Raw genomic sequence first — 72,089 nt, 5'->3', positions numbered from 1 at the left:
AAGTATCATAGATGGAAAATTGGAATGTGATATGTATGAAAAGGCAAGTTCATTGTAAAAGTTTTTAAAACAAGAAACTGACAAATACACCACTGTTGAGTTAAGGCGAGAAAATTTACATTCTCTACAACAAAATAAAATGAGATTATATATGATGAAAACATGATACCTCAAATTTAATAAAAAAGAAAATGGAGAAGTCTTAAACGCTTAGAGAAAGGGGAATCTTTCTTTAATAGAACACTTTTGTCTCAGGTAGGATGAGCATCATATATATGGAAGTAAAGAACCTGAAATGTTTTATAAGGCTAGTTGTCATGTCCATAGTACACAGAAACCATATATAGATTTTGAAAATATGTTCACTAAACCTACATCTAATAGTGGGCTAATATCTAAAATCTTTACAAATTGGAAGGAATTAAACTCTCAGGAACAAATTTATCCAAATAAAAACTTGGATAAAAAATGTAAAGAGAATTCTCAATAGAGGAATATGAAATGGCCAGGAAACATGTACATAAATTTACGACATCAAATGGCCAGGAAAATATATAAGAAATATATAACATCGAATGGCCAGGAAAATGTACAAAAATTTACATCATCAATATTCCTTAGAGAAATTAAAAGAGGAATCACCCTGAAATTCTACCTTACATCTGTCACAATGGCTTATATTAAATATAGTGGAGAAAATATTGAGATAAAGAAACAATCTTCTTTAAATTAAAAAAAAACTGGTACCAACTTTCCAGACCTCTATGTAATGTTACATCAAATAACTATAATTAGTGCTAAGTGAAGACACAACTATATTGGTTCGTCCTCAAACTAACCCAAAAGCTGGCTTACAATGCAACAATAACATATGCTCCACTCATGTGTTAGAAGTCTTATTTGTAATAGCCAGAGTTTGGAGGCAACCGAGTTGTCTATTAGCTGAAAATGAATTCTGAAATTGTGGTTCATGTAAAATATAGAATTCTATTCAGCTATAAAAAACAAGTTGCTGACATCATGCATTTTATAGGCAAATATGTCAAACAAGAAAATATACTGAGGGAACAAACCTAGACCCAAAAGATTGGCAGGGCATGTGTTAACTAATAAATGGATATAAAAAGTAGAGATTAGTAGTGACAACCCAAAGACCATAATTATTGTATCAAGAAGTATGGTACAAAGGAGGAGGCTTTAGTCCCACTTTAAAACAGGAACACAACAATCTCATGAGGAAGAGAAATGGGGAAACCTTTGTAGGATGGTGTACAGTTAGGCAAAATGGCAGGTGGTAAATTAGGGATATTAAAAATTAGAAGATCAGGGGTTCTGCAAAATGAATGGAAATGTGCCATTGAATAATTTAAGCTTCAATGAAGTTATAATGGCTGAGAGGCTCCCAGAAATACACAGAGCTGTGAGATGTAAGCAATTTCTTAGACCCAATAGGTGTGAATTTACTTTTTTCCTTATATGTAAATTTGGGTTATTTATGTGACATGTTTATGATTATTAGCATGCTTATTTTGAGAAGAATTTCATGATATTTTATGCAAAACCACATACAAAAAGGCTACATTTAAATATCATCCATGATGAGATGAAACCTGGAGATTACACCTCACGTATATTTTTAAATCATCCAGACACAGTAGATGGTTGGGATAATATTCCGGGCTTCAATCTTTTTGACCCAGATTTCCTCATCTCTTAAAGTATTGTAGGAGAAAAAAATAATCTGAGATTTAGGGAAATGCAAAATAATATCTGACCTAACTTGGGTTTTATCCCATGTGGAGGAATTGAACCCTAGCACTAGTATTATTACTATGTTGTGCTTGCAGTTTGGAGACTAAGAGGACTTTCTTCTAAATGGCTGTACCAGTAGAAAACAGAAACACATGTGCTTATTTATTACCAGACATCGGACTGAGGTCATAAAATACTATGTAAGAGTGAGAGAAAGAGTGTATCCTTCAAGTATCCTTGATCCCTAGGATTTCACAAAGTCTAAACCAGAAATATTCTTACAGTTGCCGATCTTACACCCCAAGGAAACTAGGGTGAAGTGTACTGCCTTGGTCTCCTTCAGTTGTAGGGTCAATCTAGTAGGAACTCTATGATATAGGGAGCGGGGATGCTAGATGGGTTTGCTTGGGATCAGCCTCTCGCAGGACAATGAAGAAGGGAGATGGTAAGAAATAATGGGAATGGAGGAAAATATTTTTGATACAAATATATATTTAATAAACATTCACACCATCATTTAATATTTTTGTATACTTCCTAGAAGGCTCAAAAAATTTAATAAAAATGTCAACTCTCAATACTTTAAGTTATTTCACATCATAGTAGACCCGAGAAACATTCATGATATGGATATTCATGGCTACATTTTTATTACAGCATAGTCTTCAACAAAAATAAGTAAATTTAATTATATATCATTCTCAACTTAAATGGAGAACATGGAATATGGCCAAATCCACTTTTGGGTGATCCAAGAAAAAATTAAGAGTTAGCAAATAATACATTATAAAAATCTGTTTTATTGAATTCAGAATTAATTATAATATCCATTATTGTGTTATAAACAAAAAAGAAAAATAATGTTAATATAGTGAATGTTATACAGAAGGAATATCAGAAAATACAGAGTCAGGGAAGAGGTAAAATTCTGAAGCTATATAAATTTTAATATTATTAAAATTATAAAAATGCTAATTATTAATTTGAAAAAAATCTTAAAGTGACTTTTATATTGCTAAGCACATAGATCTTTGTTAATTTTAAATGCACCACACAGAAGAACTAAGTGTAATTAAAGAAACCCAGCTGAACTTTTCTGATTCATGGAACATTCTTTAGGTTTTCTTGGTTACTTCCGGTTTTATAAAGATATATGTCCATGTAATTAGAAAAAGAATGACTGTTGAGTTGGTTGATGGGAAATAGTAAGGATCAAAGTTTAGCTGGACAGTTTAATCAAAAATAAAATGTATTTTTTCCAATAAAAACTATCCTCTTAACAATTTGAATGTAAAGGTGAATGAATACATACATGAAATCCCTAAAATTTAACATATCATTAGATTTTGCATTTGCAATACTAATTTTATGTTTATAATGTCTATTATTAGTTGTATACTCTGTCCAAATTTCAACCCTATTTAAGATACATTTTAGAATTTAATTACCTTGTTTTTAAACTGTGAGATTAAGAGACTTGCTTTATGAATTCCTTTTGTTTAAAGACCTCCAAGCAAATATTTTATAGACTTAGGGATATGAAACAATGTCTTGTGTCCCTTCTCACAAATTTTTTTTTATCTCAAAATCACATATGAAAAATTACATGTTGATTATTTTGTTTAGTGAGAGGGTGTGTATGATAGGGATAAATGGAAGAAAATGTAATGACTACAATGTAATTCAAACAAAACTAAAATAAAGAACAATGGTAGGAGAATTTATATCAGTCCTCAGGTGTATAAAGTCAATTATCAGCCATTATGAAATTCTCTTATTCTTATATACTTCTGCTGCAATATTCTATTTCAATTTTCCCTTTTGAATACATTGATAATTAATATTTTACCACTAGTTTAGAAATCAGAAAAAAAAATCAGTTTAAAACAAAAATGTGAGGCACTTTTTATATACAATATTTGCGAATTCAATCCATGCAACAAATAACATTTTTCGCGTCTTCTTGGTGGTAACATAAAACATTTTCTAGACAAGAAGATGATTAGATTCAATCTGATTTTGAGACAAGTCAATATCTTATGGAAATGAGAAAAGAGAAACAATATGGGTTTCTTTATCATATATAATTTTGAGATTATTGCTACTCTTATACTTATAATTAGATATAGTCTTTATTTACATTTTAAATATTATCCCATTTCCAGGTTATACATCTGATGACACCTGATCCCTTCGCTACCTCCCAAATGGTCACCAAAGGAACAAATCCTACTTACCTATCCCAACATTCCCCTATAAGTGGTATTGAGCCTTCACAGGACCAATGTTCTACTTTTCCCTTGTTGTCAAAGAAATCCATCCTCTACTATATATGCAGCTGCAACCAATGAACCATCTTTGTGTACTCAAAGTTAATTTGCTTAGTACCTGAAAGACCTGGGTTTACCTGATAGTTTCACTTCCTGTTCATCCTATGGGGCACAAGCTACTTAATCTCCTTGGGTTCTTTCTCTAGCTCCAGCATTGGGAACTTGTACTCAGTTCAATAGATGATAGAGAGAGCCCACCTCTGTATTTGTGGTGGCAATACATAGTTCTTTCATACTCATGTTAACAAATGCTTGTTGACATTCCCAATAGTGGCTAGTTTGGGGGACTTTATATGTGAAGGATCCCCAGAAGGGGCATGCTCTTTTTGTTCTGTCTTTATTAGTATGCCTTTTATGGCAAAAAATAATGGGCTTAAAAACATTACGGTGTAGAAATTTGGTCAAACACCTATTCTCAATTTCCTGTGAAAACATTTTTTAAGATGGTCTATCAACATTTTTGTATCTTTGACCTTATGAAATTTGTTTTCTAAATGAAATCTCAGGGTGTAACTATTATGTTCGACAGGAAAATAACATTGGTGTGCTCTCTTACCTTGTTGGCCATATTCATTCTTCTTTGAATCTCTCTGGCGTTTTTTTTTTTTTTTTTTTTTTTTTTTTTTCTCTTGGTTGGGGGTTGTCTCAGAAAGACATGTTAAAAAATGAAGATAATTTAGTGAGACCATATATGTTGAAGAGTACATTAATATGTGGATGTAATAAAACAAGTATGGAGAAATAACATTGAAAAATTAGCTTTTTGAAAATAAAGCATTTATTTCACGCAAATGTTTTTGATTAAATTCAATTGAATTAGTAATTTCTATTTCTCTTCATGTATTCCACCTCTCGATTTATTAAATGGCTTTAGTACAAACAGAGTATTTACTATAATCACTTCCCTTGCCTAGATGAAATATTTTTATTCAGAGTGTTTGCAGAGTATTATAGCAAGCAAAACTACACAAAGGGAGATTTATAAAATTCAAGGATCTGACCACCATACTTTCCATCTGCACTTAAGAAAATGTGAATTAGTGATAAAAACTTAGCTTAAAATTCAGATTTGAAGCAAAATCTAGGAATTATTAAATAATGTGAATTTAATAGTTTGGTGCAATGACTATGTTGTGTGAAATTAATCTTTATATTAAGCAATTTTCTTTGATGATTTTCAATTTCAAATTGATAAATATAAGCACAGGTTAAGAACAGATCAGTGAAAATGGCTTGAATGCATTTTCTTTCATTGCATAATAAAGGACATATAGATAAGCCAAATATGCTGAGCTAATATATTTTTATGTTTGTAAATAATGTCACCAATTTTAACATACTTTTCAACATAGACTACAGGTATCTTATTATGAATAGGAAGTAAAATATATTTTATGACTAATAGTTCCTGGAGGTACTTGAAACAAACAAACAGGATGAGAATTGTACACTCCTAATCATTAATGGTACTCAAAATGAGAATTTTTTAATTTTATTTTCATTGCTGAATCGATACAACTACAAAGTAATCCTTGCGCAGAATGGGAATTCAAATATTGAAAGCTGCTCAAAAAGCAGACAGAGCCTATTTAAATTTTTCTATTAAAAGTCTGATTCTGATTGATTTATTAGTAAATGTGAATATGTGAGAACATTAACTGTTTTTTCCCAGTAATTTAATAAAATCCTGGTTTGTATATTTATTTTATAATACAAATACTATATTTGTAGTATTTAAATTGCATTTACTTGGGAGTAAGGAAATGCAATTTTTCATTTTATGATATTTATTTTTTACTACCAAGAATAATTCATTTCAATTAAAAATTAAATGTTCTCCTAAGTCTGCAAAAATATTAATTCTTTTGGAATATTTCAGGTACAGCATAATTAAATTGTCCGAAAAGAACAAGGAGTGTACTCTTCAGTTTTTCTTAATTATATAAAAAGTTTGATAAAATATTTTAATACAGTTCTTTGACAAATTAATAAAAATAATATCATTGGTAATTTTAATAAATATAAGTGATTTGCACACCTGAAGAGGTGTCCAGTCCTATGCTGTTTTTTTTTTTTTTTTGTTTTTACACTTACAAACCGTTCAATTACAAAGCTGTGAAGAAGACAAAGACAATGAAGAAAAAGGATTGCTAAAATTTGTACTATTGAGCATTTTTATTTTAGATAATAAAATAAATATAAAATAATAATAAAAAATAATTTATATTTTTGATAAAGTGGAAATTTAAAACTTCTCAAGAAAATGAGTTATTATTGAAAGAGTTTTCCTGGGGGAAACAAATGAAGGAACAAATGTATAGGCTAAATAAAGAAAGATTCCTTGCTAATGACATTCTTTTATTGTTCTGTCGTGACCACCCTTGCAACACAGGAGGATCTTCTCTAAGCAGTTTACTCAGTATCCCTGTACAAGCTACTTCTGACCTCGGAGAGAATAAGCCAAGCCCTTAAATAATAAGAGCTAACCAATCAGGCTTAGCCACGTAGGCATTGCTGATAGGCTGTATCCATGGGGAAGGCGCAAGAGTCAACAGGCTCCACCCAAATTAGGAGTTGTTTACGATTGGGAGCCCGCCAGCAGGAAGGCAGAAAGTGGAAACATTCGCCATTTTAAAGGTGTGGTATCAAGCAGCTTCCTAGAGTTCTTCCTTTTTCTTTTTAAACACGTATTCAGGCGAGAGTAGAGGTTCGACCTCTGATTTATCATTTGCCCATTGGGTGGACTCATGGACCTTATTTTGATGCCCTTCTGAGCTATCAGCCCAGTGGATTTCATCAAACCTGTCTGGTACCTTTTGCTCAGAGACGAGTTTTTGCGTACCAAACCGTGTGCAGTCCAACATGTTCCTCTCAAGGGCTCTCCAAACATGGGCCCCTGAGTGCAGTGCTTAGTCTCACATCCTGAGTGTGGAAAGCATCTTATTAGGCTTTCATGGCTGCCAGCCAGGCTTGGGAGGACTGTCCAGCTTCAATGGCTGTTAATGCCTGTACCATCATTGCAGCCTGTCTTTGTTGGATAAAACTCACTCTGCAGATGCACCACAGGCAAACAATTGAAAGTACTATCAAAAGGATGGCAAGGGCATACTTTTCATTTACACTTCCCTCCTCTTTATCTAAAGGTGAATAAGGTATATCAAGAGACTTGTTAGAACTAAAAGGATAAGGAAACAGCTTAGTATCATGGCGTATCGGCCTGGGTCTCAGGAACACCAACAAGATCGCCCATATGGCTCCATCTAGACCACCATCAATATCTCACCGAGAATCAGTAACAGCAGGAGGACCTTCATTTTTATTGCAGCGTCTGGTCAGCCGCTCAGGCACCCACAGTGGATCTTGTTGAGTCTGAGGAAACACACACAGAATTTCTCGCCCACACCAACACTGGATCAGGGAAATGCCATAATCCAGTAAGCACATCATTCCATTTAACATCACCCTTCAAGGTATTATTATGGCATTGATGCCAATCAGCTACAGCCAAACCATCATTATCCAGATTCAAAAAATTTAAAGTGAATAATGCCAATGAGAGTCATTCTTTGGGTGTTCTACCATACCCAATTCCCTCTTTTTGTTTTGTTAAGCATTCCTTAAGGGTACGATGAGCATGTTCAACAATGTCTTGGCCCTGAGGATTATAGGATAGACCATGATTCAAGATTATATTCATTTGCTTGCAAAAGGATTGATAAGACTGAGCTGTATAGGCAGGGACATTGTCTGTCTTAAGCTGTTGAGGTTGCACCCAAGCCACCCATGCTTCAAGACAATGAGTAAAAACGTTACGTGTCTTCTCTCCACTCAAGGCTATAACATGAATGATGCCAGAACAAGTATCCACAAAAAATGAACATATTTTAAAGTTCCAAATTCAGAAATATGTGTAACATCCATCTGCCAAATATTAAATTAATCCAAAAACTTGGATTAATTCCTAAATTAGGGGGATAATTATAAACAGCACATTGTTGACATTCGAGCACAATTTGTCTGGCATCTGCTCGGGATAATCCAAACCTTCATTGCAATGTCTTTGTGGAATAAGGACACATGCTCCATTATGTTCATAGCAGTCAAGTTTATAATAGCCAGAAGACGGAAAGAACACAGATGTCCCCCAACAGAGGAATGGATACAGAAACTATGACAAATATATATATACAATGGAGCACCATTCAGCTATTTAAAAGAATGAATTCCTGAAATTTTCAAGCAATTGGATAGATATGCAAAATACTATCCTGAGTGTGGTAACCCAATCACAACAGAACACACTCACTGACAAATGGATATTAGCGCAGGAGCTTGGAATTCCCAAGAAACAATTCTCATCTAAAATTAACCTCAAATTTAAGAATAAGCAAAATATGTAAAGGACATGTATTCATTGCATTATAAAGGAATATACATACGTCAAAAATGCTGAGCCAAATTATTTTTACTTTTGTATATACTATGAGCAATTGCAATATACTTTTCCACATATACTACAGGTATCTTAAATTATAATGAACACAATGTCAAATATATTGCATCACTAATATTTTCAGGATGTACGAGAAACAGACAAGCTAGCAGGATGAGAACAGAACACTCCCAACGATTAATGGTCTCACTAAAAGAGAAATCCTTCCGTGTAATTTCATTTCTGAATTGATACAACTATAGTATAATCGTTGTCCAGAATGGGAATTCAAATGTGAAAATCTAGTCAAATAGCAGTCATATACTGTTTAGAATTCTCTTTTAAAAATCATTTGGCAGAATATTGAATATGCTGTGCCAGGCTTATATGGTAGAGGTATACACATCGGATAGTCTGTTTCTGATTGACTTATTAGTAAATGTGAAGGTGGGAGAATCTCAACTTTTTTTCCAGTAATTTCATAAAATTCTGATTTGTATTTACAAATAACATATTTATACTATATAATAATTTTCATTGGAAGTAAAGAAGTATATATTTTTAATTTTATCATATTTATTTTGTACTTCATAGCATATTGAAATTCCTCATAAATCTGCAAAACATATTCATTCTTTTGGAATATTTCATGTACAGCATTATTAAGTTTTAGAAAATGAGAAAGGAGTGTACTCTTCAATTTTTCTTAATTATGTATAAACTTTGATAAAATATATTATTCACAGCTCTTTGAAAAATTAATTCAAATAATATCAGTAGGTGTTTTGAATAAAATGTAATTTGCACAAATGATGATGTGTCCAGTCATATGGCTTATTTTGTTTCTAGTCTTATCTTTCAATATAACTCTGTGAAGAAGAAAATGACAATGAAGAAAAAGGATTAGTAAAATTGGTACTATTGAGCATGTTATTTTAAAAATCTGAAGTGGAAAATTGAGATTACTTTAGAAATTCAGTTGTTATGTAAAAAGTTCTGCTATGGGAAACAGATGAAGAAAAAAATGAGAAATAATTTACTTAGGCTACAAAACACTAGAAGAAAGGTTTTTGGTAATGACATTCTTTTATTTTTATTTTTGTTTTTTTTTTTTTATTCGATATATTTTTATTTACATTTCAAATGATTTCCTCTTTTCTAGCCCTCCACTCCCCGAAAGTACTGTAAGTCCCCTTCTCTCCCCCTGTCCTACCACCAACCCCTTCCTACTTCCCCCTTCTGGTTTTGCTGAATACTGCATCACTGAGTCTTTCCAGAACAAGGGGCAACTCCTCCTCTCTTCTTTTACCTCATTTGATGTGTAGATTATGTTTTGGGTATTCCACTTTTCTAGGTTAATATTCACTTATTAGTGAGTACATACCACGATTCACCTTTTGAGTCTGGGTTTCCTCACTTAGTATGATGTTCTCTAGCTCCGTCCATTTGCCAAAGAATTTCATGAATTCATTGTTTCTAATGGCTGAATAGTACTCCACTGTGTAGCTATACCACATTTTTTGCATCCACTCTTCTGTTGAGGGATACCTGGGTTATTTCTAGCATCTGGCAATTATAAATAGGGCTGCTATGAACATAGTAGAGCATGTATCCTTATTACATGGTGGGGAATCCTCTGGGTATATGCCCAGGAGTGGTATAGCAGGATCTTCTGGAAGTGAGGTTCCCAGTTTTCAGAGGAACCGCCAGACTGATTTCCAGATTGGTTCTACCAATTTACAACCCCACCAGAAGTGGAGGAGTGTTCCTCCTTCTCCATACCCTCTCCAACACCTGCTGTCTCCTGAATTTTTAATCTTAGTCATTCTGACTGGTGTAAGGTTAAATCTCAGGGTTGTTTTGATTTGCATTTCCCTAATGACTAATGAAATTGAGCATTTTATAAGATGCTTCTCCGCCATCCGAAGTTCTTCAGGTGAGAATTCTTTGTTTAACTCTGTACACCATTTTTTAATAGGGTTGTTTGGTTTTCTGGAGTCTAACTTCTTGATTTCTTTATATATATTGGATATTAACCCTCTATCTGATGTAGGATTGGTGAAGATCTTTTCCCAATTTGTTGGTTGCCGATTTGTCCTCTAGATGGCGTCCTTTGCCTTACAAAAACTTTGTAATTTTATGAGGTCCCATTCGTCAATTCTTGTTCTTAGAGCATACGCTATTGGTGTTCTGTTCAGAAATCTTCTACCTGTACCAATGTCCTCAAAGGTCTTCCCCAGTTTCTCTTCTATTAGCTTCAGAGTGTCTGGCTTTATGTGGAGGTCCTTGATCCATTTGGATTTGAACTTAGTACAAGGAGACAAGGATGGATCAATTCGCATTCTTCTGCATGCTGACCTCCAGTTGAACCAGCACCATTTGTTGAAAAGGCTATCTTTTTTCCATTGGATGTTTTCAGCCCCTTTGTCGAGGATCAAGTGGCCATAGGTGTGTGGGTTCATTTCTGGATCTTCAATCCTATTCCATTGATCCTCCTACCTGTCACTGTACCAATACCATGCAGTTTTTAACACTATTGCTCTCTAGTATTGCTTGAGGTCAGGGATACTGATTCCCCCAGACTTTCTTTTGTTGCTGAGAATAGTTTTAGCTATCCTGGGTTTTTTGTTATTCCAGATGAATTTGATAATTGCTCTTTCTAACTCTGTGAATAATTGAGTTGGGATTTTGATGGGTATTGCATTGAATCTCTATAATGGTTTTGGCAAAATGACCATTTTAACTATATTTTTTCTACCGATCCATGAGCATGGGAGGTTTTCCCATTTTTTGATGTCTTCTTCCATTTCCTTCTTCAGAGTGTTGAAGTTCTTGTCATATAGATCTTTCACATGTTTGGTAAGAGTCACTCCAAGATACTTTATACTGTTTGTGTCTATTGTGAAGTGCATCATTTCCCTAATTTCTTTTTCAGCCTGCTTATCCTTCGAGAATAGGAACGCCACTGATTTGCTTGAGTTGATTGTATAACCTGCCACTTTGCTGAAGTTGTTTATCAGCTGTAGGTGTTCTCTAGTGGAGTTTTTTTGGGTCACTTAGGTAGATTATCATGTCATCTAAAAATAATGATAGCTTGACTTCTTCCTTTCCAATTTGAAACCCTTTGACCTCCTTATGTTGTCAAATTGCCCGAGCTAGTACCTCAAGTACAATATTGAAAAGATAAGGAGAAAGGGGGCAGCCCTGTCTAATCTCTGATTTTAGTGGGATTGCTTCAAGTTTCTCTCCATTTAGTTTGATGCTGGCTACCGGTTTGCTATATATTGCTTTTTTTTTATGTTTAGGTATGGGCCTTGAATTCCTGTTTTTTCCAAGATTTTAAGCATGAAAGGATGCTGAGTTTTTCAAATGCTTTTTCAGCATCCAATGAAATGACCATGTGGTTTTTTTCTTGGAGTTTGTTTATGTAGTGGATTGCATTGATGGATTTCCGTATATTGAACCAACCCTGCATTCCCGGGATTAAGCCAACTTGGTCATGGTCGATGATCTTTTTGATGTGTTCTTGGATTCGGTTGGCAAGAAATTTATTGAGTATTTTTGAATCGATGATCATAAGGGAAATTGGTCTGAAGTTCTCTTTCTTTGTTGGATCTTTGTGTGGTTTTGGTATCAGCATAATTGTGGCTTTGGAGAAGCAATTTGGTAGTGTTCCTTCTGTTTCTATTTTGTGGAATAGTTTGAAGAGTACTGGTGTTAATTCTTCTTTGAAGGTCAGATAGAATTCTGCACTGAAACCATCTGGTCCTGTGCTTTTTGTGGTTGGAAGACTTTATGACTCCTTCTATTTCTTTAGGTGTTATGGGACTGTTTAGATGATCTATTTGGTCCTGATTTAATTTTGGTGTTTGGCATCTGTCAAGGAATTGTCCATTTCCTCCGGATTCTCCAGTTGTGTTGAGGACAGGCTCTTGTAGTAGGATCTGATGATTTTTTTGATTTCCTCAGTTTCCGTTGTTATATCTCCCTTTACATTTCTAAGTTTGTTAATTTGGATACTTTCTCTGTGCCCTTTGGTCAGTCTGGCTAAGGGTTTATCTATCTTGTTGATTTTCTCAAAGAACCAGCTTCTGGTTTTGTTGATTCTTTTTATGGTTCTCTTTGTTTCTATTTGATTGATTTTGTCCCTGAGTTTGATGATTTCCTGCCTTCTTCTCCTCCTGGGTGAAATAGCTTCTTTTTTTTCCAGGGCTTTCAGGTGTGTCATTAAGCTGTTAGTGTATGCTCTCTCCATTTTCTTTTTGGAGGCACTCAGGGCTATGAGTTTTCCTCTTAGCACTGCTTTCATTGTGTACCATAGATTTGGGTATGTTGTGTCTTCATTTTCATTGTGTTCTAAAAAGTCTTTAATTTCTTTCTTTATTTCTTCCTTGACCAAGGTATCATTGAGTAGAGTATTGTTCAGTTTCCACATGTATGTGGGTTTTCTGTTGTTTCTGTTGCTATTGAAGACCACTTTTACTCCATAGTGATCAGATAGGAGGCATGGGAGTAGTTCGATCATCTTATATTTGTTGAGGTCTGTCTTGTGACCAATTATATGTTCGATTTTGGAGAGGGTACCATGAGGTGCTGAGAAAAAGCTATATTCTTTTGCTTTAGGATAGAATGTTCTATATATACCTTTTAAATCTAATTGGTCCAAAGCTTCAATTAGTTTCATTGTGTCCCTGTTTAGTTTCTGTTTTCCTGATTGGTCCATTGAGGAAAGTGCAGTGTTGAAGTCACCCACAATTATTGTGTTAGGTGCAATGTGTGCTTTGAGCTTTAATAAAGTTTCTTTTACGAAAGCGGGTGCCCTTGCATTTGGAGCATAGATGTTCAGGATTGAGAGTTCTTCTTGTTGTATTTTTCCTTTGTCCTGCAAGAAGTGTCCCTCAGAGTCTCTTTTGTTGACCTTGTGTTAAAAGTCAGTTTTATCTGATATTAAAATGGCTACTCCAGCTTGTTTCCTGAGATCATTTGCTTGTAAAATTGTCTTCCAGGCTTTTACTCTAAGGTAGTATTTGTCTTTGACCCTGAGATGTGTTTCCTGTCAGCAGCAAAATGTAGGGTCCTGTTTACGTATCCAGTCAGTTAGTCTATGTCTTTTTATTGGCGCATTGAGTCCATTGATGTTAAGAGATATTAAGGAATAGTGATTGTTACTTCCTGTAATTTTTGACTTTATTTTTTTAAATTTGATTGGTCAACTTATTTTGGGTTTGTTGGAAGGTTACTATCTTGTTTTTTCCAGGGTGAAGTTTCCCTCCTTCTATTGGTGTTTTCCTCCTATTATCCTTTGTAGGGCTGGGTTTGGGGATAGATATTTGGTAAACTTGGTTTTGTCATGGAATATCTTAGTTTCTCCATCTACAGTGATTGAGAGTTTTGCTGGATATAGTAGTTTTGGCTGGCATGTGGGTTCTCTTAGAGTCTGCATGAGATCTTCCCAGGATCTTCTAGCCTTCATAGTCTCAGGTGAAAAGTCTGTTGTGATTCTGATAGATCTTTCTTTATATGTTACTTGGCCTTTTTCGCTTACTGCCTTTAATATTCTTTCTTTGTTTAGTACATTTGGTGTTTTGATTATTATGTGACAGGAAGTTTTTCTGTTCTGGTCCAGTCTGTTTGGAGTTCTGTAGGCTTTTTGTATATTCATGGGCATCTCTCTCTTTAGGTTAGGGAAGTTTTCTTCCTTAATTTTATTGAAGATATTTGCTGGCCCTTTAAGTTGTAAATCTTCACTCTCATCTATGCCTATAATCCTTAGGTTTGGTCTTTTCATTGTGTCCTGGATTTCCTGGATATTTTGGGATACAAGCTTTTTGCATTTTACATTTTCTTTAACTACTGAGTCCATGGTTTCTATGTTATCTTCAGCATCTGAGATTCTTTCTTCTATCTCTTGTATTCTGTTGTTGATATTTGTATCTATGTTCCCTGATTTCTTCCCAAGGCTTTCTATCTCCAAAATTGTCTCCCTTTGAGTTTTCTTAGTAGTTTCTACTTCTGATTTTTGATCGTGATGGTTTTGCTTAGCTCCCTCACCTGCTTATTTGTGCTTTCCTGTAATTCTTTAAGAGATTTTTGTGTTTCCTCTTTCATGACCTCAGCCTGTTGACCAAAGTTCTCCTGTATTTCTTTAAGTGTTTTTTTTTTTTTTTTTTTTTTTTTTGCGTTTCCTCATTATTGGCTTTTGTATGCTCCTGGATTTCTTTCAATGATTTTTATGTTTCCCTTGCAAGGGCTTCTAACTTTTGATCTATTTTCTCCTGAATTTCTTTAAGTATGTGCTTCATGTGTTCCTGTACCAGCATCATGACCAGTGATTTTAAATCCAAATCTTGTTTTATGGTGTGATGGGGTATACAGGACATGCTGATAAACTAGAATTGGGTTCAGATGTTGCCATATTGCCTTGATTTCTGTTAGTGACGTTCCTGCGTTTGTCTTTTGCCATCTAGTTCTCACTGGTGTTAGTTGGTCTTGTCAATGCTGGACTCACCAGTGCAAGTTGCCCCTTCCCAGGTGGCCTCTGGTGCACAGCTTACCACCTGCACTGCTTGGAGTCAGGGTGCTGTTGCTCAGGCTGTTCATATCCTAAAGCAGACACCTGAAGGCTCCTGCTGGGGCCCGCTGGATACACTGGAGCACATCGACTTCTCCCCGCTGGCCGCCTGGAAGTCCCCCTTGCCTCTTGCAGGACCTGGAGATGTGGTGTTGCTGCCCAGGCTGATCTGGATCCGGAAGCGGAGAGATCTGAGTGCTCCCATTAGAGGCCTCAGGACTGGAACCTAAGCTCCTTGCCACAGGAGCAAGCTGTGCTGTGAGCTCCCAGACTGCATCTGGGTACACACCAGGTCTCCCGCACTTCCTGGAGACTGACTGCTGTTGCTCAGGCTTTCAGATCCCAAAGCAGGCACCTGAAGTCTCCTGCTGGGGCCCACTGGAGTCACCGGAGCACACCTACTTCTCATATAAGTCAAAACCTGTTCCAGACCAGTGATATTTTGAAGCAGAATATATTTTCAATGGATACTCACTAAATCTTAGATAGGGTTCCTTATATTGCTAGCTTTGCAAAGAATCTTTGGAACATATCTTCACTGATCTTCAGTTTACAGAAAAAGACACAGCTGAAAACGTGTATTGGAGTGCCTCCAAATTTCTCCTGCTACTTTGTATGTTCCTGTTTCCTAGACGTCTGTGATAGGTAAGGTTACCACAGCTGATTATTTGCTAAGCTGACACTACTGACCTGGACTGATGGTATAAGTGTGAAGTGTTTGTCAGTGGCTCAGTGAAGCATCCTATAAAAATAAAAATAAAAATATATAATAAACTTTTATTCACAAATTCAACACTTCAGAGCATAATCATTCGAAAACATCAACCAAAAGAGGGACACCAAACCCTAAAAAAACTATAAATTACTCTTCCATTAACAAAACCAAAAGAAGATTATAATTACACAAACATAAAAGTTTTATCAAAAATAACAGGAAACAACAATCACTATTCATTCATATCTCACAGCTGAAATGCACTCTATTCTCCAATAATAGATATAGACTAACAGACTAAATATGTAAACAGGACAGAACATTTTTCGACATTTAACGATTGCATATCCGTGTCAAAGACAAATTCTAACACAGAGTTAAAGCTTGATAAACAATTATCCAAACAAGTAGTCGACAGAATCATGAGAGATTATGCATTCCAATTAACAGTAAAATAGACTGGCAAACAAAAGTCATAAAAAAAGGCATGTAAGGCCACTTTGTAAACATCAAAGAAACATTGCAGCATGAAGAACTTTCAATTCTGAAATTCGGTGCTGCAAATGCAAAGGAATATCACTAATGAAAGAAACTTTACTGGAGCTCAAACCATGCATTGCACCTCAGACAGTAATTATACGAGCCTTCAACAACTGACTCTCCTTAATGGACAGGTCATAGAAACATGCTGTACACAAGCACAGTGAAAATAACAGTAGTTTTTTTACCAAAGGCATTTAATAGAATCTATAGAACTTTTCATCCTAAAGCAAAAGATTATAACATCTTCTCAGCACACCATGATATCTTCTTAAAAATAGACAAAATACCTGGTCAAAAATCAGACCTCAACAGATATAAGTTGATTGAAATAATTCCATGCATCCTATCAGATCACTATGGAATAAGGGTGATCTTCAATAGCAATATAAAACAATGGAAAACAAACATACACCTGTAAGTTAAACAATGCTCTACTCAATGAGACATTGTTCAAGAAGGAAATAAGGAGAAAAATCAAAGACTTTTTGTGCATTAAATAAAAATAAAGGCTCAACATAGCAAAATTATGTGACACAAAGAAAGTAGCGCTAAGACCAATATTCATAGCTCTGAGTGCCTCCAAGAAGAAGCTGGAGAGAGCACATTCTACCAGCTTAACCATATACCAGAAAGATTTAAAACAGAAACTAATGCACACAAGAAGAGTAGAAGGAAGGAAATGATTCAACTCAAAGCTGAAGCCAACCAAATAAAAAAAGAAATAGCTAGACAAGGAACCAACAAAACCATGAGCAGATGAAATCAGCAAAATAGAAAACACTTGCATACATAAACCCGAGGACACAAAGTAAGTATCCAAATTAACACAACAAGAAATGAAAAGGGAGAAAGAACAAAAGAAAATGAGGAAATCTAAAAAAATAAATAAATAAATAAATAAATAAATAAATAAATAAATAAATAAAAATCATCAGATCCTATTACAAATGCATATATCAATAAAAGTGGAAAATCTGGATGAAATGAACAATTTTCTAGCCAGATACTAAATAGCAAATTTAAATCATGATCAGACAGACCCTCTGACCAGTCTCAAACCCTCTAAAGGAATAGATGTGCTCATTGAAAGCACCTGTACCAAATAAAAAGACAATACCAGATGGTTTCTTTGCAGAATTTTTTCAAAACTTCCACATAGACTTAATAGCAATACTAAGCAAACTATTTTACTGAATAGAAGGAGACGGACCCCTACCCAACTTGCTGTATGAAGCCAAAATTACATTGATAGCAAAACCAAATATTCAACCAAATATTCAACAAATAAAAAAGAATGTAAGACCAATATCCCTTAAGAATATCTATGCAAAAATGCTCAATAAAATATTAGCCACCTGAATCAAGCACATATCAAACATGTGGGATGTTCATTCATCCCAATCATGTAGACTTCATCTTTAATCATTCAAATGTAGAGCTGTTTCAATATATGGAAATCCGTCAATGTTATTTAATATATAAACAAACATAAGGAAAAAATCACATGGTCTTTTCATTAGATGAGGCAGAAACCTTAGAAAAATTCAGCATCCCTTTATATTAAAAGGTTTGCATATAAAATGACAATTTTGCCAAAAGCAATATACAGATTCAATGCAATACCCATCAAAATACCAACTCAATTCTTCACAGAGTTAGAAAGAGCAATTATCAAATTCATATGGAACAACAAAAAACCCAGGATAGCTAAAACTATTCTCAGCAGAAAAAGAAAATCTGGGGGAATCAGTATCCCTGCCCTCAAGCAATACTACAGAGCAATAGTGTTAAAAACTGCATGGTATTGGTACAGTGACAAGCAGAAGGATCAATGGAACAGGATTGAAGATCCAGAAATGAACCCACACACCTATGGCCACTTGATCCTCGACAAAGAGGCTGAAAACATCCAATGGAATGAAGATAGCCTTTTCAACAAATGGTGCTGGTTCAACTGGAGGACAGCATGCAGAAGAATGTGAACTGATCCATCCTTGTCTCCTTGTACTAAGCTCAAATCCAAATAGATCAAGGGCCTCCACATAAAGCCAGACACTCTGAAGCTAATACAAAAGAATCTGGGAAAGACCCTTGAGGACATCAGTACAGGAAGAAAGTTTCTGAACAGAACACCAATAGCATATGGTCTAAGACCAAGAATTGACAAATGGGACCTTATAAAATTACAAAGTTTCTGTAAGGCAAAGGACACCATCAAGAGGACAAATCGGCAACCAACAAAATGGCAAAAGATCTTCACCAATCCTACATCAGATAGAGAGCTAATATCCAATATATATAAAGAACTCAAGAAGTTAGACTCCAGAAAACCGAACAACCCTATTAAAAAATGGGGTACAGAGTTAAACAAAGAATTCTCACCTGAAGAACTTCGGATGGCGGAGAAGCATCTTACAAAATGCTCAACTTCATTAGTCATTAGGGAAATGCAAATCAAAACAACTCTGAGATTTAACCTTACACCAGTCAGAATGACTAAGATTAAAAATTCAGGAGACAGCAGGTGTTGGAGAGGGTGTGGAGAAAGAGGAACATTCCTCCACTGCTGGTGGGGATGCAAATTGGTAGAACCAATCTGGAAATCAGTCTGGTGGTTCCTCTGAAAACTGGGAACCTCACTTCCAGAAGATCCTGCTCTACCACTCCTGGGCATATACCCAGAGGATTCCCCACCATGTAGTCAGGATACATGCTCTACTATGTTCATAGCAGCCCTATTTATAATTACCAGATCCTGGAAAGAACCCAGGTATCCCTCAACAGAAGAGTGTATGCAAAAAATGTGGTATATCTACACAATGGAGTACTATTCAGCCATTAGAAACAATGAATTCATGAAATTCTTAGGCAAATGGATGGAGTTAGAGAACATCATACTAAGTGAGGTTACCCAGACTCAAAAGGTGAATCATGGTATGCACTCATTAATAAGTGGATATTAACGTAGAATACTGGAATACCCAAAACATAATCCACACATCAAATGAGGTACAAGAAGAAAGGAGGAGTAGCCCCTGGTTCTGGAAAGACTCAGTGAAGCAGTATTCGGCAAAACCAGAATGGGGAAGTGGGAAGGGGTGGGTGGGAGGACAGGGGAAGAGAAGGGGGCTTACGGGACTTTCGGGGAGTGTGGACTATAAAAGGGGAAATCATTTGAAATGTAAATAAATTATATCGAATAAAAAAAATTAAAAATTAAGGCTTGGATATAACAGAAATTCAAGGCCTATAAATAAATATTTAAATACAATATAGAGCAAACCAATAGACAACATCAAGCTACATGGAGAGAAACTTGAAGCAATTCATCTAAAATAAGTGACTAGACAATGCTACCCTCTTGCTTTCTCTATGTACTTACTCAATATGGTACTAGAAGTTCTAGTAAGAGCAAAAAGAAAACAAATGGATGTCACAGGGATAGGAATTCAAAAGAATGAAGTAAAATTGTCATTATTAATATATGATATGATAGTTTACTTAAGGGAACCATAAAACTCCAACAGAAAATACCTACAGCTGATAAACAAATTAAGCAAAATGTCTGGTTACTGAATTAACTCAAGCAAATCAGTATCCTTCCTATACGCAAAGGATTAACAGGCTGAAAAAGTAATTAGGGAAATGACACCTTGTGTAATAGCCACAAACAATATAAAGTATCTTGTTTTGGCTCTAACCAAGCATGTGAATGATCTGTATAGCATGTACTACAAGTCTCTGAATAAAGAAATCAAAGATGACCTTAGAATTTGGAAAAACCTCCCATTCTTGGTTTGGAGAGTATAAGGTCCATTTTTCCTAAAGCCATCTACAGATTTAGTGCAATCCCCATTAAAAATACTGTCAAAATTATTCAAAACTTAGTAAATCATTTCTTAAATTTTTCATGAATAACAATAATCCCAATAAAGCTAAAACTAATTTCATAAGTAAAAATAGTTCTAGGGGAGTCAGTACCCTGGACCTCAGGCTGTACTACAAAGCAATAGTGTTAGATACTGCATGGTAATAGTACAGTAACAGATAGGTAGATCAATATAATAGAATTGATGACCAAGCAACAAACCCACACTACTATGGTTGCTTGATCTTTGACAAAGAATGAAATCCATGCAGTGGGAAAAAGATAGCCTTTCCAACAAACTGCGCTGTTCAAGTGAAGGTCAGCATGGAGAAGAATGTGAATATGTCGATTCTTATCTCCTTTTAATAACCTTAATATGTTCATAGCAGTCCTATTTAATAATAGCCAGAAGCTGGAAAGAACCTAGGTATCCCTCAACCGAAAAATGGATGAAAATATAAATAATCATAGTAAATGAAATATACATCAAAGTAGTAGTCAACATCAAGCTACATGAGAGAAACTTGAAGCAATTCCTCTAAAACAAGTGACTAGACAATGCTGCCCTCACACTTTCTCTGTGTACTTACTCAATATCATACTATAAGTTATAGTGAGAGCAACAAGAATACAAAGAGAGGTCACAGGGATATGAATTCAAAAGAATGAAATAAAATTGTCATTATTAACAGATAATATGATAGTTTACATAAGGGAAATATAAAACTCCACCAGAAAACACCCACAGCTGATAAACAACTCCACCAAAGTGGCTGGTTATCAAATTAGTTCAATCAAATCAGTATCCTTCCAATACTCAAAGGATAAACAGGCTGAGAAAGTAATTATGTAAATGACACACTTTGTAATAGCCACAAACAATATAAAGTCCCTTGGTTTGACTCTAAGCAAACAAGTGAATTATCTGTATGACAGGTACTTCAAGTCTTTGAATATAGAAACCAAAGATGACCTTAGAATTTGGAAAAAATCTGCCATCGTCTTGGTTTGGAGAGAATAAGGTCCATTTTGACAAAAGCAATCTAAGGATTTAGTGCAATTCTCGTCAAAATCCCGTCTATATTTTTCAAAAGATGGTAAATCATTTCTTATATTCTCCTGGAATAACAAAAATCCCAATACAGGTAAAACTGATTTCATCAGTAAAAGTAGTTCTAGGGTAATCAGTACCCTGGACCTCATGCTGTACTACAGAGCAATAGTGATAAATACTGCATGGTAATAGCACAGTGACAGATAGGAAGATCAATAGACTAGAATTGATGCTCAAGCAATGAACCCACACAACTATGGTCACTTAATCTTTGAAAAAGAGTAAAATTCATGTAGTAAGAAAAGTATAGCCTTTCCCACAAACTCTGATGTTCAAGTGAAGGTCAGCATGCAGAAGCATGTGAATACAACGATTCTTATCTCCTTTTAATAAGTCCCAGTAGATCAGGGGCCTCCACATAAAACGAGACACTTTGATACTAATAGAAAAAAAAAAAAAAAAAAAAAAAAAAAAAAAAACTGGGGAAGAGACTTGTGCTCATAGGCTCATAGGCTCAGGGAAAATTTTCCTAAACAGAACACCAATAGTTTATTCACTTGGATCAAGAATTGACAACTGAAACCAAATAAAATTCAAAGTTACTATAAAGCAAAGGACTCTGTCAATGTGACAAAATGGCAACTAAATAATTGGGAAAAGATCTTTATCAACCATATAACTGACAGGGGGACATATCCAGTATATATGACTCAAGAGAATCAAATAAACCTATTTAAAAGTGGGGAGCTGACCATAGAATTACACAGGAGAAATATAGAAAGGCTGAGATACGGCTAAAATTTTTTGAACAATTATAATCATCAGGGAAATGCGAATCAAAATGACTCTGAGATTTCACCCCCTCAATTCAAAATGGTTAAGATTAAAACCGTAGGAGATCAGAGGTTCTGGATAAGATGTGGAGAAAGAGGAACACTTCTTCACTGCTAGTAGGTCGCAAACTGGTACAACCACACTGAAAAATCAGTCTGGAGTTTTGTCAAAAGCCTGGGTATGATGCTACTGGAGAACTCTGATATACCACTCTTGAGCATATACCCAGAAGATTCCACAGAATGTAATAACGACACATGCTCTGGTATGTTCTTAGTAGCCCAGTTTGTAATAGCTAGAAGCTGTAAAGCTCTCAGATGACACTAAACTGACAATTGGATACAGATAATGTGAAATATATAAACAATGGAGTATTACTCAGCCATTAAAAGAGGTGAATTCATTAAATTTTCCAACAAATGGATAGAGCTGGAATATATGATCCTGAGAATTAACCCAGAAGCTTGGAATTCTCAAGACACAATTCACAAATAAATTAATCTCAAATTGAAGGAAGGACAAAATATGGATACTCTGGCCCTTCTTAGAGTGGGAACAAAATACCCAGAGAAGGATAATCAGGGACAAATTTTGCAGCACTGGCTGAAGGAAAAAAAAATACATCCAGAGCCAACCCAACTTAGAGATCCATCCTGTATACAGTTACAAAACACAAATAAAATTAATGATGCCCACAAGGACTTGATGACTGGAGATGGATAGAGCTGTGACCTGGAATTCTTTGCTAGTGCATGACAAATATAGCACGGGATCATCTCAAACAGCCATTGAACTGAGCAGAGGGACCCTTGTTGGGTTTCTAGAGAAATGACCCAAAAAGATGAAGGGGTTTGCCTCACCATAGGAGGAACAATATGAGCCTCCCGATACTCCCAGACACACAATGTAAAAAAAAAAAAAAAAAAAAAAAAAATCAACCAATGAGTAGACATAGCTCCAGATAAAAAGGAAGCAGAGGATGGACTTGTTTCACATCAAAGGAAGGAGAGACAATTTGTCCTGGAAAGGTTTGATGCGGAGTGCAGGGGAATACCAGGACAGGGAAGCTGGAGGTAGTTGACTGCATAAGTGGGGCGGGGAGAGGGTTATACTACTTTCAAAGGTGGTTCAGAAAGAATAGGCGAAATCCTTTGAAATTTAAATAAATAATGTATCTAATAGAGGAAAAAAGAGAGAAAAATAAAAATGAACATAAACTTCTATTACAGGCTAAAATTTAATCATCATATTGTCAAACACCCTTTATTTATAGAAATTACAAATTTGAAAATATAAAATATTTTTGTGCTTATACACATATTCAGTACATTCCAATCAAACTAATATGCCATCATCCATAAACAACTCTTCTATTTTTTGCATTTTTTATCACTATTCGTTCCTTTTAATCTTTTTTTAAGTTTTCTGTAATTGAAGGTTTAATTAATTCATTATTATTGTTGTTTAAATAACTGTTTACATGTATATGTTTGTTAACACGTGTAAAGAAGTTACAGTGAAGTTTTGAATATTCTGAACACCACTGATCTAAATTCATTCACCCAGGGTATCTAAGTGTATGTTTATAGGTTGGGTAAGAATCTATATTGAGAAAGGATACCTAAGCATATGTAGGCATTCGTTTAATTTTTTTTTTTTTATTTTTGTAAAAACCATATTGGCCTAGAGGTCATGTTGATCTCCTCAGTGCTAAAATTGCACATTTACGTGGACATACTAATTTTGTCCTTTCTGTAACAACACTCATTGATAAAAATCAATTCCTTACATGAGAATCTTATGCATACTTTACTGAGGTTTTTCAATGAACTTATCAGCTTTGTAAAATCTAAATGCCGCATTATTGGAACTAAGTTTCTATCATAAAAATTTTCAGCGGCATGTAGTTCTGCAGTTCATTTCTCTTCTGGGGAGGTTAAAGGAGAGGGCCTTCATTATCTTCCTTATTCCCTATCTTTATGGTAGAGTAGTTGTGAGATGCTACAGATAAATCACTCAGGGAAAATTAAAGAGAGCTTAAATTATTACTTCAAGACCATGTTTCTTCTAGTGACAACCATGGTGCCTTGGAGTCTTCTGGTGAGCACACAGGATTTCCATGGTCTAGGTTAACTCAGGACATATTACAAGAGTGCAGAGTGGCATAGAATGGTATGATGAATACCTCGGCATGACATGGTATAAAGAAGGCTCACTTTTGCCCTGACCCTGCGTGATGGTCCTTACTGAGAGGCAAAGAACTTGCTTGTCAGACAATGTATTTATGTTTGGAATGGATGAACTGGCTTACTCATTGTGAACATGACATTAAACACATTTTGGAGAAAGAAATTCTCAGCAATGTAAGTTTATAGATTTAAATCCATGTAGTGGGTATTCCTGGTTGTCAACATGACTATATATGTAAAGAACTACAGTCTAGAATTGGAAGGCCCACCTATGATCCTTTGAAGGCTCAGAGATATAAGTATCTGACCTGGATCGTGGTATGGAGATCTTGAAGCATAGTGGATAACACAAGGAAATCTCCAAGTTCAAGATCATTTGTGATTAAAGGCATGGATGCACACACCGTTATTCTGGGCCACACCCTCTGCTGGAGAAATACAACCTTTAATCTGGGCCATACCCTCTGTTGGAGACCTACAGCCTTTAATCTGGGCTACATCCTCTGCTGTAGATATATAAGGACATTGGAAAAAGGAAGATTTACTCTCTCTCACTCTTATTTGCCTGATTGCCTTGTGGGACTGAGAAAATGCTAGATCATTGTACTTCCATCCACAGCTGCTGCTGACCATTGTTGGTGAGTTGGACTATAGACTGTAAGTCATTGACAAATTACCAAATTATATAGAGACTGCCCATATGTTCCGTGACTCTAGAGAACCCAAACTAACACAGAAATTGGTACCAGGGGTCGTTCTAGAGGAGCAGAAGTATAAGGATGAATGTTTAAAAATTTTGGAGTTAGTTGGTTTGTCCAATAGCACCTTCAACTACTGAAACTTCTCCAGATTATCTCCCTCCTGGGAGCCCGGAGAATATTGAAGACCTGTTGATGAAACTATATCTCAAGCTTAAAGAACCTAATGTCTTTGATTATCTTGATAAATTGGGTGATTCGGTGGTAAATAATACTTTCTCAAAGTTGGGGAAAAATCGAAAATTATTTTGCTGGCTGGTTGCTCTTAGCATCTCGGGGGAAAAAACAATGAAGGAAAGAAAGGAGTTGTATGATAAAATCGAAGAACTCCAGACTCAAGTAAACAATCTAAAAGTTGCCAAGTGTGCCCTAGAAGAGAATCTACTCTCAAGCAGCCATAGAGCTCAAGTAGCAGAAAATCAGACTGAAGCCCTCATTATAAGGTTGGCTGAATTACAGTGAAAATTTAAGTCTCAATCTCAGAGGGTGACAGCAGTTAAAGCAAGGGCATTAATTGGCAAAGAATGGGATCCTATAACTTAGGATGGTGATGTGTGGGAAGACCCTGTTTGAAATTGAGAATTTTGAATCTTCAGATTTTCAAGGATTTACTCCACCTGAAGAAATAGCACCCTCAGCACCACCCATTGAAATAATGCCTTCTCCACTTGAGGAAATTAATCCCTCTGAGCCTGATAAACCAGCAGTAACCTTTGCCAACAATACTGATGTTTCACAAGGTCCACCAATGTTTTCTTCTACACCTATAACCAGACTCAAGGCAAAGAAGGCCCCTAGAGGGGAGATCGAAGTGTAATAAATGAGGAAATACACTATACTAATAAGGAGCTTAAAGAGTTTGCTAATTCATTCAAGCAGAAGTCTAGAGAATATGCATGGGAATGGATTTTAAGGTAGTGTAATAATGGTGGAAGGAACATAAAACTAGAGCAGGCTGAGTTCATTGGCATGGGACCTCTAAGTAGAGATTCTAGGTTTAATATGTAAACTCGCACAGTTACAAAAGGTGTCAAAAATTTGTTTGATTGGTTGACTGAAGTATTTATCAAAAGATGGCCTTCTGAAAAGGAGTTGGAGATGCCTGATATCCCTTGGCTTAGTGTTGATGAAGGGATTCTAAGGCTTAGGGAAATTGCAATGCTATAGTGGATACGTTGTGTAAAACCTAATCCTCCACAATAGGAAGGTCCAAAAGATATGCCCTTCACCAGTCCTATAAGACGCAAATTGGTGAGAGGGGCACCAGTACATTTAAAGAGTTTTGTTCTTGCCCTTTTCCTTGTGCCAGACCTTAGAGATGGGGATGATGATGCTCAGTTAGATGAATTAAATGCAATGGCTTTAATTGGACCCCCGAATTAACAAGGGCCAGTTGGCAGCATTGAATTGCCAGAGACAAGGTGATCTTAGTTATTATAATGGACAACATAAACAAAACAGTGTTTATAATGACATAACCCTTAATGGGCAGAGAGGTAGAATTTATAATGGTATGGCTCATTTGGACCTTTGGTGCTGGATACTCAATCATAGTATTTCCAGGGATGAAATACATAGGAAACCTACTGCATATTTGTTTGATCTGTATAAGCAGAAAAAACCTCAAACAAATGATAGGAAGGCTGCAATGGATCATGGAAAAAAGCGGTTTTGGTCAGTGAATCAATTTCCAGACTTGAGCCAATTTACAGATCCAGAACCCCTTGAATGAAGGGGTGGCCGGATTTCACTTAGGAAGGATCTTGATATGACACCTAAATCTTTTGCTCTTAGTATTTCTCCAATTCTTCCCCAGAGGGACCTACGGCCTTTTACAAGAGTAACTGTACACTGGGGGAAAGGAAATAATCAGACATTCCAGTGGCTATTTGATACTGGTTCTGAACTGACACTGATTCCAGGAGATCCCAAGAAACATTGTGGTCCTCCAGTTAGAATAGGGGCTGATGGAGGACAGGTGATTGAAGGAGTTTTGACTGCTGTGTGACTCATAGTAGGTCCAGTGGGTCCCCGAACACATCCAGTGGTCATTTCGCCAGTTCCAGAATGTATAATTGGGATAAATACACTCGGAAATTGGCAGAATTCTCATATTGGTTCTCTGGCCTGTGGAGTGAGGATTATTATCGTTGGAAAGGCAAAATGGAAGCCTTTAGGGTTGTCTCTGCGAGAGAAAATAGTGAATCAAAAACAATATCGTATTCCTGTAGGTATTGCAGAAATTACTGCAACAATCTAGGACTTGAAAGATGCAGGGGTGTTGGTTCCCACCATATCTCCCTTTAACTCTCCCATCTTTCCAGTGCAGAAGACAGATGGATCAAGTAGGATAACAGCTGAGTATCAAAAATTATATCAGGTAGTAACTCCAATTGCAGCTGTTGTACCAGATGTAGTTTTGTTACTTGAGCAAATAAACACATCTCCTGGAACCTGGTATGCAGCTATTTACCTGGCAAATGCCTTCTTCTCAGTACCTGTACATAAGGTACACCAGAAGCAATTTGCTTTCAGTTGACAAGGCCAACAGTACACCTTTATAGTTTTGCTTCATGGATATATTAACTCTCAGCCCTGTGTCATAACTTAGTTAGAAGGGAACTTGATCATTTGTCTCTTCCACAAAATATCACATTGGTGCACTATATTGAGGATATTAGGCTGATTGGACCAAGTGAGCAGGAATTAGCAACTACTTTGGATTCATTGGTAACGCATATGTGTATCAGAGGATGGGAAATAAATCCAATCAAGATTCAAGGACCATCTACTTCAGTGAAATTCTTAGGAGTACAGTGGTGTGGGGCATGCAAAGATATTCCAACTAAAGTGAAAGATAAGTTATTGTACCTGGTCCCTCCCATGACCAAGAAAGAATCACAACATTTAGTGGGTGTATTTGGGTTCTGGAGACAGCACATTCCTCACTTAGGTGTGTTACTCAGTCCTATTTACCAAGAGACTCGGAAAGCTCCTAGCTTTGTGTGCACCCCAGAACATGAGAAGACTCTCCAACAGGTCCAGGCTGCTGTGCAAGCTGCACTGCCACATGGACCACATGATCCAGCATACCCAATGGTACTTGAGGGGTCATTGGCAGATAGAGATGCTGTTTGGAGCCTCCGGCAGGCCCCTGTAGGTGAATCACAGAAGAGACATTAGGATTTTGGAGCAAAGCTCTACCATTATCTGCAGACAACTACTCTCCCTTTGAAAAACAGCTCTTGGCCTGCTATTGGACCTTAGTGGAAATGAACGTTTGACAATAGGACACCAAGTTACTATGCGACCTGAACTGCCCATCATGAGCTGGGTGTTCTCGACCCTCCAAGTCATAAAGTAGGGCATGCACAACAGTAGTCCATTATCAAATGGAAGTGGTATATAAGTGATTGGGCAAGAACAGGTCCTGAAGGAACAAGCAAGATACATGAAGAAGTTGCTCAGATGCCTATGGTTTCTACCGATGTTACAATGCCATCTGCTGCCAAGCATGTGCCTATAGCGTCATGGGGTATTCCCTATGACCAGTTGACTGAAGGAGGAGATGACTAGGACCTGGTTTACTGATGGCTTGCACGTATGCAGGCAACATCCAGAAGTGAACAGCTGCAGCATTACAACCCCTTTCTGGGACAACCTGAAAGATACAGGTGAAGGAAAATCTTCACAGTGGGCAGAACTTCGGGCAGTACATATGGCATTACAGTTTGTTTGGAAGAAGAAATGGCCAAATGTATGATTGTTCAATGATTCATGGGCTGTAGCCAATGGATTGGCTGGATGTTCAGGGACAGGGAAGGATCATAATTGGAAAATTGGGAGATCTCTCCAAATGCGCAAATGATGTGAAGATATTCGTGTCCCATGTAAATGCTCACAAAAAGGTGATTTCAGCTGAGGAGGAGTTCAATAATCAAGTGGATAAGATGACCCGTTCTGTGGATAGTCACCCTCTTTCCCCTGCCATCCCAGTTATTGCCCAGTGGGCACATGAACAAAGTGGCCATGGTGGCTGAGACAGAGGTTATCCATGGGCTCAGGAACTCAGACTTCCACTCACCAAGACTGACCTGGCTACAGCTGCTGCTGAATGCCAGATCTGCCAACAGCAGAAACCAACACTGAGCCCCAGATATGGCACCATTCCTCGAGGTGACCAGCCAGCAAACTTGTGGCAGGTTGACTGTATGGGAAAACTTCCCCCGTAGAAAGGAAAGCATTTTCTTCTTACTGGTGTACATACTTATTCTGGTTATTGATTTGCCTTTCCTGCACGTAATGCTTCTGCCAAAACCACCATCCATGGACTCAGAGAATACCTTATCTATCGTCATGATATTCTACACAGTATTGCTTCTGACCAAGGAACTCATTTCACAGCCAGAGAAGTGCTACAGTGGGCCGACGATTATGGAATTCACTGGTCCTACCTTCTTCCCCATCATCCTGAAACAGCTGGTCTGATAGAAAGATGGAATGGACTTTTGAAGACACAGTTACGGCACCAATTAGGTGGCAACAGCATGGAGGGCTGTGACAGAGTTCTTCAGAAGGCAGCATATGCTTTGAATCAGCGTTCAATATATGGTACAGTTTTTTCCATAGCCAGGATCCATGGGTCCAGGAATCAAGGGGTAGATCTACTCACTATCACTCCTAGTGACCTTCTAGAAAAAAATTTGTTTCCTGTCCCCACAACTTTAGGTTCTGCTGACCTAGAAGTTTTTGTTCCAGAGGGGGGATTGTTCCTACCAGCAGCCACAACAAACATTCCATTGAACTGGAAGCTCATGGTTGCCCCTGGCCATTTTGGGCTTCTAATGCCCTTAAACCAACAGGATAAGTAAGGAAGAGCACTGTTAGGAGGGGTGATAGATCCAGATTATCATGGGAAAATTGGATTGCCTCTCCACAATGGAGGTAAGCAGGATTATGTCTGGAGTGCAGGAGATCCCCTAGGGCATCTCTTCGTACTACCATGTTCTGTGATTAAAGTCAATGGGAAACTACAACAGCCTAATCCAAGCAAGATGACAAAGGACACATACCCATCAGGAATGAAGGTATGTGTCAATCCTCCAGGAAGAGCCAAGACTTGCTGAGGTGCTTGCTGAAGGTGAAGGAAATACAGAATTAGTAGCAGGGGAAGGAAGTTATAAATACCAGCTAAGGCCACATAACCAGTTGCAGAAATGAAGATTATAAGTAATATGAACGCTTCTATCTCATGTTGTTAAAGATACATTTGTCTTTCGTCCAATCACTTTAACTTCAATTTTTACAGAAATACTAAAAGAATGTTCTTAAGGGACATTTCCAAGTTGTAAATTTACAAATGTGTTTGCGATTGTACAAAGAATTGTTATATCATATTAGGCGTATTCACAATCTTGTTATTGTTTCATGTGGACATGAGATATTATTTGTGCCAAGTTGGCAAGGGGTAGAATGTAGTGGCTATTCCTGGTTGTCACCTTGACTATATCTGGAATGAACTACACTCTAGAATTGGAAGGCTCACCTGTGACCCTAATTTGGAGGCTCAGTGATATAAGTTTCTGACCTGGATCTTGGTATAGAGATCTTGAAGCATAGTGTTTAAGACAAGGAGATCTCTGAGTTCATGATCATTTGTAATTAAAGGCGTGGATGCACACACCTATAATCTGGGCCACACCCTCTACTGGAGAACTACAACCTTTAATCTGGGCCACACCTGTCTCTTCCCCCACAACATTAAGCTGGCTGGCAACCCCCACTCTTCCGATGGGTTAACTCCGGCCTTTGTTCCTTGGAACAATAAGGCGGCTTCACCTTGACTACCAACATTGCCTAAAGGCGGTTTCACCTGGGACCCAGCAGATACCCTGCCAGACTGGAATCAGGCGACCCGCTGAGATTTGGAACTAAAGACTTCTCGGCCTGCCCTTTGATGTGACCAGTTTCTGGGAGGGGTTGGGTTATTCACCTAGACTATAAATCTTGACATAGACATATTAAAGTTAGTCTTGACCGGCACTGTCGCCTTGACTCAGTCTCTCTTTTCACCCCCTTCCCATCACCCTCAGAATTCTCTTCCAGGTAACCCGGTTCATATGTGGCCACTGGCGGTCAACATATTGGCGCCTGAACGTGGGATAGACCTGATACGGGAGAATTTCCTGGGTTAACCCTATCTGGCGAAGCTTCGCAGAAAAAGTGGAAAGAAGATGGTATCCACACGGTAAGCAACATAGAAGTCAAATGCTAGCGCTAGTGTAAAAAATTTATTCCTTGAAATTATTGTTCTGAGTGCAGAGGAATACGGTTTAGCAAGCAAAATTGTGCTGACCCGGCACAGTGGCCGCTTGGGTTGAGTGATAGGGAAAAATGGGACAGGAAAGTTCCCGTGAAATTTGCACCCGCAACATTCAAGAATTGCTTCAGGAGAAAGAGACAGGGGTTGAAGAAGGTAGATTGGAGGATTTCTTGGACCAGATATATTCTTGCTGTCCTTGGTTCCAAGAAAAACGAACGTTAAATGAGAGAACTTGGGAAAGAATTGGTAATTCGCTAAAGGCAGCCAAGGCAGATAATATTACCCTCTGCCTCTGGACACTTATAAAGGATATTATAGATGAAGGAGGCTTGGAGGAATTAGATATTATTCAAGAAATTGAGGAATCTCAAGAAGAAAGCCTGCTGGAGAGGACCTCTGCAAAGGAGGACCCTTCCCACTCTAAGTTACGAAAAGGCAGAGATAGTGCTGATGAGCCAATTGTAAAAAAGACAGCTCATCCCAAAAAGAGAGCAACTGAATCTCATGGGGAATAATGGGCCCCTATCGTGCCATCTGCTCCGCCTATGACCTTGATGGCAGGAGACGAGATCCAGAGAGACATGCAGTTACAAAAGTTGGAGTTTGAAATTAAATTGCAGAAATTGACTAATGAATTACAGAAGCTAAAAAGGGTGTCAAATACTAGAGAGAATAATAATTCTGAGACCCTCCAATCGCCACTAGAAAGAGTGATAAGCCAGCCTCCTGGAGAAGGGCAGGATACGTTAGAACTCTTAGCTTTTCCAGTCCTTGAGATAGAAAACCATGAAAATGTGATTAGACAATATCAGACTTTGGAATTTAAAGTGATAAAAGAATTAAAGGTAGCAGTAGCTCAGTATGGCCCAACAGCTCTTTTTACACAAGCGTTATTGGATACTGTTATAGAGTCAAATTTAACTCCACAGGATTGGAGAATCCTGTGTAAGGCTACCTTGTCAGGAAGAGATTTCTTGCTTTGGGTTTCTGAATGGCGTGAGGCTAGCAAAAGAACTGCTACCACAAATATACTCAGGCAGGCCATCCAGAATGGAATGCTGATATGTTACTGGGAGAATGTGTATATGAAGGAAATACTAACCAGATTGGGTTTCCCATCGCAGTGTATGCGCAGATTGCGGTGGCTGCCCGCCGTGCTTGGAATCTTTTACCATCAAAGGGAGATCCTAGTGGAAACTTAACAGGTGTCAAACAGGCTCCTGATGAGCTTTTTCAGGATTTTGTGGATAGATTGCTAAAAACAGCTAATAGAATTTTTGGAAATTCTCAGGCAGAAAATCCGTTGGTTACTCAACTAGCCTAAGAAAATGCTAATGTGGCCTGCCGGGAGGCGATCAGACCTCATAGGGGGAAGACAGACTTAGCTGGTTATATTCGTCTCTGTTCTGAAATTGGCCCCTCATATAATCAGGGTCTAGCAATGGCTGCAGCATTGCAGGGAACCACCATCCAGGGAATACTTTTGCAGAGACGAGGAAATAAAAGGTGTTTTAAATGTAGCAGTCTGGGTCATTTTAAAAGTGATTGCCCTGATAACAGGAGTACTATAAACGGGCAATCAGGTTGTTCACCAGGAACATGTCCTAAGTGTAGAAAAGGAAATCATTGGGTTAAGGGATGCAAGTCCAAAATTAATATTCAAGGCAGACCCGTGTCAGGAAACTGGAGGAGGGGCCCGCCCCAGGCCCCGATTCATCCAGGACAGACAGTCTATGGGGCAACACAGCTGCTGCCGAGCCAAGAAAATCTATCTTCGAGCTCACCAGAGCAACACCAGGGAGCGCTGGACTGGACCTCTGCAGTATATTCCATGCAGTATTAACCCCAGAAATGGGCATCCATATCCTGCCTACAGGAGTTTTCGGACCATTACCTGAAGGAACTTCGAGATTACTGCTAGGACGAAGCAGTTCTACCGTAAAGGGACTGCAGATTTATCAAGGTGTCATAGACAGTGACTATGAGGGAGAAATAAAAATTATGGCTGCTTCCCCTCATGGTGTCATAGCTACACCTGCTAAGCAAAGAATTGCTCAGCTTATCTTGGTTCCTTTAAATCCACTGCCTTCCAAATTCATTAAAGATAAAAGAGGAAAAGACAGCTTTGGCTCCTCCGGAGTTTATTGGGTTCAATCTATCACCAATAAAAGACCTAACCTTAAGTTGACTATTGAAGGAAAGAGTTTTGAAGGATTATTAGATACGGGAGCTGATGTAACAATTATTAAAGGACAAGATTGGCCGTGTAGCTGGCCATTGACGGAGACACTTACGCATCTCCAAGGCATCGGATATGATAATAATCCAAAACAGAGTGCGAGACTTCTAACTTGGAAAGATAAAGAGTGAAATTCAGGGCAAATCCGGCCTTATGTTATGCAAAACTTGCCTACTACCCTTTGGGGTAGAGACCTTCTGTCACAAATGAATCTGATTATGTGTAGTCCCAACGAAATTGTCTCTAGGCAAGAGCTAGAGCAAGAATCTTTGCCCTCTCAGGGGCTTGGGAAAGGCCCCCAGCCAAACCCTAACTCTAGAAGTCTGGGCCATTTTCGGTAATGGCCACTATCTTGGCTGCATCCCACGCCGATAAAATTCAATGGCTTAATGATAATCCTGTGTGGGTTGATCAGTGGTCTTTATCTAAAGAAAAAATGGAAGCCACCTCTTTGCTAATGCAGGAACAATTGAAGCGGGGCATTTAATACAGTCTCTATCTCCATGGAACATGCCAATATTTGTTATTTAAAAAAAAAATCCGGTAAATGGAGATTGTTACTAGATTTAAGAAAGGTTAATGAAACTATGTTGCCCATGGGAACTTTACAAGCTGGTCTTACATCCCCCGTGGCTATTCCTAAAGTATTTCATAAAATAGTCATAGATTTAAAAGATTGTTTCTTTACTATTCCATTGCATCCTGAGGATTGCAAAAGATTCGCGTTCAGCGTTCCTTCTATTAACTTCATAGGACCTATGAAAAGATACCAATGGACAGTTCTTCCTCAGGGCATGGCTAACAGCCTGGCTTTATGCCAGAAGTTTGTAGCACAGGGCATTCAGCCTGTAAGACAAAAGTGGCCAGATATTTACTTTATCCATTTCACAGATGATTTTCTAATTGCAAGAAAAAATCCTCAGACTTTGTTTTTATGTTTTAAAGATATACAACAAGCTTTAGCCGCTAAAGGATTGCAAATAGCACCAGAGAAGGTGTAGACCCAGGATCCATATAATTATCTGGGTTTTAAACTTACAGACCAAGCAATTTTTTCCCAGAAGATAATTATCCACAGGGACAATTTAAAAACTCTAAATGATTTTCAGAAGTTATTGGGTGACATTAACTGGCTTTGGCCATATTTAAAGCTTACTACAGGAGAATTACAACCTTTATTTGATATTCTAAAGGGGAACGCTGATCCTACATCCCCTAGATTATTAACTTCAGAAGGACTTTTGGCTTTACAGACACTAGAGAAAGCTAATGAAAATCAATTTGTTACCTATATAGATTATTCTTTAACTTTGCATCTGCTAATTTTTAATACGACTCACTCGCCTACAGGTTTATTATGGCAAAAGACTCCTCTGATGTGGATTCATTTGAGGGTGTCTTCAAGGCGTAATATCTTGCCATATTATGAGGCAGTGGCCCAAGTAATTGTGCTTGGAAGAAAGCAGGCACTAACTTATTTTGGCAAAGAATCAGATGTTATTATACAGCCCTACAGTGTAAATCAGGATGATTGGTTAAAACAGCATAGCACAGATTGGTTGCTTGCTCAAATAGGCTTTGAAGGGACTACAGATAACCATTATCCTCAAGAAAAATTGATAAAGTTTTTAAATATGCATGAGGTTGTATTTCCTAAAATGACATCTTTACAGCCATTACATAATGCTCTCTTAATTTTCACAGACAGCTCTTCCAAAGGAAGAGCCGGATATCGTATTGATAATTAACAGGTGGTCATGGAGAGACCCCTGGGCTTTCTGCTCATTTATCGGAGCTGACAGCGGTGTTGTGTGTCTTTCAATCTATAAATAGTACTTTTAATCTCTTTACTGACAGTGCCTATGTTGCATTTTCTATACCACAATTAGAAACTTGTGGCACATTTAATTTTAATACGCCAGCTGGATCTTTGTTTTCACAATTGCAAAGTATCATTCGTGCTAGGAAAATCCCTTTTATATTGGCCATATACGAACCCACTCAGGTCTTCCTGGACCTTTGGCTCAGGGTAATGAGTGCATTGACAAAGCTCTCATATGACAAGCTTTGGTTTTAAAACCTATAGAATTGGCGAGACGTGATCATGATAAATTTCATCTTTCTAGCCATACATTGAGACTCCGTCATAAGATCACAAAGGAGCAAGCAAGAATGATTGTAAAACAATGACCTAATTGTCTCACTTTAGCACCAGTGCCCCACTTAGGGGTTAATCCATGTGGCCTTATGCCCAATCAAATTTGGCAAATGGATATAACTCACTATGCAGAATTTGGGAAATTAAAATTAATACATGTTTGCATTGATACGTGCTCGGGACTCATTTTTGCCTCCCTGCATTCGGGAGAAGCCTCTAAAATTGTAATTGATCATTGTTTACAAGCTTTTAATACCATGGGATTACCCAAAATCATAAGACAGACAATGGACCAGCCTATATTGGTAAGAACTATATCTCATTTTGCAAGGAATTTAATATAAAACTTAAAACTGGAATTACTTATATATCTACGATCCCTTGATTCCAATGGGTCAAGGAATCGTAGAGCGTGCTCACCGCGCCCTTAAAAACTGGCTTCTTAAAACTAAGAAGGGGAACCTATGCCCCCCTAAGTCCCCTAAATCACATCTTACCTTTGCCTTATTTGTTTTAAATTTTCTCCAAATGGATGCTAAAGGTCAGTCTGCAGCAGACGGACATTGGCACCCTGCTACTTCCAATTCCTACGCCATGGTTAAGTGGCGGGACCCTTTAACTAATACATGGAATTGTCCAGATCCCGTTTTAATCTGGGGGAGAGGGTCCATCTGCATTTTTTCTCAGGGAGAAGATGGTGCACGCTGGCTGCCAGAGAGATTGGTCCGACAGGTAAACACACGCTAAAAGCTGCTGGTAAGTATAATTTACTCAAAAGGCTTTCCCTAAGCCGCTTCCCACTTACTTGGGAAGTAAGGTTCCTTTGTGTTCTTGCAAATTAAGTTGCAAGCCAGGCTTCTTTCCTGAAGACACTAATTTTCAATCAAACTAAACATCTTGGGCCTTCCGATACTGACCAAACAGGTTTTTTCTCTTAATCTCCTTTTATATTTCAAGCAGATAACACTCAGAAGATAAGCTCCTCCAGCAATGGCCGCCAGGTTGAGGATGGGTGGTTATTATAGCCAGCCAGCTCATATCCACAGAGCATTTACTTTATCAGTGGATGCTCAAAAATGAAGCTGCATAGTATTCGGAACTATGCATGTTTGTTAATATAACAAACATGGGCATCAGTTTGAGGTGCGAGGCGAGGCACTGCAAGGGAAAAGGAAAAAAAATCCTGTCTCTGAATTTCCATGAAAAGCACGTCCAGCTGCACGGGGGTTGACATTGGAGACTGTCCTTAAATTATTAAGGCAGTCTATTCCCCCCCCTCCCGAAAAAGATGTCGTTAACTTTTAAGGGGGTTGGAACTCTGTTTTCCCTCACTGGTCTAAAAGCCCATCATCCATTGGATGAATATACTTATATCCACTGAGTTGTTAAAAATTAATAATTAAGGGGGAATTGTCTCTTCCCCCACAACATTAAGCTGGCTGGCAACCCCCACTCTTCCGATGGGTTGCCTCCGGCCTTTGTTCCTTGGAACAATAAGGCGCCTTCACCTTGACTACCAACATTGCCTAAAGGCGGTTTCACCTGGGACCCAGCAGAGATCCTGCCAGACTGGAAGCAGGCGACCCGCTGAGATTTGGAGCCAAAGACTTCTTGGCCTGCCCTTTGATGTGACCAGCTTCTGGGAGGGGTTGGGTTATTCCCCTAGACTATAGATCTTGACATAGAAATATTAAAGTTAGTCTTGACTGGCACTGTCACCTTCACTCAGTCTCTCTTTTCGCCCCCTTCCCATCACCCTCAGAATTCTCTTCCAGGTAACCCGGTTCGTATGTGGCTGCTGGCAGTCAACAATGCCCTCTGTTGGAGAACTACAGCCTTTAATCTGGGCTACACCCTCTGCTGGAGATATATAAGGACATTGGAAGAAGGAAAATTTACTCTCTCACTCTTCCTTTCCTGCTTGCCTCAGGGGACTGAGAAACTGCTAGATCCCTGTACTTCCTTCCACAGTGGCTGCTGACCATTGTTGTGGAGTTGGACTACAAACTGTAAGTCATAAACAAATTCCCTAACTAAATGGAGACTGACCATATGTTCTGTAACTCTAGAGAGCCCAAACTAATACAATACAGGTCTATATAAATATATTATTAGCATGTAGAACTCTAGGTTCTATGCTTCTCCTCCTGTAAATAATGTATTCTTAGTGGTTTTCAAGATCTCCAGATCCTGGATTTCGATCTGGTCAACAGTAATATAACTCTTGTCATTCTGACTTAAAAATTTGGATATTGAATTTTTCTACTATTAAATAAATTTTCTCTTTCTAGTTTACCATAATGCCCATAAATCATTGAAGAGATTAATAAAAACAATAGACAACTGTCTGCAAAAGGAGGCATGGTAAAATTTAGGTTTGTGTATAGTGTGGATAATGGAAGAATTTTTCATCTCTTCAAGGAAGCCAATTGTTGCAATTTCATTTCCCATTGTAGAACCCCTCAATAACACAGAAGACAGAAAAAAAACTTTTATTGAAGAATGGTTTGGGAACAGAAGGAAATATCACCTTATTGGTAGGAGAGTATATGCTAAGGGTCAATATTGTTGTACAACCCACAGATTTATGTGTCAAAATGTTTGATATTGAGTTTCATTAACAAATGACCTAGGATGAGGTAGCAGAACACCTGTGACATGCAATTGAATAGAAAGAGATGACTCAATTTCTCATGGAATATTTCCATACATAATGGTTCTAGTATATGTCATTGACTTAGATGTAATTGCAAACAAACTGATACTACCTTGTATTAAGAAGAAATGAATTATTCTTGCATTTTCTGTGACTTTTTGCTGCTCTTTTTATTTAAATTTTGCCAGATATGATCTTGTTATATTTACCTGACAGGAATTTAAATATCAAAAGAATGAACAAGTACATGGAAGATTGAAAAAGTGCTCAAGCAAGACCCTTGATGCCTTGAAACTTTTGAGTATAATAAGCTGTATGACAATACCTACAGTCTGCTACATACAGAGAAATCATACAGCTAGATTGACTTTTTATAGAGTTTCAAGATCTTTTCTCTCAGTGTGCCAATATTCCTTTATATCTTATCTTTGACTTTGTTTAGTGAGAACTTTTATTTGAAACCATCAATTGAATTTTAAACTACAAGTAATAAACTCCGATATTTTAGCCTGTAAAATATCGTATTGATTACTGGATTAATCAAGGTGAGTGAATGGATGAGGGATATTGTATCCTATTTAGATGGTTGGCAACTATAGAATTACCAAAATTTAATAAAAAAAAGTTAATAATCGGTGTTGGCAGAACCTGTATTTTTCGTATGTGGATCAGATGTGTTTATCCTTTCTGGATATCTCTACAATTCAGCGGATAGTGAAACTTGAACACTTCTCATACAATGCCTTGCGGCTAAATCACAGGTAGAAAGAAAATATCACTAGATTTCTGCTACCAAATTGATGGGTTAGTTTATCTTCCCATCCATTCACAGCTTTTACAAGTTAACATATTTGTATTCAGAACTCACACACACACCCGAATACCTAGACACTAAGCCACCAAAGAAGAAGTACACAGGAAGGATACCCTGGTTCCTAAAATTTAGCCGAGGATGACATTGTGTGTTATCAATGTGAGATGGTACCCTTGGTTCTAAGAAGGGTAGAAGCCCCAAGTAGTAAAAGTGAGGTAGGGGGGAAGTAGTAGGTGACTAGGTAGATGAAAACGCTCATAGAAACAAGAGAGGGGACATGGGATAGAGATAACTTTTAGGGTTATTGCTGGATATATGCTAACTTTTGAAATGTAAATAAAGAAAGGAGATATTCAATGGAATAATGTGGTAGGGGAGAAAATAAACTCATCACATTTTCTTTGTATGAAAATTGAACAAACCCTGTTGCCAAGAGCTCTAACTTTGAGTGTAAGAGGATTTCTATAACTGTGTGTCTGTATGGTCCTGAAAACAAAGTACTTCAGAACAAAACATTACAGGGCTTGCATTAGCAGGAAAGTAAAGACAATCTATGTGAAATAAGCATTCCCCTGTCTCAACATTCTATTGTTTCTTGGAGAACTTTTGCTATCTCCTGTGATGTCACCAGTGTTGTAACAATGTCAAGTGTTCCTATGCCTCACTGAGTCTCAACAGGGTTCAACCTTATCAATGTTTTCAAGGCAGATGTCTCTACAAGAAGAGAGAAACAGGAACACAAGAAATATCAAGAAAGTGTAAGACAACATGCAGGAGTCTACTGGTTTTCCAGCTTGTCCAATGAAGAAATCTCCCACAACAATCCTATCAAACCAATGGATTTCTATTCCTCTACTACCCTCTGTTCTCCAAGTGCCTCCAGCTCTAGTATTGTCCCTTTGTCCCCAAATGCCCAATACCCTTGTATTACCTGAATGTCTTCGAATGCCAACAGATCCACAGATGCCTTAATATCACCAAAGACCACAAATGGTTCCATTACTCGATGGCCTACAATTGTCTCCCAGATATACAGTGAATCAAGGCTTTCAGGTTTTAGCCTCTCCATTCGTTCAACTTGTGGTTCCTGAAATCTGTCCAAGACCATATGTTCCCCGAAAGACTTCTGTAAGATCTTGGGGAAGGCGGACCAGGTATATCACAGAACATAAGAATAAGCTGGAGAAATTCTTGGAAATTTCCAAGTATCCTTCCATTGAACAAAGTAATGAACTGGCAGAACGCATTTGTGTGACAGAATACCAGATCCGGATATGGTTTAAGAACCGGAGGTGTAGATACTTTAGGGAACATACCAATGAGCGTAGGTCAACACATGGGAACAAAAGTGGAATAGCTCACTTCCTCAGCAATGAAGATCATGCCCCCGTGAATGCTGTGACCACTCACTATCCTATATTCCCAAGCTTAGCTGAAGTAAGCTCCCTTCTCCAACATGGTGCCTCCAATATCTTCATTTCCAGCTGCCATTCCTAAGGCAGTGGAACATTCTGATTGTGGTAATGGCTGCCAATAACCAGATAAGAGCAACCACAGCCCATTTCCATTAACTAAATCCATGGACTCAGATCAGAGTGATGCTGTTGAAGACACATCTGAATCACATTAAGAGATAAGTTATAGCAATAGCAAAACTTTCCAACTCTACCACTTTCAAAGGTCGAGGTACAAATCAAGATCACTCAATAGAATCAGATTTTTAAAGCCATAGAGACTAATATATTTTTATTACCGGAACAGTTCTGTGTTCAAGACCTATAAATATTTGACATTACTCTAAAAACTGTGCAGTTATCAAATCTGTTTTACCTGAATTTTCCCAAAACTACTTATCGTGAAAATATTTCTTGAAATCCTTCTATCTGCCTTGTTTCTTTTATATTTTACTTTAGTTAATTTTGTGTTTTTAAATACATGAGCTATTATGACTCTGGAATGTGGGCACTGATATTAACCAATTGAAAATCTGAACTATAATGCATAGCCTTTTATCTGTACACCAATCTGGCATTGTGCCTTATAATCCTTGACAATATTTTTCCATTCATCTGTTCTCTATACCATTGTAAGTAGTTTCATTCTCTCTGTCTGTCTTTCAATGTCTCACTCTTTCTCTTTCTGTCAGGCTCTCTATGCCTCTGTCTTTGTCTCTCTCCCTCTCTCTCTGTCACCTGTCTCTTTCTCATTCTGTCTCACAGTCTCTCTCTCCCTTTCGCTCTACCTCTCTCTCTGCTCTCAATCACTTTTTATACTATTCTCCATTATGCTTTGTGATATACATTTTCATGAATGTACATCCTCCCATAATCTGACAGTGAGTGTTCTATGTTACGAGCAATAACTTACTCTTTTGCACACTTTTAAGGTTCCTAGAGTGTTGAATTGTCTAAGCACCATTTTAATAAACACCACATATAGTGTCCGTGGTCATAACGAATGAGCTTTGTAATGTCTTGGCAATTTTTAAAGCTTTTCTTCATCAGAGCCTCCTTCCTAGAAATTGTGCAATATCTGCTTCTTCAGGAATAGTTACCCAGGTTTATAGAAAACAGAAAAAAGAAAAATTGTTCGCTGTGGGCCAAGATCTGACTTATATGCTACTAATAACATAATAGAAAAGACTTCATCTCCCATCCCACTGAGAGAGCACAGGCAAACAGAATCATATCCACTTGAAATTCTTCAGTGGAATTCTTTCTGGAAAAAGAGTTTTAGAACTGCCATAAATTTCAAGGACAGAGAAACTGTAATAATAAAAGGCTTGTTGAAAGGAACTTTTAGTATAGCTCCAATGGGTGGAGAAGACATAGTAAAATACATCTGCTGGAACGACTTTCTGGATATGTTTGGAATATATGAGCGGGAGACGAAAGTGCTACTTAAGATGGCAACTGAGGAATTTTTAAAACTTTACCACCCTTAAAATATGGTAGATATTTATTTACTCCATACAGTGAATTGCCTGGTCTTTTGAATTAACAGAGGCACAGAAAGTACTACTAATAAAGACATTAGAAAATATATTAATATAGTACGAGGCCCCAAAATACATTTTGCCTCTTAGTACCAGTTAATAGCCTTATACTGCTCATGTGTTACTTACTTGGAATCATCTGTATAGTGGTTAATTGCTTTGGTAAATCTTAGCAGATGGATAGATTGAACTACTTTCCTCGACTAGAGCCATCTTCTGTATACAATATTTTAAAATCAATATTTCACAGACTAAACTATCTTTAGTATACCATGGGGACTAAAGCTTATCTATGCCCTGCAACATAGCTAAATATTCAAAGTCTTTAAAATATTTTATCAGCATTACCAAAGGACCAATATTAGGATTGCCAAACCAGTATCTTCACATAATACAGCCTGTCCAATAATTGTAGAAGATGAATGGGGTTATAGGCATTGTAGTGTAATCAGTGGTAGAGTATTTCCCTATTATGAGCAATTCCTCAGAAACAAATTGAGATCTAGGGCCATTCAGGGAAGTCAAATAAGCTCAATTACATATGACTAATAGACTACAACAAAAGGAATATCCCTATAAATATATTTAAGTCAATCTAAGTTCTAGCCACCTCATCACGTCCTCCATGCTTTCCAACTTTCCCTTTGTTTTATTAGGAGAAGCCACAAATCTTGGGTAGAATGATCAGTAAAGTATCAATAAAGGATATATATATATATGTATGTATGTAGCTGCCCGTGGCCACATGTGAACTGGAGATCTGAAAGAGAATTCTGGGGATAAACGGGAAGGCGACGAAAGAGAAATGAGTCAGGACATTTTGCTGATCGAGACTGACTTTACTATTTTTTAGCCAATATATATAGTCTTTAGAAAACAACCCTGCCCCCAAATGGCTGCGAATTCCTTGGTTCCTCTTCTCAGCAGGTCACCTCTTTCCAGTCATACAGGTCTCTGCTAGTCTCCATGTGGGTCTGCCCTGAGGCAGCCTTGGTTGTTAAGGTGAAAGAGGCTGTATTATTCTCAATAGAACAAGGGATGGAGATAACACCAGCGGAAGGGTGGAGGCTGCCAGGCAGGAATGTTGCAGCTTGAATGGGTTGAGAAGTTCAGGTCAATTCTGTGGGGGAAGGGACAATTCCCCCTTAATTATTTATTTTTAAAAACTCAGTGGATATATATATATATATATGTATATATATATATATATATATATATATATATATATATATATATATATATATATTCGTTCAATGGACGATGAGCTTTTAACCAGTGAGGGAAAAACAGAGGTCTCGTCCCCTTAAACATTAAACGACATCTTTTTCAGGGGAGGGGAAATAGACTGACTTAATAATTTAAGGACAGTCTCTCAATGTCAACCCCTATGCAGCCGGACGTGCTTTACAGGGAAATTCATAAGCAGGATTTTTTTTTCCTTTTCCCTTGCAGTGTCTCTCCTCACACCTCAACCTGATGCCCGTGTTTGTTATATAAACAAGCATGCATAGTTCCGAATACTATGCAGCCTCATCTCCAAGGATCCACTGGTAAAGTAAAAGCTCTGTGAATATGAGCTTGCTGGCTTTTATAGCCACCCATCCTCATCGTGGCGGCCATTGCTATAGCAGCAGATCTTCTGAGTGTTGTATCTGAGAGATACCTGCTTGAAACACAAAGAGTTTAAGGGGAAAAAACCTGCTTTGTCTGTATTGGAAGGCCCAAGGCATTCAATTTTATTGCAAAGTTGTGGCTTCAGGCAAGAGGCCTGGCTTGCAAATTAACTGCAAGAACACAAAGGAACTTTTCTTCCCAAGTAAGTGAGAAGTGGCTTATGGAATGCCTTTGTGAATTAATTATACTTACCAGCAGCTTTAGTGTGTTTACATGTCTCACCAATCTCTCAGGCAGCCACTGTGCTCCATCTTCTTTTTGAGAAAAAATAAAAACTGACCATCTCCCCCAAATTATACAGGGTCTGGACCATTCCATGTATTAGTTAAACAGTCCTGCCACTTAACCATGGCATAGGAATTAGAATTGGTTGGGTGCCACTGCCTGTCTGCTGCAGATAGACCTTTAGAATCAGTCTGCAGGAAATTTAAAATGAACAAAACGAAAGCAAGATGTGCTTTGGGTGACCTGGGAGGGAGGGGAATAGATTCCCCTTCTTTGTTTTAAAAAGCCAATTTTTAAGGGTGCGATGAGCACGCTCCACAATTCCTTGACACATTGGGTTATAAGGAATTCCAGTTTTATATTTAATACCAAATTCTTTACAAAATGAGAAAAAGTTCTTACCAGAATAGGCTGGTCCATTGTCTGTCTTAATGACTTTGGGTAATCCCATGGTATTAAAGGCATCTAAACAATGATCGATTACATTTTTAGAGGCTTCTCCCGAATGTAGAGAGGCAAAAAGAAGTCCTGAGCAAGGATCAATGCAAACATGTATAAATTTTAATTTTCTAAATTCTGCATAGTGAGTTACATCCATTTGCCAAATTTGATTAGGTATAAGGCCTCGTAGATTAAGCCCTAAGTGAGGCACTGGTGCTACTTGCTTCCTCCTTTGTGATCTTATGACGGAGTCTTAATGTATGGCTAGAGAGATGAAATTTATCATGATCACCTCTAGCCATTTCTATAGGTTCTAAAACTAAAGCCTCTCCTATTCAAGTTCTGTCAATGCACTGATTGCCTTCAGCTAAACTCCAGGAAGACCAGAGCGAGCACTTATATTGCCAATGTAAAATGATTTTTCCTAGCAAAAATGATACTTTGTAATTGTGAAAACAAGGATCTTGCTGGTGTATTAAAATTAAATGTGCCGCAGGTCTCTAATTGTGGTACAGAAAATGCAACGTAAGCATTGTCAGTAAAGAGATTAAAAGTACTATTTACAGATTGAAAGACACACAACACCACTGTCAGTTCTGATAACTGAGCAGAAAGCCCAGGGGTCTCTATAACCACCTGTTGATTATTAATAAGATATCCAGCTCTTCCTTTGGAAGAGCTGTCTGTGAAAATTAAAATAACATTATGCAATGGCTGTAAAGATGTCATTTTAGGAAATACAACCTCATGCATATAAAAATTTTATCAATTTGTCTTGAGAATAATGGTTATCTATAGTCCCTTCAAAGCCTATTTGAGCAAGCAACCAATCTGTGCTATGCTGTTTTAAGCAAGCATCTTGATCTACATAATAAGGCTGAATAATAACATCTGGTTCTTTGCCAAAAAACTTTAGCGTCTGCTTTCTTCCAAGAACATTGGTCTACTGCCTCATAATATTGCATGTTATTACACCTTGAAGAAACCCTCAAATGAATCCACATCAGAGGAGCCTTTTGCCATAATATACCTGTAGGCGAATGAGTCATATTAAAAAAAAACAGATGCAAAGTTAGAGAATAATCTATAAAGGTAACAAATTGATTTTCAATAGCTTTCTTCACTAGCTGTAAAACCAAAATCCTTCTAAAGTTAATAATTTAGAGGATGTAGGTTCAGCATTCCCCTTTAGAATATCAAACAAAGGTCTTAATTCTCCTGTAGTAAGCTTTAAATAAGGCCGAAGCCAGTTAATGTCACCCAATAATTTCCGAAAATCATTTAAAGTTTTTAAATTGTCCCTGCAAATAATTATCTTCAGGGAAAAAACAGCTTGATCTGTAATTTTGAAACCCCGATAATTATACGGATCCTGGGTTTGTACGTTCTCTGGAGCTATTTGCAATCCTTTAGCCGCTAAAGCTTGCTCTAAATCTTTAAAGCATAAAAGCAAAGTCTGAGGATTTTTTCCTGCAACCAGATTCATTTGTGATAAAATGTCTCTCCCCCACACTTAGGACAGATTCCTGGGGAACAAACTGATTGCCCATTTATAGCACCCCTGTTATTAGAGCAATCACTTTTAAAATGACCCAGATTACCACATTTAAAACACCTTTTATTTCCTCATCTCTGCGAAAGTATTCCCTGCATGGTAGTCCCCTGCAATGCTGCAGCCATTGCTAGACCCTGATTATACAAGGGGCCAGTTTCAGAACAGAGAAAAATATAACCAGCCAAGTCTGTCTTCCCCCTGTGAGGTCTGATAGCCTCGTGGCAGGATGCATTAGCATTTTCATAAGCTAGCAGAGTAACCAACGAACTTTCTGCCTGAGAATTTCCAAAAATTCTATTAGCTGTTTTTAACAATCTATACACAAAATCTTGAAAAAGCTCATCAGGAGCCTGTTTGACACCTGTTAGGTTTCCACTAAGATCTCCCTACGATGGTAAAAGATTCCAACCACGGCGGGCAGCCATTGCAATCTGCGCATACACTGTGATGGGAAACCCAATCTGATTAGTATTTCCTTCATATACACCTTCTCCCAGTAAAATATCAGCATTCCATTCTGGATGGCCTGCCTGAGTATTTACGGTGGCAGTTCTTTTGCTAGCCTCACACCATTCAGAACTCCAAAGCAGGAAATCTCCTCCTGACAAAGTAGACTTACACAAAGTTCTCCAGTCCTATGGAGTTAAATTTGACTCTATCACAGGATCCAATAAAGCTTGTGTAAAAGGGGCTGTAGGCCCATACTGACCGACAGCTGCCTTTAATTCTTTTATCACTTTGAATTCTAATGTCGGATATTGTCTAATCCTATTCTCCTGGTCTCGATCTCAAGGACAGAAAAGCTAAGGGTGCTGATATATCCTGCCCTTCTCCAAGAGCCTGGGTTATTGCTCTTTCTAGTGGCGATTGGCACGTCTCAAGATCATTTTTCTCTTTAGTATTTGATACCCTTGTTAGGTCCTGTAATTCATTATTCAGTTTCTGCAACTTAACCTCAAATTCCAATTTTTGTAACTGCATGTCTCTCTATATCTCATCTCCTGCCATCAAAGTCATAGGCAGAGCAGAGGGCACGATAGGGGTCCATACTTTCCCATGAGATTCAGCTGTTCTTTTTGGGATGAGCTACCTTTTCTATAATTAGCTCATCAGCATTATCTCTGCATTTTTGTAACTTAGAGTGTGGAGGGTCCTTCTTTGTGAAGGTCCTCTCTGGCAGGCTTTCTTCTTGAGATTCCTTAAGCTCTTGAATAATATCTAATTCCTCCATGGCTCCTTCATCTATAATATCCTTTATAAGTGCCCAGAGGCAGAGGGTAATATTATGTGCCTTGGCTGCCTTTAGCGAATTACAAATTATTTCCCAGGTTCTCTGATTTAATGTTCATTTTTTTTTTAGAACCAAGGACAGCAAGAATATATTTGATCCAAAAAATCCTCTAACCTTCCTTCCTTAAACACTATCCCTTTCACCTGAAGCAGCCCTAGGATACTGCTGGGCACAAGTTTCTTTGAGAACTTTACTGTTCCATTTTTCCCTATTTATCTCTCCCAAGCAGCTACTATGCCGGATTAACATAATTCTGCTTACCTAGCTGTATCCATCTGCACCCACAACAATAGTTTCAAAGGAAAAAAATTTACACTAACGCTAGCATTTAACTCCTATAGTTGTTTACCGTGTGGATACCATGTTCTTTCCATTCTTTCTGCGAAGCTTCGCCAGATAGGGTCACCTCAGGAAATTCTCCTGTATCAGGTCGGTCCATGCTCAAGACGCCATTATGTAGCCGCCAGTGGGCACATGTGAACTGGAGACCTGAAAGATAATTCTGGGGATAAACGGGAAGATGACGAAAAAGAAACGAGTCAGGATGACATTTTGCTGATCAAGACTGACTTTAATATTATTTAGCCAATATATATAGTCTTTAGAAAACAACCCTGCCCCTGAATGGCAGCGAATTCCTTGGTTACTCTTCTCAGCTGGTCGCCTGCTTCCAGTCACGCAGGTCTCTGCTGGTCTCCAGGTGAGACTGCCCGGAGGCAGCCTTGGTTGTCAATGTGAAAGTGGCTGTATTGTTCTCAACAGAACAAGGGGCAGAGATAACACCAGCTGAGGAGTGGAGGCTGCCAGCCAGGAATGTCGCAGCTTGTATGGGCTGGGTAACACTAGGAGAAGGGTGGGGGCTGTCGCCCAGGAATGTCACATTTTGAATGGGCTGAGAAGTCCAGCTCAATGCTGTGATGGACATATATATATATATATATATATATATATATATATATATATATATATATATATATATATATATATATATATATATATATATATTTATATATATTATCAATAATATTATCAGTGCATGCATATTTAGAGAGATACATATGCAGAAATATACAATCAGAGAAAGATAAAGAAGAAAAGACAAAATACAGAGAAAATACTGCAAATATAAATACAGATATTTTTTAAAATCATAAAAACATATAACTCATGAAACTCCTTGACAAAATAATTCAAATAATGTGATATACTTGCTGCCAGGTCTAAAATCAGCGCTACTTCTTGGACCCACAATTAGAAGTGAAGAAAATTCCTATAGACAAAGGACTTTATGTGTGTTTATGTCTGTGTGTCTTTCTCTCTGTGTGTTTGTGTATCTTTGTGTGTGTTTATGTGCAAGTTCCTTCATAAAACTACCATATGTATTCACAAAAGAAGCATCCCTGCATCCCTGGGATTAGGACAACTTGATCACTTTGAATGATCATTTTGATGTGTTCGTGGATTCAGTTGGCAAGAATTAAATTGAGTATTTTTGCATCAACATTTACAAGGGAAATTGGTGTGAAACTGCATCTCTTAATAGGTATGATGATATACCCAGAGCTTTGAGTGAATTCTTATTTTGTGATTCATGTGTATAGCATGGATCCTAAGACATTACAAGCGGATAGAAGATGGCTATGCATAGCACCAAATTTGGAATATTTGATTACTCTATGATCTTAAGTCACCTAATGTTTATTACTATCTCTAACTCTGAAACAGAAAGGGACATCTAAATTTACCTTACACAGTAAATGAGATATGATTATACAACACATCCAGGGTAATATTATATAAAGTTAGTCCCCATTTCCATCATTGTACTGGTAAAACTCTAATTCTGGATATGACTTACTCATCTGTGTTTCATCAATATAGTGTCTGATGAGTTAGTACAAACCATCATATTGTTAACCTTTATCTACTGAAATATGTTCAGTGTGTCAACATTATCATATATTGCCTTGCAAAACTATAATAGTACTGATTGTGACATAAATGTGTCTCCATTTTATTTTAGAAAGTTAAAAATTTTCCATCTTGTAAGAACTCTCTTCTTCACCCTCAAGAATCATTCCTTGGGTTGCCAAATCTCTGTGCCTCCCCTACAATCTCTGGCATAATTCCCAGAAGAAGGAGTACATAAAGAGTTAGGTATGGAACAAGGGAGAGAAAGAAAGAGAGAGAGAAAAAATGAGTGAGAGAGAAAGGGGGGGAGGGAGAGAGAGAGGGAAAGAGAGAGAGAGAGAGAGAGAGAGAGAGAGAGAGAGAGAGAGAGAGAGAGAGAGAGAGAGAGAGAGATTAGGTTTCAAATATACAAATGTTCCATGTCTGTGACATATCAAAAGAAAGATTTTTTTTTTGCAATTTCAGTGTCTACTGGAGATAAAAGGAAAGCAGGACGTGTGCTACTTCCTCTCTGGATTCTATGGGGGATGTCCTTTGTTCTTGTTAGCCTATCTGGATCTCTTTGTGACATCAAGCTCTCTTCGTTCTCTGTCTATTGTCTGTCCATTGTGCAGCATAAGTCTGTCCATATATCTGTCCTTTTATGTTTGTTCTTGCTGTGTAAATGATTAATTATTATGTGTTTCATATTAAAAAAATCGTTAAAACTTTATGTGCTGGCTGTCCACGGTTTGATTGTGTTATCTTGTTTAAAAGGCAGTTTCAATTAATAGGAACTGTTAATGACCCTACACTATGGCTGGGAGTCAAGTACAACTAGAGAAATTCTGCTATGGTTTACCTATCAACACAAGTGTAGGGAGCTGCTTGCCAGTTAACTGCCGTTAACTGTCGTTAACTGTTAACAAGTCCTTATTTGGGTGGAGCCTGTTGAGTCTTGCGCCTCCCACGTGGATACAACCTATCAGCAATGCCCACATGGCTAAGCCTGATTGGCTGGCTATTAGTATTTAAGGGCTGGGCTGATTCTCTCGGGGTTAGAAGAAGAAGCAGAAGAGGGAGAAGAAGGAGAAGAAGTACAAGGGTCCTGAGTAAACTGCTTGAAGAAGATCTTCCTGTGTTGCGTCATTCCTTGCCGACGAGGGTGGATGCGACAACTGGTGCCGAAACCCGGGACAAGAAACTCTCCTCGTTCGTGGGGTTTGAAGATCAGAACTTCTCGCAGTCAGGGTAGCACGCTGGTAAGTTCCTGGTTAAATGGGACAATAAAGTTCCCGGTTAAATGGGGCAATAAAGTTCCCGGTTAAATGGGACAATAAAGTTCCTGGTTAAATGGGACAATAAAGTTCCCGGTTAAATGGGACAATAAAGTTCCCGGTTAAATGGGACAATAAAGTTCCCGGTTAAATGGGACAATAAAGTTCTCGGTGAGAGACAATAAAGTTCCCAGGCAAGGTGGGACAAAAGGGACCTTTAAAAACGTTAAAAACGGACAGCCTGTTCCTCTCTGTAAACAAAGAGGGAGGGGAAAGTTTGCAGAAGGCAAACCGAAAGTGAAAGTAATGTCCGGGGAGGTTTAAATTCGCAGATTAGCAACCTAGTAAAAAGTAAAGAGTTACAATTTATGGACCCTGCTCTGATAGCAGTGTCCTACATTTTTTTCTGCTTTCTTTTTGTAACAGGACTTAGAGCCTTAATTTTTAAAATGGGGACCTCACAGTCTCATCCAATTTTTCTGGCTCTTCAGGAGCTGCTTTTATCAAAGAATTTAAAGATCAAGAAATCGACTTTAGAGAGATTTCTTAATGAATGTAATACCGTGGCACCCTGGTTCGCTGTTTATGGCAGCCTAAAGGTTGACTGCTGGGATAGGTTAGGGAAGGATCTGGACTTAGCCTGGGATCAGGGCACACTCAAAGGAGGAGTAAAACATATTTGGAAGCTTGTTAGGGGCTGTTTAGAAGATAAAAAATGCTGTAAGGCCGTAGAGGATGGACAAACTGCTTTAGAAATCTTACAAGAGGAAAGATCAGAAAAGGCAGAGAGTGTTAAGGAAAAAGGGGCAAAGTCTCTCTACCCTGCCTCAGAAGGGTTAGGAGATTTCAATTCGGAAGATTCTGATCTTGAGGAGGAGGAGATACATGCTCTGGTTGAACAGTTGGAGGGAGCAAGCCTAAAACAGAGGAAGAAACTTAGAGATAAGTCAGGGGTGGCAGCGCCATCAATGGGTGTGGCCGTCCCCACCCTGCCAGCACCTTCCACTCCTACACCTCATCTAGAGACTACCCAGTATACAGGGAATTCCTTTTGTCCACGAGTTTGGTCACAGGTTCGCACCGAGTTCTCTTTAGCTTATCCAGTGTTTCAGAATCCACAAGGGCAAAGGAGTCATGAGCCTTTAGACTTTAAAGTTATTAAATCTCTGGCCGAATCAGTTCAAAATTATGGAACATCCGCTGCCTTCACGGTGGCTCAAGTTGAGACTCTCACTAGGCACTGTATGACTCCTGGGGATTGGAATTCATTGGTTCGTGCCTGCCTAAGCCCAGGACAATACCTTGACTGGAGAGCATTCCTTATAGAATTTGCAACTGAGCAGGAGGCAGTTAACATAGCGGTGGGCAACCCACAATGGAATAGGGATATGCTCCTGGGTCAAGGAAGGTACGCCAACCAACAGACTGGTTATCCGGTGCAAGTATACAATCAAGTCAATGATATTTCTATAAAAGCTTGGAAGTCCCTCCCCAATAAAGGGGAGGTAACAGGAAATCTTACCAAGGTTATTCAAGGGCCTATGGAGCCTTTCTCTGATTTTGTTGCTCGACTCCTCGAGACTGCCACCAGAATTTTTGGCAATGTGGATTTGGCAGGGCCCCTAATAAAGCAGCTTGCTTTTGAACAATGCGCAAAGGAGTGCCGTGCAGCTATAACCCCGTTCAAAAACAAGGGGATAGAGGAATGGATGAAAGCGTGCAGAGAGTTAGGAGGGCCGCTGACTAATGCAGGTCTTGCTGCGGCTGTCGTGCAATTAACACAGAATAGGAAGCCACATAGGAGGGCCGCTGACTAATGCAGGTCTTGCTGCGGCTGTCGTGCAATTAACACAGAATAGGAAGCCACAGTTAGGGGCTTGCTTCAGGTGTGGAAAGCTGGGCCATCTTAAAAAACAATGTCTGGAAAGAGGAAGCACAGGCACAGGTGAAATTCATTGGCATTATTTACTTTAAATTTTTTGAATCTGGATAATGATGGTTTGGCTGAAGCTGATCGGCACCAATGCCCTAATAATACCTTGAAGGATTATGTTAAATGGAAGGATGTGCTTACTGGATTATGGCATGGCCCTGATCCAGTGTTGGCGTGGGAGAGAGGTTCTGTTTGTGTGTTTCCTCAGACTCAACAAGATCCACTGTGGGTGCCTGAGCAGCTGACCAGACGCTGCAATAAAAATGAAGATCCTCCTGCTGTTACTGACTCTCGACGAAATGTTGATGCTGGTGTAGATGGAGCCAAGATGGGCGATCTTGTCGGTGTTCCCAAGACCCATGCCGATACGCCATGATACTAAGCTGTTTCCTTGTCTTTCTAGTTCTAACAAGTCTCTTGATATACCTTATTCACCTTTAGATAAAGAGGAGGGAAGTGTAAATGAAAACTATGCCCTTGCCATCCATTGATAGTACTGTCAATTGTTTGCCTGTGGTGCATCTGCAGAATGAGGTGTATCCAACAAAGACAGGTTGCAATGATGATGCAGGCATTCACAGCCATTGAAGCTGGACAGTCCTCCTAGGCCTGGCTGGCAGCCATGAAGGCCTAATAAGATGCTTTCCACGCTCAGAATGCGAGGCTAAGCACTGCACTCAGGGGCCCATGATTGGAGAGCCCTTGAGGGGAGCATGTTTGACTGCACACAGGTTGGTACGCCAGAACCCGTCTCTGAGCAAAGGTACCGGATGGGTTTGACGAAATCCACTGGGCTGATGGCTCAGAAGGGCGTCGAAACATGGTCCATGAGTCCACCCGATGGGCAAATGATATATCAGAGGTCAAACCTCTACTCTCGCCTGAATGCGTGTTTAAAAAGAAAAAGGAGGAACTGTAGGGAGCTGCTTGCCAGTTAACTGCCGTTAACTGTCGTTAACTGTTACCAAGTCCTTATTTGGGTGGAGCCTGTTGAGTCTTGCGCTTCCCACGTGGATACAACCTATCAGCAATGCCCACATGGCTAAGCCTGATTGGCTGGCTATTAGTATTTAAGGGCTGGGCTGATTCTCTCGGGGTCAGAAGAAGAAGCAGAAGAGGGAGAAGAAGGAGAAGAAGTACAAGGGTCCTGAGTAAACTGCTTGAAGAAGATCTTCCTGTGTTGCGTCATTCCTTGCCGACGACGGTGGATGCGACACACAAGCAGCTCTTAAAGGGGCCAAAAGCATTTCAACACCTTTAGTAGGAGAGCTGAAAACTTTTTTTTTCCTAGAAAAATGTCTATGATTGTGAATATTTGTTTCAACAAGGTGCTTTTTCACTTGAAATTATAGTAAAAAAATGTAAGAAACTTTTGTCTGCTTTAAGTACTTATATATTTATAGCAACTTCACTTTTGTTCCGGATTGGTTTTTAGGATATAAATATGTTCTGCATGTCTCAGATATAGAGTGTTGATTTATAAGTTATTGATATGTTTAAAAATTTATAGCATTGGCCACAGAAATTTAGTTTACAATTGGTAACTCAGGGTTGGAGATATTCTAAAAAAACAGGTGATATGATCAAATCCAGAAAAAACAGGTCTCGAAGATAACTCAAAATTGATATAATATTTTATGTAACTTTTATCCTAGAAATGAGACTTATAAAAGATAGAATTTAAAACAATATCTCCTAACTGATGCATTAAAGGCTGCATTTCATGCATGTATAAGTATGAACTGGCAGTGAGGCTTTATATGTAAAAATAATGCTCTTGATATTAATTTTAAAGAGAATAGATAGTTTAAAACTGAGATTTACTCTTCAAAATAATGTGCATGCTCTAATATTACAAAAAGACATTTAAAAATATGTAAATTGCCAATGATCCATTAGTTGCAGTTTACTATTCTATCACAAGCTCAAGATTTTAACTCATCCATATTTTTTATTTAAAAATATCAGACAAGTGGATCCTTTATAACCTAAACTAAATGTGGCACAGGAAACGCAAACAAAAGAGATAGATTATTTAATTTAAATTATTTTAAAAGCTTTGAGAAAATGTTATTTTGTTAAGACTTCACCTCAAGCTTGCCACAAGAGAACATAAACCTCTGTTTGATAGTCTCAAGGGGAATGCAAATCCTAATCCCTTAGACAATTAACTGATGTGCGATAATTTACTTTACAAAAAAGTCAATTGTTGGCTATTTTACAAAAGTCCTTTGCTAATGTAAATTTATATTACCATTAATGTAAATTAATATAAATTAATATAAATGGACCATTAATGTAAATTTATATTTCTTTACCTCCAAGTAAAGTTTGAGAACCCTATTTTGGCTTTGTTACTATGTTAATACAGAATTATGAGATAGAATCAGAAAAAAGTTTTATTAAAGCATAAAATAATCAAGGTTTTAATTTGTAGACTTATAATTAAAATAAATATATCATGATTTACAATTGCTTAAAATTATATTTTTATAGATATTGCTAATTTTCAAATTTTATGCGAATATGAATTATAGTATAATTTTTGAAAAATATACTCTCTCTTGCTTTTAAATCATTTAAAATTCATCCTACATTTTCCTGATTCATTAATGAAAACAATGCCACAGCAGATTTACATATCAGTCAGATTAAAGACTTTACATAAAGGTTTAACTCTTTATATCATCAAAATAATAGCTTAAGACAATAATTTAATATTTCTAGAAATGTACAAGGCAAATTATAAAGACTGGTTCTCAGTGTCCACATGTCCTTCATATACCACATAATAGTGTTAATCATGGAGGATTCGTACCTAATCAAGAGATATAGATGTAACTCCTATTTGTGATTTAAAAAAATTATTAAATTAAAAAATATACATATGACTATTAACATGTTTTCAAGCTTTCTAATTATAATTGTTATAACAGAAGAAGAACCTAATATTGATTTAGTCATTTCCTATGTTGTTTTTCTATACTAGATGTTTCAATAATTTTACTACAAATATTATAACTGACTTTTACAGTAAGTCATTTGAGATGTTTTGTTAACAATATAATATTAGACATATTACTGAGATTCCTTACAATCCTCAAAGACAGGATATTGTGGAACAGGCCCATAGAACTTTAAAACAATATTTTTATAAACAAAAGAGAAGAGAATCATATTTTCATACAACAAATTTTTTTTAGAATTTCAAATCCAAGGAACTCTGAATGTGGGAAGAGGACATGTTTGTGTTTCTTCTACAGTATGCTGAAGGAGCGGGCTAGCAGCCAGAGTGGTTGATGATATATGCAGTTCATTGTAAATGTTCTCGGTCCTTGACACTTTTAGACATCTTCAGCTAATGCTGACAGAATCAACACTTGTAGACTCAACATCCCCCTGCAGAATTTTTATGTCTTCTGAACATTGCAGAAGAAACATGCATTCCCTTGGTAATCGGCCTTTCCCTGACTACCACTGTGGTGGCTCCTTGAGTGGCAGGTGGATGATTAGGACATTCCATTGTAATCATCATTATATTAGCTAAACAATTTCAATTAGCTAAAGAGGCTTCTATTGAATCTCTGGCTTTCCTGCAAAGGCAAATAACTCCAGTTGCCCAAGTTACAGAAACTAATGTAACATAAATGAAAAACCGCACTGCTATCTCCATCAAAACTTTAAATTACCATAGATGGATATACCAAGGAATTCCATCACACACACACACACACACACACACACACACACACACACACATACACACACACACATATACGCACACACACATACACCAGAAATTTTGGCAATGTGGATTTGGCAGGGCCCCTAATAAAGCAGCTTGATTTTGAACAATGCACAAAAGAGTGTTGTGCGGCTATAACCCTGTTCAAAAACAAGGGGAGAGAGGAATGGATGAAAGTGTGCAGAGAGTTAGGAGGAACACTGACTAATGCAGGTCTTGCTGTGGCTGTGGTACAATTAACACAGAAGAGGAAGTCACAGTCATCAGCTTGCTTCAGGTGTGGAAAGCTGGGCCATTTTAAAAAACAATGTCCAGAAAGAGGAAGCACAGGAATGGGCAGAATTCCATGCCCTAGACAACTGGGGTTGTGTCCCAAGTGCAAAAAGGGAAATCACTGGGCTAATGAGTGAAGGTCCATTAAAGACATAAACGGACAGCCCCTTCCATCTGGCTATGGAGGCGCTCAGCCAAAAAATGGCCAGTGGGGCCCTCGTCCCCAGGGACCACAAATATATGGGTCTATAGAGGAACAAACCATGAGGAACAAACGATCCACGCATCGGAGAGATGGCCATCCCTTCGCCATCCAAGGGAACTCGGAGAGTCACTGCAGGTTCTGCAGGATTGAACCTCCGTTGCACCTCCAGGCTAGTATTAACTACTCAAATGGGAGTCCAAATAATTGATACTGAATTCAGGGACTACTGCACACTGGAGCTGACAAAAGCATAATAGCTAAAAATTGGCTTGCTGGCCAATCCAGATCTCCTCTCAAACGTTACAGGGCTTGGGTTTTGCAAAGGCCCCGGATATTAGTGCAAGACAGCTGAAGTGGCAAGATCAGGAAGGACACTCTGGCGTAATACAGCCCTATGTCCTAGATTTGATAATCACCCTATGGGGGAGAGATTTGCTGAAGAATATGAGCAATAAGTTAACCAATTAATATTCGGAAATCTCGCAACAACTCATGAAGCAGATGGGGCATTACCCTGGAAGGGGAATTGGGAAATTTATACAAGGAAGGACTAGCCCAGTTGTTGCTCAATAAAGACCAGATTGGCAATGTCTGGGTTTTTCCTAGGGGCAATTGAGGAGGGTATTCCCATCACATGGAAGCCAGGGGAACCTGTGTGGGTTCCTCAATGGCCCCTTTCCTCTGAAAATCTTGCAGCAGCTCATTCCTTAGTAAGTGAACAGCTCTCCTTTGTGCACACTCAAACCTCAGTATTTCTTTGGAACACACACATTTTCGTTATAAAAAAGAAAACAGGAAAATGGAGGCTGCTTCATGACCTCTGCGCTACTAATCAACAAATGCACGTAATGTGCCCAGTGCAGCAAGGCCTTCCCTTTTTTTCTGCCTTACCTAGCCATTGGCAGTCATAGTAATCAATATAAAAGACTGTTTCTTTCCAATCTCTCTCTGCATTAAAGACAGGGAGCGGTTTGTATTTATCATCCCTTCTTGTAATCATGAGTAATATGATAAGAGGTATGAATGGAAAGTGTTACCCCAGGGCATGGTTAATAGCCCCACTATGGGTCAGGTATTTGTGAGTGCTGTCATTGCTCCTCTAAGAGAGCAATATTCCAGAGTAAGATGCATCCACTACATGGATGATATCCTTCTGAGTAATAAAGATGAGAAGGTTTTGGATCAGGCTTATGAAGAGCTAGTAAGATTATTGAGAAGAAAGCAATTGTTTGTTGCCCCTGATAAGGTTCAATGCCAGATTCTCCCAATATATTTACAGATGGATCAAAAAGTGGATGTGGGGTGTATATGGTAGAACATCAGAAACCAGTCCTGTATCAATTCCAGCCAAATTCTCCACAGGTGGTTTAGTTGCAAATTGTCTTGGAAGTCTTTAAAAAATGCCTTTTCCCCTTCAATTTGCTTTCCGATTCGGTATATGTGGTAAATGCTATAAAAATGCTAGAGGTGGCCGGACCTACAAAACAAAGCAGTAGTGTTTGTCAATTACTGAGAGAGTTGCAAAAGATCATTTGGCTGAGAGAGTCAAAAATTTTTATACAACATATTCGAGCTCATACAGGCTTGTGTGGCCCATTAAGAGAAGGAAATGATCTGGTTGGTCGTTGCACTAGAATGGAATACGCCTTTTTGAGTTCTGTTTTGGAAAATGCCCGAATTTCTCATAAGCAATTTCATGTTCCTTCAAAGACCTTGCAATGAAGGCTTGGATTATCCTGAGATGATGCCAGACAGATTGTGCTCGAATGTCAACAATGTGCTGTTTATAATCATCCCCCTAATTTATGAATTAATCCAAGAGTTTTTCTACCTTTAAAAATTTGGCAGATGGATGTTACTCATATTTCTGAAATTGGAACTTTAAAATCTGATCATGTTTCTATGAATACTTGTTCTGGCATCATTCATGCTACAGCCTTGAGTGGAGAGAAGACACGTAACATTATTACACATTGCCGTGAAGCATGGGTGGCTTGGGGTTCAACCTCAACAGCTTAAGACAGACAATGGCCCTGCATATACAACTCAGTCTTTTCAATCCTTTTACAAGCAAATGAATATAATCTTGAATCATGGTCTACCCTATAATCCTCAGGGAAAAGGCATTATTGAACGTGCTCATCATACCCTTAAGGAATGTTTAACAAAACAAAAAGAGGGAATTAGGTATGGTAGAACAACCAAAGAACCACTGTCATTGGCATTATTTACTTTAAATTTTTTGAATCTGGATAATGATGGTTTGACTGCAGCTGATTGGCACCAATGCCCTAATAATACCTTGAAGGGTGATGTTAAATGGAAGGATGTGCTTACTGGATTATGGCATGGCCCTGATCCAGTGGTGGTGTGTGCGAGAGGTTCTGTTTGTGTGTTTCCTCAGACTCAACAAAACCCACTCTGGGTGCCTGAATGGCTGACCAGATGCTGCAATAAAAATGAAGATCCTCCTGCTGTTACTGATTCTCGGTGAGACATTGATGCTGGTGTAGATGGAGCCAGATGGGTGATCTTGTTGGTGTTCACAAGACCCATGCCGATACGCCATGATGCTAAGCTGTTTTCTTATCCTTTTAGTTCTAACAAGTCTCTTGATATACCTTATTCACCTTTAGATAAAGAGGAGGTAAGTGTAAATGAAAAGTATGCCCTTGCCATCCTTTTGATAGTACTTTCAATTGTTTGCCTGTGGTGCATCTGCAGAATGAGGTTTATCCAACAAAGACAGGCTGCAATGATGGTACAGGCATTCACAGCCATTGAAGCTGGACTGTCCCCCAGCCTGGCTGGCAGCCATGAAGGCCTAATAAGATGCTTTCCTTGCCAGGATGCAAGTCTAAGCACTCAGGGGCTCATGTTTGGAGAGCCCTTGACGGGAGCATATTTGACTGCACACGGGTTGGTATGCCAGAACCCGTCTCTGTGTAAAAGGTACCGGATGGGTTTGATGAAATCAACTGGGCTGATGACTTAGAAGGGAATCGAAACAAGGTCCATGAGTCCACCCAATGGGAAAATGATATATCAGAGGTCAAACCTCTACTCTCGCCTGAATACATGTTTAAAAAGGAAAAGGAGGAACTGTAGGGAGCTGCTTGCTACTGAACCCTTAAAATGGCTCAGGTTTCCACTTTCTGACTTCCTGCTGGTGGGCTCCCAGTTGTAAACAACTCGTTATTTGGGTGGAGCCTGTTGAGTCTTGTGCCTTCCCCATGGATATAGCCTATCAGCAATTCCCATGTATTTAAGGGCTTGGCTTATTCTTTCCAGGGTCAGAATAAGCTTGTGCAGGGATCCTGAGTAAACTGTTTGGAGAAGATCTTCCTGTGTTGCCTTTTTCCTTGCTGGTGAGGGTGGTCGTGAAAGACCAATAAAAGAATGTCATTAGCAAGGAATCTTTATTTAGCCTATACAATTATTTCTCATTTTTTCCTTCATTTGTTTTCCCCAGGAAAACTCTTTCCATAATAACTCATTTTCTTGAAAAATTTTAAATTTCCACTTTAGATTATTAGAAATAACAATGCTCAATAGTACAACCTTTAGTAATCCTTTTTCTTAATTGTCTTTGTCTTCTTCACAGTTTTGTAATTGAAAGATTTGTAATTGTAAAAAAAAAAAAACAGCATAGGACTAGACACCTCTTTAGGTGTGCAAATCACTTATATTTATTAAAAAAAACAATGATATTATTTTATTAATTTGTCAAAGAACTGCATTAAAATATTTTATCAAAATTTTTACTTAATTAAGAAAAACTGAAGAGTACACTCCTTGTTCTTTTTAGACAATTTAATTATGCTGTACCTGAAATATTCCAAAAGAATTAATATTTTTGCAGACTTATGATAACATTTAATTTTTAATTGAAATTCTTGGTAGTAAAAAATTAATAACATAAAATTAAAAATTGCATTCCCTTAATCCCAAGTAAATGCAATTTGTTAAATAGTACAAATATATTATTTGTATTATAAAATAAATATAAAAACCATGATTTTATTAAATTACTGGGAAAAACAGTTAAGGTTCTCACATATTCACATTTACTAATAAATCAATCAGAATCAGACTTTTAATAGAAAAATTTCAATAGGCTCTGTTTGGTTTTTGAGTAGCTTTCAACATTTGAATTCCCATTCTGCGCAAGGATTACTTTGTAGTTGTATCGATTCAACAATGAAAATACAATTAAATAATTCTCATTTTGAGTACCATTAATCATTAGGAGTGTACAATTCTCATCCTGTTTGTTTGTTTCAAGTATCTCCAGGAAATAATAGTCATAAAATATATTTCACTTCCTATTCATTATAAGATCCCTGTAGTCTATGTTGAAAAGTATGTTAAAATTTGTGACATTATTTACAAACATAAAAATATATTAGCTCAGCATATTTGTCTTATGTATATGTCCTTTATTATGCAATGAAAGAATATGTGTTCAAGCCATTTTCACTGACTCTGTTCTTAACGTGTGTGTATATTTATCAATTTGAAATTCAAAATCATCAAAGAAAATTGATTAATATAAAGATTAATTTCACACAACATAATCATTGCACCAATCTATTAAATTCACATTATTTAATGGTGATTTGCAACATCTGCCATCGTGAAAACATTCCTAGATTTTGCTTCAAATCAGAGTTTTAAGCTAAGTTGTTATCACTAATTCACATTTTCTAAAGTGCAGATGGAAAGAATTGTTGTCAGATCCTTGAATTTTATAAATCTCCCTTTGTGCAGTTTTGCTTGCTATAATACTCAGAAAACTCTCTATGAATAAAAACATTTCATCTAGGCAAGGGAAGTGATGATAGTAAATAGCCTGTTTGTGCTAAAGCCATTTATTAAATCGAGAGGTGGAATACATGGAGAGAAATCAAAACTACTAAATCAGCTGAGTTTAATATAAACATTTGTGTGAAATAAAAGCTTTAGTTTCAAAGAGTTAATTTTTCAATATTATTTCTCCATACTTGTTTTATTACATCCACATATTAATGAACTCTTCAACATCTATGGTCTTACTAAATTATCTTCATTTTTTAACATGTCATTCTGAGACAATCCCCCACTAAAAGAAAAAAAAAAAAAAGCCGGAGAGATTCAAAGAAGAATGAATATGGCCAATAAGGTAAGAGAGCACACCAATGTTCTTTTCCTGTCGAACATAATAGTTACACCCTGAGATTTCATTTAGAAAACAAATTTCATAAAGTCAAAGAGAGAAAAATGTTGATAGACTATCTTAAAGAATGTTTTTCACAGGAAATTGAGGATAGGTGTTTGACCAAATTTCTACACCATAATGTTTTAAGCCCATTATTTTTTGCCATGAAAGGCATACTAATAAAGACAGAACAAAAGGAGTATGCCCTCTCTGGGGATTCTTCACATATACAGTCCCCCAAACCAGCCACTATTGTTAATGTCAACAAGCACATGTTAACATTTGTATGAAAGAAATGTGTATTACCACCACAAATATAGAGGTGGGCTCTTTCTACCACCTATTGAACTGAGTAAAAGTTCCCCAATGCTGGAGCTAGAGAAAGGATCCAAGGAGATTAAGTAGCTTGTGCCCCATAGGATGAACAAGAAGAGAAACTATCAGGTAACCCCAGGTCTTTCAGGTACTAAGCCAATTACCTTTGAGTACACAAGGATGGTTCATTGGTTCCAGCTGCATATATAGTAGAGGATGGATTTCTTGGACAACAAGGGAATAAAAGAACATTGGTCCTGTGAAGGCTCAATCACCACTTATAGGGGAATGGTGGAATAGGTAAGTAGGATATTTTCCTTTGGTGACCATTTGGGAGGCAGTAAAGAGATCAGGTGTCATCAGATGGATAACCTGGAAATGGGACAATATTTGAATTGTAAATAAAGACTATATCTAATTATAAATATAAGGTTAGCAATAATCTCAAAATCATATATGCATAAAGAGACCCATATTGTTTCTCTTTTGTCAAATGCATAAGATATGGACTTTTCTCAAAATCAGATTGACTCTATTCATCTTGTTGTGTAGAAAAATATTTATGTTACAAACAAGAAGATGCGAAAAATGTTATTTGTTGCATGGATTGAATTCGCAAATATTGTATATAAAAAGTGCCTCACATTTTTGTTTTAAACTGATTTTTTCTGATTTCTAAACTATTGGTAAAATATTAATTATCAATTATTCAAAAGGGAAAATTGAAATAGAATATTGCAGCAGAAGTATATAAGAATAAGAGAATTTTATAATGGCTGATAATTGACTTTATACACCTGAGGACTAATATAAATTCTGCTACCATTGTTCTTTATTTTAGTTTTGTTTGAATTGCATTGTAGTCATTACCCTTTCTTCCATTTATCTCTATCATACACACTCTCTCACTAAACAAAATAATCTAAATGTAATTTTTCATATGTAATTTTGAGATAAAAAACATTTGTGAGAAGGAACACAAGACATTGTTTCATATCCCTAAATCTATAAAATATATGCTTGGAAGTCTTTAAACAAAAGTAATTCATAAAGAATATTTCTTAATGTCACAGTTTAAAAGCAAGGTAATTAAATTATAAAATGTATCCTAAATAGGATTGAAATTTGGACAGTGTACATAACTAATAATAGACAGTACAAACATAAGATTCATATTGCAAATGCAAAATCTAATTATCTGTAACGTTTTAGGGATTTGATGTATATTTTCATTCACATTTACATTCAAATTGTTAAGAGGATAGTTTTTATTGGAAAAAATACATTTTATTTTTTATTAAAGTGCCCAGCTAAACTTTGATCCTTACTATTTCCCTTCAACCAACTCAGCAGTCATTCTTTTTCTAATTAAATGGACATATTTCTTTATCCAAAAGGAAGTAACCAAGAAAACCTAAAGAATGTTCGATGAATCAGAAAAATTCAGCTGGATTTCTTTAATTACACTTAGTTCTTCTGTGTGGTGCCTTTAAAATAAACAAAGATCCATGTTCTAAGCAATGTAAAAGTCACTTTAAGATTATTTTCAAATTAATGATTAGCATTTTTATAATTTTAATAATATTTAAAGTTAAATAGCTTCATAATTTTACCTCTTCCCTGACTCTGTATTTTCTGATATTCCTTCTGTACAACATTCATTATATTAACATTATTTTTTTCTTTATAACACAATAATGTATAATTAATTCTGAATTCAATAAAACAGATTTTTATAAAGTATTATTGCAAACTCTTAATTTTATCTTGGACCACACAAAAGTGGATTTGGCAATAATCCATGTTCTCCATTTAAGTTGAGAATGATATATAATTAAATTCACTTATTTTTGTTGAAGACTAGGCTGTAGTAAAAATGTAGCCATGAATATCCATATCATGAATGTTTCTGGGGTCTACTATGATGTGAAATAACTTAAATTATTGAGAGTTGACATTTTTATTAAATTTTTTGAGCCTACTAGGAAGTATACAAAAATATTAAATGATGGTGTGAATGTTTATTAAATATATATTTGTATCAAAAATGTTTTCCTCCATTCCCAGTATTTCTTACAACCTCCCTTCTTCATTGTCCTGTGAGAGGCTGCTCCCAAGCAAACCTACCTAGGATCCCCGCTCCCTAAATCATAGAGTTCCAACTAGATTGACTCTACAACTGAAGGAGACCAAGGCAGTGCACTTCACCCTACTTTTCCTTGGGGTGTTAGATCGGCAAATGTAAGAATATTTCTGGTTTAGACTTTGTGAAATCCTTGGGATCAAGGATACTTGAAGCTTAACCTCTTTCCCTCACTCCTACATAGTATTTCATGACCTCATCCCGATATCTGGTAATAAATAAGCACATTTGTTTCTGTTTTCTACTTTTACAGCCATTAAGAAGAAAGTCCTTTTGGTCTCCAAACTGCAAGCACAACATAGTAATAATTATAGTGCCAGGGTTCACTTCCTCCACATGGGATAGAACCCAAGTTAGGTCGGATGTTATTTTGCTTTTCACTAAATCTCAGATTAATTTTTTCTCCTGCAATACTTTAAGAGATGAGGAAATCTGGGTCAAAAATATTGAAGCCGGGAATATTATCCCATCCATCTACTGTGGCTGGGTGATTTAAAAATATACGTTAGTGTAATCTCCGGTTTCCATCTCATCATGGATGATATTTAAATGTAACATTTTGTTTGTTGTTTTGCGTAAAATACCATGAAATTCTTCTCAAAATTAGCATGCTAATAATCATAAACATGTCACATAAATAACCCAAATTTACATATAAGGAAAAAGAAAATTCATACCTATTGGGTCATAGAAATGTCTTACATCTCACAGCTCTATGTATTTCTGGAAGCCTCTCAGCTATTATACCTTCATTGAAGCTCAAATTATTCAATGGCACATTTCCATTCATTTTGCAGAACCACTGATCTTCAATTTTAAACATCCCTAATCTAGCACCTGCCATTTCGCCTGAATCTACAGCATTCTACAAAGGTTTCCCCATTTCTCTCCCTCATGAGGTTGTTGTGTTCCTGTTTTAAAATGGGACTAAAGCCTCCTTTGTACCATACTTCTTGTTACAATAATTATGGTCTTTGGGTTGTCACTACTACTCTGTACTTTTATATCCATTTATTAATTAACACATGCCCTGCCAATCTTTTAGGGTCTGGGTTTGCGCCTTCAGTATGATATTTTCGAGTTTGACACATTTGCCTATAAAATGCATGATGTCAGCAACTTGTTTTGTATAGTTGAATAGAATTATATATTTTACATGAACCACAATTTCAGAATTCATTTTTCAGCTAATAGACAATTTGGTTGCCTCCAAACTCTGGCTATTACAAATAAGACTTCTAAAACATGAATGGAGCAAATGTTATTGTTGTATTGTAAACCATCTTTTGGGTATAGTTTGAGAACCAATATAGTTGTGTCTTCACTTAGCACTAATTACAGTTATTTGATGTAACATTACATAGAGGTCTGGAAAGTTTGCACCATTTTTTTTAATTTAAAGAAGATTGTTTCTTTATCTCAATATTTTCTCCACTATATTTAATATAAGCCATTGTGACAGATGTTAGGTGGAATCTCAGGGTGATTCCTCTTTTAATTTTTCTAAGGAATATTGATGATGTAAATTTTTGTACATTTTCCTGGCCATTTGATGTTGTAAATTTATGTACATGTATCCTGGCTATTTCATAGTCCTCTGTTGAAAATTCTCTTTAAATTTTTTATCCAAGTTTTTATTTGGATAAATTTGTTTCTGAGAGTTTAATTCCTTACAATTTGTAAAGATTTTTGATATTAGCCCACTAGTAGATGTAGGTTTAGTGAACATATTTTCAAAATTTATATATGGTTCTGTGTACTATGGACATGATAACTAGCCTTATAAAAGCATTTCAGGTTCTTTTACTCCCATTTATATGATGCTCATCCTACCTGAGACAAAACTGTTCTATTAAAGAAAGTTTCCCCTTTGCCTATGTGTTTAAGACTTCTCCATTTTCTTTTTTATTCAATTTGAGGTATCATGTTTTCATCATATATAATCTCATTTCATTTTGTTGTAGAGAATGTAAAATTTCTTGCCTTAACTCAACAGTGGTGTATTTGTCAGTTTCTTGTTTTAAAAACTTTTACAATGAACTTGACTCCTCATACATATCTTATTCCAATTTTCCATTTATGATACTTATATAATAACTAATTATAAATATTTCTAATTTCTTTTGTACCCAAGGCAAACATGCAATAATTATGATGGGTTCTCACTGCAAAAGTTTTAAAGGCACTCATTAGCCATGTGCTGTGTGAGGATATTCTCATTTTATTATTTATTTATTTATTTATTTATTTATTTATTTATTATTTTAATATCTTTATTTTCTATATTCTTTGTTTACATTCCAAATTATTTCCCCTTTCCAAGATACCCCCCTCCCCATATGTCCCATAAACCTTCTTCTCTCCATCCCTTCTCCAATCACCTCGCTCCTTTTTCTCTGTCCTTATATTCCCTTCCAAAGCTAGATGGATCCTTTACAGGATCAGGACCTTCTCCATACTTCTTCATCGGAGTCATTTGTTATGCTATTTGTGCCTTGAGTATTCATGGCTTCTAGGCTAATTAATATCCACTTATCAGAGATCGCATTCCATGTGTATTCTTTTGTGCTTGGGTTACCTCACTTAGGAGGATATTTTCCAAATAAAACTATTATTTATTTAACTATCAATAAGCTCTTCCATTGATTTTTCTTTACATTTTTATTCAATTTTAAAATCTTCACAAAAAACATAGAGAAATATTTAGGACATACTTCCATCAAAATTTGTTTTGTTTTATTATATTATAAGAATACCCAAAACATAATCCACACATCAAATGAGATACAAGAAGAAAGGAGGAGTGGCCCCTGGTTCTGGAAAGACTCAGTGAAACAGTATTCGGCAAAACCAGAACGGGGAAGAGGGAACGGGTGGGAGGGAGGACGGGGAAGAGAAGGGACTCTCGGGGAGTGGGGGGGGGGCTAGAAAAGGGGAAATCATTTGAAATGTAAATAAATTATATCGAATAAAAAATAATTTATTAAACACACACAAAAAAAAGAATAAGCAAGTTTTTTCTGGAAAGACAAAATTTCTCTGGTGTCACTTTGATGTTTGAGTTTTTGTTTGTTTGTTTGTATGTCATTTTAACTCTCTTCCTCTAAAATCATAGAGAAATATTTAGGACAGACTTCCCTCAATTTTTGTTTTCTTTTATTATATAGAATATATAAGCAAGTTCTTTTTGGAAAGACCAAATTTCTCTGCTACAATTTTGGTGTTTGTGTTTTTGTATGTTTATTTCTTTGAATGTCATATAAACAATCTTCATCTAAAATCATAAAGAAATATTTAGGACAGTCTTCCCTCAATATTTGCTTTGTTTTATTATATCCAATATATGAGAAGGTTCTTTCTGGAAAGACAAAATTTAACGTCAATTTTCTGTTTTCTCTATTTATTGTTTGTTTTCTTGTCAGTTTGTGTGTTTGTTTGTGTTTGGGAGAGAGACCTTCTTTGTGTAGCCCTTGTTTTCCTGGAACACATTGTGTAGACCAGACTTTCCTTGGACTCAGAAATCCTCCTGCCTCTGCCTCGCAAATGCTGGGAAAAATGTGTGTGCCACCCCTACACTGCGTGTCATTTGTATTAAATCTAGTATTGTGCATGGTAAAATGGTACTGATTTACATACTTTTATCATATGTAACAGAAAAGGAAAAAAATAAAATTATTATTCTACATGAGTCTTATAATTTGCTAAAAGAAAATTAAAAACAAACAAAATAAAAACAATTAAACACAAAACTTCCATAAAATATTGGGAACCATTATATTGAAAATACAACTGGAGAAATAAGATCAATGGCATTAATTTAATAAGAGAAAAATAGAGAAAGGACCTTTTGCATAGACAGAATTAAATGACCTGAGGCCTCTGGTAGGAATCCTCAGATCTCCACTTCTGGAGCAAGAACAGCCTGGGCTGCAAGGCCACATCGCTAGGTCCTGCAAGAGGCCAAAGGGTTACCTGGAAGGCCAGCTGGGAGGGGTTGATGTGCTCTGGTGAGTCCAGCAGGCCCCTGCAGGAAACTTCAGGTGTCTGCTTTGGGATCTGAACAGTCTGGGCCACAGCACCCTCTCTCCGGGCAGTGCAGGAGGTCAGCTGTGCACCAGAGGCCACCTGGGAAGAGGCAGCTTGCACTGGTGAGTCCAGCATTGACCATATTGGCCTACAGTTCATGGTGATCTCCTCATTACTAAAATTGCACATATCACTAGGACATACTAATTTTTGTTCTTTCTGTAACAACACTCACTGATAAAAATCAATTCCTCACATGAGAAACTTATACATACTTTATGTAGAATTTTCAGCCAAATTATCAGCTAAAAGTTTTGTAAAATCTAAGTGCCACAATAATTTATCTGAGTTTTTTGGAAAATAAAACTTCAATATTATCAACAAAAAAATGTGTTGAATTTTCATGGAAATTGACACTTGTTCTCCTTTATTTCTGCTGGTGGTTTACTCTACATGTTCACTGTTCCCATTATGAGCATTTCAAGCAATGTACCTTTGTGTGAGTCCAGAGAATCTCTCACATCTGAGATTTCTTGTACATTCTGGAGGCTTCCCACTTTAATTTCCCATGTTGCTTGTGTCCATTCTGTCTGCTGTTGCTGCTCAGGACATCAGTCCAATTCCCTTTCCATTATCTCATCATGTTTTCTCCTTCCTCTCTCTGTTTCCTCTTTCAATATATACCTTCCCTCCCACATATTCCACTTCACACACATGCGTCTTTCTTTCAGTCCCAGGTTGATTTACTCATTTCATTTGTGTATTTGGCTTGTTAAACTTCTTGAATCCTGTGGGTACTGTAGGTTTTCAGTATTTTTCGACTAATAATACATATTATTGAGGACATTCCATGCATGGCCTTCTGGGTTGGAGTAACTTCCCTGAGGATATTTTTTTCCTAGTTACCTCCACATGCCTGCAACACTCATGATATCCTCAATCTTTATACCTTACTGATATTCCATGTTGTAAATGAACAGTTTCTGTATCCATTCTGCCATTGTGGAACATCTGACTTGTTTCCAGTCTCTACAATCACAAATGAGGTTATTATGACCATACATCTACTTGTTTTCCTGTTTTATGGTGGGCCAACTTCGGCACACATGCCCAAAAATGGTATACATTTGTCTTCTGGTAGAACCCATTCCCATTAAAGAGGAATCTCCAGATTGATTTCCCGTGTGGTTTCTCAGGTTGCAATCCTATCAACAGTAGGTAAGTGTTCCTCTTTCTCTACATCATTGGCAGCAAGTGCTATTCAGCATAATTTTGATATTAGGCATTCTGATAGTTTTTGGATTTTTAAAAAAATCATTTTATTTATTTACATTCTAGACATTGTCCTCCTTCTTATTCCTGACTCCAAAGAATATTTTGTCTTGACCACTTATGTACAAACTTCATTATATGGTTACCAAGCGATAGCCACTGTGAGATGGCCTCTCTTGTATTATAGCTGGTAGAACTACTCTGTGGTATACATTTTATAGAGACCAGAATGAGCTCTATATAATAATGTCACCAAATTTGAGTGATCACAAATTAATTTTTATAAAGAGACAACAACACAGTAGAGATCTAATTACTGCAAATCAACATAAAATATCCCTTAATTTGCATAACCTCCTAATTCAGATCATTACAAATTTACAAACATATTTTGGACATCACAACAGTGGCCAAGAATTATGAGTCATTAGTTATCCCCATATGACATCTATAAACATATACAACCCCGTGTTGAAACACTCCATAGAAATAAAACAGCCTGTCAAACCTCAGCTCTCACAGTGTGACTATCAATAATTGATTATTATGCACTGTCTATTAAATGGTAGCCAACACTCACTGGTCAATTGCCATTGACCCTCTGACAGTGCCATGCATTGTTACCAGTATAATCATTAGTATATTACAAATTCTAAACAGTGACAATCATTCAAAAAATGAGCTCTCAACCATAATCACATTGTGGACATGGGAATGTCACAATATTTCAGTGAAAATGCCACATTGACCACAAAAATCAGTTTTCAGACCACATAATCCCACAGGAAATGACCACCACACAGGGACCACCACACTGTGACCACTACACAGTGACTTATCACAAACTGTCCATCACTCAGTAGATATCAATACAATCCACCTCAGAACACACACACAGACACAAACAGACACACACACTCACACACACTCACACAATGACACACACACACTATATATATAATGTGTCAATATATATTAATATATATTAATCTGTATAATATAATATAATAATAATATATATTAATCTGTTAAAAACTTTTAACACTAGTCATCAATTAAAAAAGATAATCTCAGAAATTTCTCTTTGAGATATTGAAATGCACAGCTTAGTCTCTGAGTTTCTATTTCGTATCTCTCTCTCTTACACATTCACAAATACAGAAATGTTTTTGACTTTCTTGAACATTTTCAATTGTTAATTTGTTTGAAATATCTTCACACGACTTCCAATGATCTTCAAATATCATGAATTGAAAATAAGACCTTAAGTCAGGCAATGGTGGTGCATTCCTGTAATCCAAGCACTCTAGGTGGCACAGGCATGAGATTTCTGAGTTCACGACCAGCCTGGTTTACAGAGTGAGTTTCAGAACAACCAGGGCAATACAGAGAAACACTGTCTCCAAGAAAACTAACAAACAAGCAAACAAATAAAAAGTAAGATCTTTTGCCTAACTTATCTTGAGTTCTCATGAAGTTAAATTATATTCTATTGTTAACAGCCCGGGAAACCACAGCTTATTATGACTGGGAAGATTGTAGAGAGCATTAGATTGAAAACTTTTCGTGAAATTTTGCTTTTTGTATTAATCACTGTTAATGCATACCTGAACTTTTGAAATCAGTTCCAAATTTCTCTATTTATAGTAGAATAACTATTGAATTCACAATTGACAAAAAGATCTGTTCTAAATTTTGTATGTATTTTGAAATGGGAATAATTTGTTGGAGTGTACTGAGCTGTGAAAATAACATAGGTTTCTGGATGACAGCATTCTTATATTTACGGTGAGAGCATGAATTTAAATCAGTGGTGTCCAGGGAAACTGACACTACACTGAAACTCTTAACACATTTGATCATAAATGTATACATATATATAAATATATACATATATAAATTATATTTAAATGCAATATATATATTATATAAATATTATATTATATAAATATATAAATATAAATATATAACTATATTTATTTATAAAACTATAAATTTATATATAAATATAAATATATAACTATAACTTAAATATATTTAAATATAAGAAAATTAAATATATTTAATATATAACTATATTTAGTTATATATAAGAAAATATATAACTATATTTATTTATAAAACTATAAATTTATATATAAATATAAATATATAACTATAACTTAAATATATTTAAATATAAGAAAATTAAATAAATAATTATAAAACATTAAATGATATTATAAGGAAGAGGTGATAAACCATCTAAAGGATCTAAGGTGAATGTCACATTAATCTGATTTGAATATATTGAATATATGTGTGAGTGAATTATTTTATATTTTACAATTTGTAATTTGTAAAAAATTATGTTTGACAATATAAATTGACTAAAATTTGCTTAACAATTATAGAAGG

Source organism: Apodemus sylvaticus (assembly GCF_947179515.1).
Source record: "Apodemus sylvaticus chromosome Y unlocalized genomic scaffold, mApoSyl1.1 SUPER_Y_unloc_1, whole genome shotgun sequence".
Lineage (NCBI taxonomy): Eukaryota > Metazoa > Chordata > Mammalia > Rodentia > Muridae > Apodemus > Apodemus sylvaticus.
This window is presented reverse-complemented; position numbering follows the sequence as displayed.